Source organism: Chiloscyllium plagiosum, unplaced genomic scaffold (assembly GCF_037043375.1).
Source record: "Chiloscyllium plagiosum isolate Xiang-an unplaced genomic scaffold, Cpla_swu_hap1 HiC_scaffold_42, whole genome shotgun sequence".
Classification (NCBI taxonomy): domain Eukaryota; kingdom Metazoa; phylum Chordata; class Chondrichthyes; order Orectolobiformes; family Hemiscylliidae; genus Chiloscyllium; species Chiloscyllium plagiosum.
In genome coordinates, this window is record NW_028270180.1 from 69,922,902 (window position 1) to 69,994,990 (window position 72,089).

The window sequence follows — 72,089 nt, forward strand, 5'->3', positions numbered from 1 at the left end:
GAGATGGAGTGGACAGCGGCGAAGATGCTCTCAGAGTATCACTGGACCTTGATCAGATGGATTACTGGGCTGAGGAGTGGCAGATCGAGTTTAATTTAGATAAATGTGAGGTGCTGCATTTTGGAAAGGCAACAGGGCACTTAACATATGCACTTAATGGTCCTGGGTAGCGTTGCCGAACAAAGAGACCTTTGGCTGCTGGTCCACAGATGTTTGAAAGTGGAGTCACAGATAGACAGGGGAGTAAAGAAGGTGTTTGGTATTTAGATTTTGACATAAACTTCATTGTCACGTGTTCCCGAGTACAGGAGTACAGTGAAATGTGTGCAATGTCATCAAACACGGCGACATCTCAATCCAAAGGTACCTCAATACAAAACATAGGTATACGTAGATATGCAAAAATTAAGTTAGAAGGAAAGCATTACTGTGTTTTTTAGTATAAGTAGAAAAATCAAGAAATAATTTTAAATGTTAACATTACAGTCCTTCGTATTGTAAAGTGGAAAAATAAAGGAATAACAGTAAAAGTTGCCCAGTGTTTCTGAAGTGCACTCCCTGTGAAGGCTCGATCCCCTTTGCTTGGGCCCGCTGTTTGGGAAACCTCCATCTCCCTGCTCTCGATACTGCAGATGCTGGGGGTAGGGGTGGGGGGTATCTCCCTCATCGACATTTTGGGCTTGGTCTGACCATGTTAGGCTTGGGCCCATAGCCACATCCATGCCCCAGATGGCCATCTGACAGCCATCAGGACCCAAGGCCGCTGGCACACTTCCCACAATGCATCACCACTGCTGCCTCTCGCCAGAACTCCAGAAGGGAAGGGAAAAAATGCTAGAAGGAGAGAGAGGGAAAAGAAATATGGCCAGCCTGGAGCAGATGGACTCAAGGTGCCTGTTTTGTAATCTTGGATAACTTGCTCACTCTCTCCCTCACACTGCCGCTCCCACTCTCTCTCTCCCTCACACTGCTCGCTCCCACTCTCTCTCTCCCTCACACTGGCGCTCCCACTCTCTCTCTCCCTCAAACTGGCGCTCCCACTCTCTCTCTCCCTCACACTGCCGCTCCCACTCTCTCTCTCCCTCACACTGCCTGCTCTCACTCTCTCTCTCCCTCACACTGCCGGCTCCCATTCTCTCTCTCCCTCACACTGCCGGGTCCCACTCTCTCTCTCACTCACACTGCCGGGTCCCACACTCTCTCGCCTTCACACTACCGCTCCCACTCTCTCTCTCCCTCACACTGCCGCTCCCACTCTCTCTCTCCCTCACACTGCTCGCTCCCACTCTCTTTTCTCTGCAATGCCTTGCTTTTATGGGTCAGTGCATTGAGTATAGGAGTTGGGAGGCCATGTTGTTTCTGTGAAGGACATTGGTTCGCCCTCTATTGGAAGACTGCATTCAATTCTGGTCTCCCCCCTATCGGAAGGATGTTGTGAAACTTAAAAGGGTTCAGAAAAGGTTTTCAAGGATGTTGCCACAATTGAGGTGTTTGAGCTGTTGGAGGGTCTAAATAGGCTGAGACTATTTTCCCTAGACCGTCGGAGTCTGAGGGGTGACCTGATAAGATTTATAAAATTATGAGGGGCAGGGATGGGATTAATAGCCAACATTTATTATCCAGGAAAGTGCAATCCAAGACTAGAAGGCAGAGGTTTAAGGTTAGAGGGGAAAGATTTATAAGCAACCGAAGGGACAGTTTTCTTCTTGCAGAGGGTGATGTGGGTATGGAATGAGCTGCCAGAGGAAATGGTGAAAGCAGGTACAATTGCAACATTTAAAAGGCACCTAGATGGGTATATTAATAGGAAGGGTTTAGAGGGATTTGGGCCAAATGCTGACAAATGGGACGAGATTAATTTAGGGTATCTGGTCAGCATGGATGGGTTGAGCCAAAAGGTCTGTTTCCGTGCTGTACATCTCTATGACTCTATGATCCTATTAAAACTAGGAAGTGCATGGAGCAGATGAACTAAGCATTGGCCTAGGGCTGATCTAAACACTGCTCAACATTTAGGCAAATGATCTGCCAAAACCATGTCTCACAGTTTTTTCAGTGCTGATGACTTAGAGTTAAATTGTCATAGACTTGTAAAGCACTGAAACAGACCCTTCCATTAAACCCATTCACCCTCAACAGATGTAGTCCCATTTGCCAGCGTTTGGCCCATATCCCTTGAAACCCTTCCTATTCATATACCCATCTTGATGCCTTTCAAATGCTGTAAGTGTACTAGCCTCCACCACTTCCTCTGGCAGCTCATTCCATGCACGCACCAACTTCTGTATGAGGAAAGTTGCCCCTTAGTTGCCTCTTAAATTTTCCCATCTCAACTTAAGCTGATCCGCTCTAGTTTTGAACTCCTCTTCCCTGGAGAAAAAACCTTGGCTATTCACCCTACCCATGCCCTTCATGATTTAACAAACATCTGTGAGGTCACCCTTCAGCCTTCGATAGCTCAAACCCTTGAGCCCCAGCAACATCCTTATAAGTCTTTTCTGCAACATTTCAAGTTTAACAACATCTTTCTTATAGCAGGGAGACCAGAATGGAATGTAGAATTCCCAAAGTGGTCTAACCAATGTCAGGCACAGCCACACTCCTACACTCAATGCACTGACCAATAAAGGCTCTGTAATTCTGCACACTGGACCAGATCCTTAATGAAGGTGTTACAAATGTGACAGAATACTGAGGCACATGGGGTCTTGTATTGAATCCCTCATCAACCATATCGAGTTCATGTCAGTTCCACAACTTCAGGGTCCAAACAGAATTGTGCATCAAAATTGGTGTCCAGCATAATCCCAGCCAACATCCTTGTGTGTGACTCGAGCCAGAATGTCAATGATTTCCAGATTGTCTTGACCATTAACAATAAGGGAGAATCATTGAAGGTCATAAATCTTTTGACCATATCCAAAAATAAAATTGCAGATGCTTTAAATCAGAAACGAAAGCAAAAATTGCTGGAAAAGCTCAGCAGCATCTGTGAAGAGAAACCAGAGTTAACCTTTCGTGTCCAATGATAGTTCTTCAATACTAACCGTGTCCACTTTGATTGTCCAATAAACACAGGCCCACCCATTCATTTGGTTCAATTTTCAGACTGAAATCTGTTGAAAACAAAGTGTCCAAATGTGCCTGGGTATTGCATCCAAGATCAAATTATTATAACGGTCAAGCACTTTGAAAATAGTTTGTATGGATACTAACTTCCTCACCAAATTGTATTCATGACAATATCTTAACTGCATTTCCAAATACTCTTCAGTCCAGATACAAATACATTTTAAATTGCTTCCACCTATCTCCCGTGTGAGTTATCTGGTATATGAATGTCATTGTCTGTGTGATGCTATGTATGTAGGCCATGCCTCTGAAAGACTGACAGATTGTTACGAACAACATTTCTCTTCAGTTCTTCATAACTGCCTGGACCCAACCAGCTTACACTCACAAAGCCTAAACCCCCGTGCCCACTCGTGGTTATGATTAGACAACATTTTAAATGAATTCTAATCCTTTAATTTTAATTTAACATTTAAGGTGCTACTGAGAGCGTCTTCTTTTTTGGATTAATGTTACTGATGAGATATTGAGTGTGATATCAAAGAGATTTAGTGAAGTGATTACACAGCAGGATCATTTCAATAGACACTTGTCCGTCAATAAAAGTCTTAAGGTGGTTTAGAAGTCTCCCATGGCAATTCCTCTCTCAGACAGATATTCCATTTTGGATATTGTTGAATGAGAAAAAAAATACAAGTGGTCATCAGATCTTGGGTGCGAGCAGTGAATCTTATGTTAAATGGGTTTGTCAAGATTTAAAAGAATACATTTTTCCGGGAACTCTCCTGCGACAATGAAAATTGAAAGGAAGATGACAATAGTTCTGAATCAAAAAACAGCAAGTTATTCAGAACATACAAACAGGAACAAGTTAGATAACAAAGGAACATTGAATATATAAACTGCATTTATTTCAATGCAGGAGGTCTTATGGATAAGGCTGATGAACTCAGGGCCTGTAAGGGAACATGGGCCTGGGATGTCATCGCGATCACAGAAACATGGCTGAGGAATGGAAAAGACAGGCAGCTCAGTGTTCTGGGATTTAGATGGTACAGGAAGGACAGAAAGAGGCAAGGCAGGAGAAGGACTGGCATTTTTGATTAAGGAAAATATTACTCCTGTAATTAGGGAAGATATTCCTGAGGGATCATTTAGTGAAAATATATGGGTTGAAATTAGAAATAAGAAAGGGATAATCACCTTGAAGAAATTGTACTATCAGCTCCCCAATAGTCAGAGGGCAATTGAGAAGCAAATATGTGGAGAGTTCTCAAATATATGTAAGAATAATAAGGTTGCAATAGCAGGGGATTTTAATTTTCCAAACATTGATTCAGACTGCCGTGGTGTTAAAGGTTTTGATGTTGAAGAATTTGTTCAATTGCAAGAACATTTTCTTTATCAATATATAAATGTTCCCACTAGAGACAGATCAAAACATAAACTTCTCTTGGGAAATAAGGCCGGGCAAGTGACTGATGTGTTAATCAGGGAAGATTAGAGTGGTGCTGGAAAAGCACAGCAGGTCAGGTAGCATCCGAAGAGCAGGAAAATCGATGCTTTGGGCAAATGCTATCCTGATGAAGCGCTTTTGTCCGAAATGTCGATTTTCCTGCTCCTTGGACGCTGTCTGACCTGCTGTGCTTTTCCAGCACCACTCTAACCTTGACTCTAATCTCTAGCCTCTACAGCACCCACTTCGACATGTTCTTAATTGGAGTAAGGCTAATTTTCAGGATATGAAATAAGAACTTTCAAAACTTGATTGGAGCAGACTGATCACAGGGTAAAAGGATGACTGACAAGTGGGAGGCCTTCAAAAGTGATATAACAAGAGTCCAGAAATATTCTGTTCCTGTCAGAGTGAAAGGCAAGGCTGGTAAGATTAGGGAACAATGGATGAATAAAGATGTTGAAGTATAAGTCAAGAATAAAATATAATCATCTATTAGATAGACAAGTGGGATCAACTGAATGTCTTGAAGAGTATAAAGTGTGTAGGGACATTCTTCAGAAGCAAATGAGGAAGGCAAAGAGGAGATATGAGATACCCTTGGCAGATAAGGCAAAGATTATCCAAAGAGATTCTATAAATACATTAAGAGTGAGGGAGCAACTGGAGAGAGAGTAGGACCCCTTAAAGACCAATGAGGTTGTCTTTGTGTTGAACCTCAAGAGATGGGAGAGATATAAATGAATATCTCGCATCAGTTTTTACTGTTGGGAAAGAAATGAAAGTGAGAGAAATCAGGGATATAAATATTGATGTTTTGGAAACAGTTCACAGAAAACAGAAGAGGAAGTGCTGGAGATCTTAAAAAACATAAAAGTAGGTAAATCTCCAGGACCTGATCAAGTGTATCCCAGGACATTGTGGGAAGTTAGAGAGAAGATTGCAGGGCCCTGAGCAGAAATATTTGTATCATCTAAAAATACAGGTGAAGAACTGGAGGACTGGGGTGTGGTTACTGTGCCATTGTTTAAGAAGGGATGTGAGGAGAAGCCTGGGAACTATCAACCTGTCAGTCTCACTTCGGTGGTGGGTAGTTGTTGGTGGTGATTCAGAAAGATAGGATTTACACAGGGTGGAGAGGAAAGAATTGATTAGAGATGTTGAGTGTGAGGAAAATCCTGTCTCACACACTTGACTGGGTTTGTTTTTAGTAGTAACCAAAATGATTGATAAGGACAGAGTGGTAGATGTTGTTTGCTTGGCCTTTAGTAAAGTCTTTGACAAAATTCTACAGGGAGACCAGTCTGTGTATAATGGAGGAACTACAGAGGGACAGTTCAGGGAAGAAGGAGCTGCACAGGGAGGGCAATTAGACAGGGGCCATGGAGGGGGACAGGGGCTAAATTTACTGTGGGGGGGGGGTGGGGTGGAGAGTGTCCAAAATTGACGGTGATGGGGGGGGGGGTGCAGATTCAAGGTTGAAAGACAGATATAGGGAAGGAATAGAAGAGAAAGAAAGAGAGTGGGATAAAGGTGGGAAGAAGAGGTAGGAAAGAAAAATACAAAAGAAGAGGCTGTCAGTAAGAGAGAGAGAGAAAGGCAGAAAGATACTGTGGGAGAGAAAGGTTGAGAGGGAGAGAGAGATATGGAGTGGTACAGGCAGAGAGTGCGAGGCAGAGGCAAAATGAGAGACTGAGAGAGAGAGAGAGAGAAAAGAGGAAAAATCAGCCAGATACAAACAGGTGCTAAGGAAAGATATGTTTAGAATAAAGAGGTGATATTCACCATTTCTTTTGTCCTGAGCTCTCTCCCGCTCTCCCATTTGGGACAGACTGTGCTCTAGGAGCTTGCTTTAGGAAGAACTGGTTCAGGGAGGGGGTGAGGTTAAAGGATCAAAACTGGGACTGAGATTCAAACACTGCCCACGCTCTCACACACAGACAGACAGAAACACACAGATACTCACCCCCTGCTCAGTACACACGGGACAATGGCTGCCAGAACCCGTTCGACATGTCCCCAAGTCTCTCACTAAAAGCCCCCTTTCTGCCTAAGTTCCAGCTCATTCAGTCAGCTCCCAGCTCCCTCTTCCTGGGACATACCCCCCCCCCCCCCCCCCCCAGGGATGGAGCACAGCCAGAGCCATCTCAATGGGATTAGAGGGAGGAGGGAGGGAGGGAGCGAGGAGGTGTGAGAGAATGCAGCAGGTAAACAGTTTCATCCAGTCTGCCTTTGTCTACTCCTGCTTTGCATTTTATTGTCTTGGAATGAAAGCCAAATGTATTTTCAAACTGATCAAATTCCTTTTGTCTTTGTGGTTTCCTATTGATCAATGTGAAAAATCTGAACTTGCAATTGCCAGGAATCTAACCCAGGTCACCTGTTTGGAAGACAGCTACACTAACCACGATAGCACCATCACTGTGCACTTTACCACAACACAGTCCCCAAACATTGTTAAAAAGACCTTTATCATGACAAACTAAACAGAGTTCATGTTGATTCACTGAAGGTAATATTCAGTCAGGTGACAAGAGGTAGATTTAAAGGAGCATCTGAAATCGGGAGGGAGCTGGGTCATTGGGCGGGTGCAGGGAGGGAGTTCAGAAATCCCTCTGGTTGGGCTTGGATTCCCCCGGCAACACATCAGCTGGTTCATGGAAAGGAACAAATAAAGAAACGGAATGATGTCAAAAAAGTAGTTTCGTTTAGACTACCTTGGTCTCCGCCTACTCTGCATTTTATTGTCTTGGAATGAAAACCACATGAATTCACAAACTGATCAAATTCCTTTTGTCTTTGGCTTTCCCTACTGATCAATGTGAAAATCTCAACTTGTGATGACCAGGAATCAAAGTGAGGAACTGAATGGAAACAAAGTAAATTACTGTTGAAAATAAATGTGCAATCAAAAGACAAGGAATCCTTACAGTGTGTTCTTTCCTCTTTCTAACAGGAAACTTCTTGTGGGTTTTAATTTGCCCAGATGTGTGGCTCAGAGTATTCAGTGAGGAAGAGTGGACAGGAGCCTGTCATTGCATTTCCCTCTCTGGCCTGCAGTGAACAATTACACCTTCCTTCATGTCATTTATTTTTTGACCCACTTCACTCACTGAGAACGGATTACTTGGGATGAATGTCGCTTTTGTGCATATCTAATTCCTCTTTTGGTTTTGCTTTTGTTGTTCCACTTCCTACTAATTGTTGCTGATTACTAACAGCACTTTACACTGGCTTTACACATCCAATCTCTGTCATTTTGCTCCTCAGATGGAGTCATTCCTTGCCCATTAGGAAAGGAGTGTTATCATGTTGCTGCTCCTCCTTCTCCTTTCGGTCCATTCCTCACGTGGACTCCTCGTTCCATTCTCTGCTGCACCTAATGTTGGCTCTCAGTTACTTGGATTGATTCATCAATTGAATTATTGTTCTAACTGGATATGTCATGGCGTACTTTAACTGGTCTCTGAAATGTTTCTGTGTCACCACATAAATAAGGGCATTTGTGCAGCAACTTAAGTTCCTCAGCGTGTATCCAATCTGAGCAAAGAGACTCAAAGAAACAGAATCCAAGGAATAACCAACATTAAAGAAATATAAAATATGCAACAACCAGAGAAGTATGAAGCTGGCAGATATGGCAAAGAGTACAATCACAGAATTCTTCCTGCTCTCTCCCTCTGGATCATTCTGTGTTTTTCTCTGACCTCTCAGTTCCTTCCGCACCTTAATGGCCTCGAAGATATGTCTGACAGTCAGAATGTTGATAATGAGAATAAAAGTGAATGGGAACATTGGTATTAAAAAAGTCTCAAAATATCTAAAACCTATCCACCGAGGGTCATTATAATAACTAGACCTGGTATAACAGTACCATGGAACATTGTTGATCATCTTTCCAGGGTAATACACAAAGGAACTGGGAATGTTCTTTAAACAAAAGAAGATGCAGATTGTTGCTAGAACCCTGGTTGCAGTTTTCCCATGTGCAATACTTAGTTTTCATCTCATGAAAACAAATGGCGACAAATCGATCAAAGGAAAAAGCAATGGTGAACCATGCAGAACAATCAATGCTCAAGCGGCTGCGTGCATAGCAAACACCACAAACAGGAGTGATTTGCAGGAAACACAGTGGATAATAATACTGTCGAAATCAGTGAAGGATGATATGAAAAACAATGAACAGTAGATCTGACGTTGTCATGGCCACAAGATAGCGAGTGCTGCATGTAGAAAGGCCCCTTTTGCCCCAAGCTAAGATTATAATCACCACTAGACTAACTGTAAGAGAAATGAAAAAATAGATTGAAAGTTATTAATGAAACATTTTCTGTGCCTGTGCCCAGACTGTAAGTAATGACACAAATATAATTGTTATTCCATGGTATATGAATTTCAAAGAATCTCTCTCAATGAATCATTTGCTCTTTTAAAGGACATAGGGAAGAACAAGAGCAGCAGATTACTCACAGAAACACAGTCATATAGTCAGGGTCTTGTTGGATTGGCAGCAGTCAATTTCACCTGCTCCTGAGATGCAACCTGACCTGCTGTGCCTTTTCCAGCACCATGCTCTATCTGCAGTTCCCACTATCTCTTAATTCCTAATGACCTGCTGAACCCACCCATTGCTCTGTTGTATCTGGGCTCCCATTTGGAGTGAGCTGCCTGAACAAGAGCCACCAACAAAATCCCTTTCCATCAAAGAATGGGAAACACCAGGTGTCACTGCGAGGTGGGTTGTTACAAAACCCATCTGATCGATAGCAGGCTGTGAACTACCACAGAGAGAGGGTGGTCTTCCGAAACACTTTCTAGACCAGCCAGGGCCAGTGCTCAGCCAAACTCCATCAATGTGGTCTTCGTAAACCCATTCTGCACAGTATAGGGAAACACACAATGCTGCACATTACTGAGGAGCCTCCGAACTGACAATCTATTTGCTGTATACTCAGTCAGTGAGGACACTATCAACTGTCTTCAGTATTTTCCTTGCTAAATGGAAATATAACAATTATCAGCGGTCGGGAGAAATAAGGACGATTCCATGCAGAGATTTATGTAAGTTAAGTTGTTACAAGACTTACCAGGAACACCAACGACAGCCAGAATGGTCTCATACACTCTCTCGATCCTTTCCCTGAGACGATGCATTTCGTTGTTTGTGACACAACCTTTCCCTTCCTGCTGCTGGGAATCTGTTGACCTCGGAGAATTCTCTCGGAGATGGAGCTGTCACAGTTGCAAAGACTTTATTTTATATTGTGTGGTATCTCCACTTGGAAACTATGATTACATATTCAAATATTTTACATCATTTTTAACAAACAAGTTACGACAGCAGTTTATTTTTAATGATGTTTTACCATTGAGATTTACATCTGTATTTGAATACCCCAAAGACTGGATTAATCTGATCCTGTTAGATCTCAAACAATCATTCCCATTTGTCTTCAAGTAACAATACTTGCAATATTTCACTCATCATTAGTCCCATCATTTTGATATTTTTTCAGGGACTCCATTCATTCTGCCGAGGTTATTTAGTCGTTCAATACCTCATCTTGTCGAGGTGTTGTACTGCGCACTGTTAACTCTCTGCTTTCCTTGTTAATTCAGTTACATGACTGATTTGGGTAATTCTATCTGTGAATGAGCACTCTAATACAGAACCTGAAGCTGATACTGACTGCACCAACAACTGGAACTTCCACTCGGTCACATTTTCTCAAAACAAACACAAAAATAATCAGAACTTGCAGGTCAAAATCATAGAATGATGACATCATACAGGACAGAGATGGCTCTTCACTCCATTGAGTTTGTATCTCTATAACCACACTCAAAGCTACTCAAGGCTGGAAAATGGGAAGCCTTCAAACATGAAATAACGAGAGTTCAGAGACAGCATGTTCCTGTTCGGGTGAAAGGCAAGGCTGGTAGGTGCAGGGAATACTGGATGACGTGTGAAATTGAGGTTTTATTTGAGAAAAAGAAGGAAGCATATGTCAGATATGGGCAGCAGAGAACAAGTGAATCCTGAGAAGAGTATAAATGCAGTAGGAATATACTTAAGTGGGAAATCACGAGGGCAAAAACGGAACATGAGATAGCGCTGGCAAATCGGGTTAAGGAGAATGCAAACAGATTCAATAAATACAATCAGGATAAACGATTAACTGGGGAGAGAACCGAGCCCCTCAAAGATCAACAAAGCAGCCTATGTGTGGAGCTAAAGAGATTGGGGAGATACTAAACAAATATTTTGCATCACTGTTTACTGTGGTGAAGGTCATGTAAGATATAGAATGTGGGGAAAGGGATGGTGACATCTTGAAAAACGTTCATGTTACAGTGGACATCCCAAAATGCATAAAGGTGGATAAATCCCCAGGACCTGATCGGGTGTACCCTAGAAATCAGTGGGAAGCAAGTAAAGTGATTGCTGGGTCCCTTGTTGAGATATTTGTATCATCGATAGTCATAGGTGAGGTGCTAAAGGCTGACTCTTGGCTAACGGGGTGCCACTGTTTAACAAAGGTGGTAAGGAAAAGCCTGGGAACTATAGACCAGTGAGCCTGATTGATGGTGGAAAAGTTGATGGAAGGAAAGGCAAGGACTGTTTAGGGATAGTCGGCACGAATCTGTGTGTGTGAAGAGGATTGATGAGGGCAGAACAATGGCTGTGATCTCCATGAACTTTAACAAGGGTCTTCATGGTGGACTGGTTAGATATCATGGAATATAGGGAGAACTAGCCATTTGGATACAGAACTGGCTCAAAGGTAGAAGACAGAGGTTGTTGATGGAGGGTGCTTTTCAGACTGGAGGCCTGTGATCAGTGGTGTGCCATAAGGATCGGTGCTGATTCCATTGCTTTTCATCATTTCCAGAAATGATTTGGATGTGAAAATAGCAGGTATCGTTCGTAAGTTTGCAGATGACACCAAAATTGGAGGTTACCTCAGAGTACACAGGATCTTGTTCAGATGGGTCAATAGGCCAAGGAGTGGGCAGTTGGAGTTTAATTTAGATAAATGTGAGGTACTGCATTTTAGAAAGACAAATCAGAGCAGGAGTTATACACTAATGGGTTTTGTTGCTGAACAAAGAGACCTTGGAGTGCAAGTTCATAGTTATTTGAAAGTTGAATCGCAGGTAGATAGGAGATGAAGAAGTTGTTTTGTATACATTCCTTTATTGGTCAGTGCATTGAGTATAGTAGTTGATAGGTCATGTTATGTCTGTACAGGACATTGATTAGGCCACTTTTGGAATACTGTATGCAAATCTGGTATCCCTCCTATCAGAAGGTTGTGAAACTTGAAAGGGTTCAGAAAAGATTTACAAGGATGTCGCCACGTTTCGAAGATTTGAGCTGTGGAGAGAGGCTGAATAGGCTGAGGTTGTTTTCCCTGGAGCATTGGGGGCTGAGGGGTGACCTTATTGAGGTTTATAAAATCATGGGAGGCATGGACAGGGAGAAATTTAAAAGGGACCTAAGGGGTAACTTGTTCATACAGAGGGTGGTGCGTGTATGGAATGAGCTAACAGAGGAAGTGGTGGAGGCTGGTACAATTGCAACTTTTAAAAGGCACCCAGATGGGTATATGAACAATAAGGGTTTAGTGTGGGCCAAGTGCTTGCAAATGGAACATGATTAACTTAGGATACCTGGATGAGTTGGACTAAAGGGGCTGTTTCTGTGTTGTACATCTCTGTGATACTATCTCTCTCTCTCCTTCTCCCCTTCTCTCTCCTCGTTCTCTCTCTCTCTCTCACACACACACAAACAAGATATACATCACACACATTAAATAATGTTTCTGCCTTTCTACATCATACTTTCTTTTGCATGGGAAAACAATTTACTCTACTCATCTATATTTCCTTTACACAATGTCCTAAGTGAAGTCACGAACCTATCTCAATCAGGATCAGATTGGGTGATCTCACGATCTTTCAGATAGGATTCAAGTTCATGTAGTTGACAGCCCTCACTCAGTCTGTCCGTTTTCCCATATTCTCGGGAACAAATAGAGACGAAATAATATTACACTCAATGATTAAATAATAAATTTTAAACCTCTATTTCCTAATTGGAAAATATGTCAAGTTGGATTCTAAATCAGCCAGGAGGCCAGCCATCGAACTGGCTCATATTCAGACACTTCCCAACTCTTATCGTGGACCCGGGTCAAATCCTATCAATGACAGACGTCAGAACTTCAATTTAATAAACATGTGGAATTATGATTCGAATGTTGACCATGAAACAAATGTCATTTGTTGTTAAAATCCATCTGGTTCTCTAATGCCCTTTAGGGATTAGGGCTGTCCTTGTCTTGTCTGGGCTACATGTGACTCCAGACCCACAGCAATTGGTGCGGTTGGTGGAGGTCAGCCATCTAAGCTCCAGGCCCTCACAGCAGGAGGTCCTTAAGATTGTGTCCTGGCCCTAACTATCTTTAGTGACTGTATAACTGACCTTCTCTCAGGCAGAATGTCATGGGTCCGAGGGTTCGCTAATACTCACACAATGTTCAGCAGCATTCTTCCCTCCTCAGATACTGAAGCACTCCATGTGACTCTGCAGCAAGATTCCGGCAATTTCAGCTCCTTGGAAACGGCATTAGGGAACTGGATTCGGAGCTAGATGAACATCGGATCATTTGTGAGGCTGAGGAGTAATTGAGAGGAGTTACAGGGAGGTAGTCACACATAAATCAGGTACAGGGGAAAGGTAGATGGATGACAGTCAGGAGACGGAAAGGGAACTGGCAGATAGTGCAGGAACCCCCTGTGGCTGTTCCCTCAATAACAAGCATACTGTTATGGATACTGTTGGGGGGGACAACTTACCACTGTCCACAGTAATACACTATCTACAGTAACGCAACATCTAAAATATTTGATATCTAATATATGGACGCTCTGTAGTGTGCAAAGTATGAACTGCTGACAGTGATATGATGTCTACAATGTGCGCCAATTGACAGTTGGACAGTTAGTAGAGTGTACATTTGTATTGTCTACAGTAACACATAGTCTACAGTGTGGGAGACTGATATTTGAATATTTAGCTGAGTGCAGCCTGTAATGAACTCATGGGTGCACAATGAGATGCTGTGTCCTTTCCAGTCTTTACCATTGGAAAATGCACCATTTCTGAACTCGAAGACTGAATGGAGCCTTGTGGAGATTTGTGTTAGAGGCAAATATTTAACAGACAAGGGACAGAATCGCCTTTGGAAACTGACGAGTAGACCCGACCCTGCAACCCGACATGACTGAGGGACCAGAGATGATCAAAGTGAAATCACAGTGAATGAAGTGGGAGCATCAAAAAATGGCCTTTTAGGGACTGGGAGAGGGATTACTCAATTAATCTTCCCTCTGAAATGTTGTTTCTTTCGGAGTTTTGTTAGAGGGGTCTCTGATGGTGTCAGGGTCTCTAGTGTATTTGATGAGAGTGGGACAGGCACACATTGTGCAGATGGTCACTGGTTCCAAACTACGACCTAGTCCTGACTGACTTTAAACTGACTGTTGATGCAGACCCTATCATTCCCACAGGGGAACAGTTACAGCGCTGATCAATGTCTGACCCAGTACCAAACACAGACTGTCACTGAGCTCTAACATTGGGAATAATTACACACTTGAACATGAGTTTATTACACAAACACCCACATGTTTATGACAAACTGAACATAGCTTTGTATACAACTGAAGACAGGTGATAATAAGAAATAAATAATAACAAACAGGCTTATTGTACAATTGAACAAATTGCAGAGCATGGAGTACGGGAGTTGGGATGTCTTGTTGCAGGTGTACAAGATATGAGTGAGGTCACATTTGGAGAACTGCAAATGCAGTTCTAGTTGCTCTACCGTAGAAAGTAACTATTAAACTAGAAAGAGGGCAGAAAGGATTTACTAGGATGTTACCTGGACTGGAAGGTTTGAGCTACAAGAAGAGATTAGATAGGATGGGAGTTTTTTTCCCTGGAGCGTAGGAGACTGAGGGGTGACCTCATACAGAACTATAAGATCATGAGAGACATAGATAAGGTAGGTAGCCAGCAGCTTTTCCCCAAGGGAGTCTAAAACTCTGGGGCATATGTTTAAGGTGAGAGGGGAGAGATACAAAAGGGTATAGAAAGGCAGTTTCCTTTACACTGAGGATGGTGAGTGCCTGGAATGGGCTGCCAGAGGTGGTGGAAGCGAATGCAATTTCATCATTTAAGAAACATTTAGACAGGTATATGGATGGGTTAGATATGTGGGTATATGGACCAAACACAGGCAAAAGGGACTAGTTTAACGGTGAAAACTGGACAGCATGGGCAAGTTGGGCTAAAAGGCCTGTTTCCATGCTGTAGACCGTTCGGGCTCTTTTATAAAAGCTTCACAGTCACAGCTCCATCTCCCTCTGCTCGACGGTGAATATCACCCACACGCCAACACTCACCAGCTGCTGCTGAAACTTTCTACTGAATACTCCACACCGTTCCCATTTTATTTCAGAATTCCAGGAATTGTTTTTCTTGAGTCATTGTAATATCTCATGTGTTTCACTTTATCCTTTGGAGAGAGTCCAAAGAGTTGGTAATTTCTTGATTCTTTGATCACACAAATACTCGGACACCAGCCCTGCATTCTCTCAGTGATTGCAGCTGCTTCTTTCTGTCTGAACTGAACTAATTCCTCCATAATCTAAGAAAGATAAACAATTAATAGCCAACCAATTAATAAAGTTCAAATTATCGAATCATTCGTAATTTTCCAATTGAAACACACATTGATTTTGAAATCAAACTGCGAGAAGCTACACAGTAACAAATGGGTGTAAGTGGTGGGGGAGAGCTGCTGCACACACAGACAGTGCTGTAAGAAACTAAGGCGTTGATATTTGGGGAATGATGTAAATTGAGGATGTAGTTGGACTGGGGGAACCTCACCAGCTTTGACAAAGGGTCAGTTAGACTCGAAACATCAGCTCTTTTCTCTCCTTACAGATGGTGCCAGATCTGCTGAGATTTTCCAGCATTTTCTCTCTTGGGGTTAAATAATTCTGACTGATATATAATGTATGTTTAAAGCTGTATGTTTCAGACATGAATATGGAATGATAACGGGATGGCTATCTGGTTTCAACTATGGCATTGAAATTTACAACACACATAATCAACACGGTAGTGACTTCTTCCCATCGACTGTCATCAAGGCAGTTTTGGGCAAGGATTTTGTTTTTTGCTGATTTTTACATCACTTCACACTGAAACGTTGATTGCCCTTTGAACACCACCTCAAAGATGTGCTTCAAATGGCAAGGACGTAGAATAGATTCTGACTGGGAAGCAACACAAGGGATTGAATTCTTCAATTCATGAGGACATTGTCAACCAGACTAGACCTGAAACTCGCGCGAGGGGAACCAATAAGAGATAACAACTTATTTCAAATTAATGACATGGGAATCGCGGAGGCCATGGAGCTCACCAGGAGAAAGAGCATCCAACAGAGGGCGGTAGTGAGAAGTGACTGAGGAAAATTCTGGGAGTTGAATCACTGGAAAAGGGATTGCTCAGGAGATTGCTGAGTATTCAATGTCAAAGAACAGCTGGATTAATCCCTGGAAGGAAGGGTGAACAGTAGTGTGTGTAATTCAGGTGGGAACTAACAATCAACAAATTTCAGACAGAATGAAGGGTCTGCGAGGTGATGGTCCTCCAGGAGCCATTGATGTTTGTCTCGGTATGCGTCTCGAGGAATAGACTGTAGATCACAGAGTCTTGTGTCATGGAGCTACTCAGGACGAACCTTGACAAAGACCACTGCATCTTTCTCCACACTTCCTTTGCAAAGACAAATTCCAGAAGATATGTGACAGTCTCTCTCTCCCCCACAACCCCTTAGAAGTTAGGATGCCAAGCGCAGAGAGTCTGTGTGTGTGTGAGAGAGAGAGAGAGTGTGAGAGAGACACAGAGAGAGAGAGAATGAAAAACAGCGAGAGAGTGAACAACAGAGAGCGAGAGATACAGAGAGAGAGAGAGAGGGAAAAAAGACAGAGAGACAGACAGACAGAAAGCTTAAAAGATAGAAGAGGATTTGACAAAAGGAGCAGGGATATCTACTTGCCTATGTGCTGTGCCTTAGTGAGACCACCCCTGATGTAGTGTGTGCAGTTTTTGTCCCTTATCTGAGGAAGGATATTCATGCCACAGAGAGAATACAACAAAGGCTTCCCAAATTGACTCCGGGGATAGCAGGACTAATGAATGAAGGGAGACTGGATTAGTAAGGACTATTTTCCTTGGAGATTAGAATAATGAGGGGCACCTCATGGAAACCTACAGGATTCTAACAGGACAGGTCAGGGTAAACACAGGAAGGATGTTCCCAAGGTCCAGAACAAAGGGTCAATGTCTAAGGATATGGGGTCGGCTATTTCGAGCTGAGATGAGGATAAATTTCTTCATTCAGGTTGAGGTGAGTCTGTGAAATTCCCTGTCAGAGAGAGTGTTTGTTGGCTAAAACACTGAATGGTTGAAAAGAAAAGTCAAATATTGTTCTGGAAAAGAACAGAAATTACGGGTCAAACTCATAAGGTTTGCAGAGAAACAAAGTCAGCTGTGAAGAAGTAAATAGTTGAGAGGGATTAGGGCCAAATAATTACAAATAGAGTCTGTGATGATGCTGCTCCTTTAACAAGGTTATGTTGTACTTGGTTTCCCCCTGAGGCTGCTGATCCAAGAACCAGTTGGACTCCAAACATTAACCTTACTTTCTCTCCACAGATGCTGTCAGGCTTGTTGAGTTTCTTCAGCAATTTTGGCTTTTGTTTCAGGTTTCTACTATCTGTATTTCTTTGCTTTATTACGTCATGTTGTGGCTGTGCAGGCCATTGCTTTGGCCACTTTTGAAATGCTGCATGCAGCTCTGGGCTTCTTGCTATAGGAAGGATGTAGTGAAAGTTGAAATGGTTCAGAAAGGATTTACAAGGATGTTGCTGGGGTTGGAGGGTTTGATCTAGAGGGAGAGGCTGAATAGGCTGGGGCTGTTACCCCTGAAGCGTGGGAGGCTGAGGGGTGATCTTATATAGAGGTTTATAAAACCATGAGGGGCATAGGTAGGGCAAATAGACAAGCTGTTTTCCCGAGGGTTGGGGGAGACCAAAACTAGAGGGAATAGGATTAAGTTGAGGGGACAGGATTTAAAAATGACCTAAGGGCAACTTTTTCACACAGTGGGATGGTATGAGATTGGAGTGAGCTGCCAGAGGAAGTGGTGGAGGCTGGTACAATTACAGCATATAAAAGACATCTGGATGGGTTTATGAATGCGAAAGGTTGAGAGGGATTAGGGCCAAATAATTACAAATAGAGTCTGTGATGATGCTGCTCCTTTAACAAGGTTATGTTGTACTTGGTTTCCCCCTGAGGCTGCTGATCCAAGAACCAGTTACGTGAAAGAAGCAAATCCGTGCTGATCCTCTCTGCCTGATATCTCTCTCCTGTAAGACCCTGTGTGTCTGATTTGTGCCAAGAGACATTTCTGGGGATTGTTGCATGTATTAGGAACAGCATCAGTAAAGTCTGTTTGGTTTTTGGATAGGTTAAGTTATTCTGTATTGGGTTCTCTTTTGCTTGTATTTCATTGGGTAATCTTGTAAATAAATTCTGTTTGTACCTACCACCTTCTGTTTAAAGTACTTGCCGCGTGTATCCCCCTTAAACGTTTCACCTTTCACCTTGAAAGTGTAACCTCTAGTTATTGAATCCTTGACCCTGGGAAAAAGCTTATCTTTATCTACCCTGTCTATACACTTTTCCAGCAATTTTTGGTTTTGTTTCTGATTTACAGTGTCTGCAGTTCTTTTGGTTTTTAAATGAGTGCCCACCATATTGCTGTCTATTCTGTTCCTTCTTTCCTGAATCCATGTTGCAACGTTAGTCATGAGTTTACTTGGAAGTTTTTAAAAGACCAGATCTAATACAGCCTCTGTAGTACCTTTACCCATCCTGTTATGTCAGCAAGCAATTCAATAAGGTTTGACACCAGTGCTGACTGTTCTTTTCTGTATTCTCAGTTTTCAATATTTTTCCATTATGGTTTTTGTAAAGACTGCAATATTTTTACTCCAACCAACTTTAACCAGTTTGGACTGCAGACTCATGCTGCATTGTTACCATGATTGTGATTCAGTAGCTGAGGATTCATTGAATATTATCAAACTTATATGAAATCTGTTTGACCAATGAGCTCATTTTGACCTTATGGCGTCCAAAATCTTTTTTAAAAAGTGTTAAACGTCAGCCACCAAAACACTCACTGTTTTGATATCGTGGAAGTAATGGGCAGTATTATCTCTAGACCATTAACCCAGAGGCCCAAATAATTTTCTGAGGATCCGAGATCAAATCCCAGTACAGTCAGAGATGAAATCTGAATTTAACAAAAGATCTGTAATTAAGAGTCATAACAGTGACCATTATCAATTGTTGGAAAAACCCATCTGGTTCACAAATGTTGTTTAGAGAAAGAAACTGCCATCCTTACCTGGTCTGGACTACATGGAACTCCAGACCCCCAGCAATGTGGCTGATGCTTAACTGCCCTGTCCCTCCTTGATGCTGTAATTCCTGCCGGAATTATGGTCTTTATGGGGTTCTTGTCATCCTCAAGGAGGTGACCATTCCTTGTCTGAGACTTGGAAGTGGAAAGTACTACGTTATAGAACATTACAGTGTAGTACAGGCCCTTCGGCCCTCGATGTTGTGCCAACCTGTGGAACCAATCTGAAGCCTATCTAACCTACACTATTCCATTTTCATCCATATGTTTATCCATTGATCATTTAAATGCCCTTAAAGTTGGCAAGTTTAGTACTGTTGCAGGCAATGCGTTCCACACCCTACTACGCTCTGAGTAAAGAAACTACCTCTAACATTTGTCCTATATCTATCACCCCTCAATTTGAAGATATGCCCCCTCATGCTAGCCATTACCATCCGAGGAAAAAGGCTCTCACTGTCCACCTGTTCTCGCCCTCTGATTATCTTATATGTCTCAATTGAGTCATCTCTCAACATTCTTCTCTCTAACGAAAATAGCCTCAAGTCCCTCAGCCTTTCCTGATAAGATCTTCCCTCCATACCAGGCAGCATCCTGGTAAATCTCCTCTGCACCCTTTCTAAAGTTTCCATATCCTTCCTATAATGCTATGACCAGAACTGTATAATACTCCAAGTGCAGCTTTCCCCAGAGTTTTGTACAGCTGCAGCATGACCTTGTGGCTCCGAAACTCAATCCTTCTACCAATAAAAGTTAACACAACATATGCCTTCTTAACAATCTCCCTCAGCATTGATATTCTCAATAAACCAGCCTATATGGTCATCTGTGGCAAATAATTCCATCGATTCATTACTCTCAGAAAGGAAATTCCACCTGATGTCTCTAGGGAGGTGAGGGATTATTTGGGGATTATGCCCTCTGGTTCCAGACTCTCCTGCAAGAGGAACCAATCTTTCTGCATCGACCCTATCAAGTCCTCTGGGAATCTAGGATGTTTCAAGAAGGTTGCATCTCATGTGGAAAGGTCCCTGACCTGTACCAAACGGTTTCCCTCCACAAATACTGTCTGATCTGACGCAGTTTCCCAGCATTTTGTGTTTTTAATTTCAGATTTCCAGCATTAGCAGCATTTTGCATTTGTCTCAGGACATTAGGCATGAACATAGAACATCACAGCACAGTCCAGGCCCTTTGGCCCTGAAACCTATCTGAAGCCCATCGAACCTATACCATTCCATTCTCGTCCATATGCCTATCTTATGACCATTTAAATATCCTTAAAGTTGGCGAGCCTACAACTGTTGCAAGCAGTGCATTCCACACCCCGACTACTCTAAGAGCAAAGAAATACCTCTGACATCGGTCCTATATCTATCACCCCTCAATTTAAAGCTATGCCTCCTCATGCTAGCCATCACCATCCAAGGAAAAGGGCTTTCACCGTCCACCCGATCTAACCCTCTGATTATCTTGGATGTCTCAATTTAGTCACCTCTCAACCACCTTCTCTCTAATGAAAACAGCCTCAAGTCCCTCAATCTTTCCTCATTACATCTTCCCTCCAAACCATGCAGCATCTGAGTAAATCTCCTCTGAACCCTTTCCAAAGCTTCCACATCCTTCTGAGAATGCGGTGACCGAACTGTGCACAATATCCAAGTGCGGCTTTCCCCAGAGTTTTGTACAGCTGCAGCATGACTTCATGGTTCTGAAACTCAATCCTCTACTAATAAAAGCTAACACACCGTACACCTTCTTAACAGCCCTGTCAACCTGAGTGGCAACTTTCAGGGAACTATGTACATGGACACTGAGATCTCTCTGCTCAGCTACACTACCAAGAATCTTACCATTTGCCCAGTACTCTCCATTCCTGTTACTCCTTCCAAAGTGAATCACCTCACACTTTTCTGCATTAAACCCTATTTGCCACCTCTCAGCCCAGTTCTGCAACTTATCTTTGTTTCTCCGTAACCTAGAACATCCTTCGGCTCTATCCACAATCGTACCGCACTTAGTGTCGTCCACAAATTTACTAACCCATCCCTCTCCGCCCTCATCCAGGTCGTTTATAAAAATGACAAACAGCAGTGGATCGAAAACAAATCCTTGCAGTACACCACTAGCAACTGAACACCGTGACAAACATTTCCCATCAACCACCATCCTCTGTCTTCTTTCAGCTGATTCATGATCCAAACTGTTAAATCATCATCAATCCCATGCCTCTGTACTTTGTACAGTAGCCTACCATGGGGAACATTATCAAACGCCTTACTGAAATCCATATACATCACATTAATGGCTTCACCCTCATCCACCTGTTTGGTCACCTTCTCAAAGAACTCAATAAGACTTGTGAGGTATGACCTAACCTTCACAAAATCCTTCACCTCTTCGGGCATCACGGTGGTTCAATGGTTAGCACTGTTGGCTCAGAGCCCTGGGTTCAATTCCTGCCTTGGGCAACAGTCTGTTTGCACATTCTCCCCGTGTCTGTGTGGGTTTCCTCCCACAGTCCAAAGGTGTGCATTTTAGGTGAATTGGCCTTGCTAAATTGCCCATACTGTTAGGTGCATTAGTCAGGAATAAATGTAGGGAAATGGGTCTGGGTGGGTTGATCTTCGGAGGGTCGGTGTGGACTTGTTGGGCTGGAGGGCCTGTTTCCACACTGTAGGGAATCTAATCTAATTTAAGAAAAACCGTGTTGACTGTCCCTAATCGACTGATTCCTATCAAGATGATTATAAATCACATCTCTTATAACTTTTTCCAATACTTTACCCACAACCAAAGTAAGGCTCACAAGCCTATAATTACCAGGGTTGTCTCTACGCCACATCTTGAACAAGGGAACAACATTTGCTACCCTCCAGTCTTGTGGTACTATTCCTGTAGACAATGACAACATAAAGATCAAAGCCAAAGCATCGGCAATATACTCCCTGGTTTCCCAGAGAATCCGAGCATAAATCCCATCTGTCCTATTCATCTATTTTCACACTTTCCAGAATTTCTGACACCTCCTTGTGAACATCAATCCCATTTGGTCAAATCGCCTGTATCTCAGTATTCTCCTCAACAATGTTGTCTTTTTCCAGTGTCATTACTGACAAAAAATATTCATTTAGCACTTCCGCTGTCTTTTCTGACTCCATGCACAACTTCACATTACTGTCCTTGATTGGCCTGAATCTTACTTGAGTCATTCCTTTATCCCCTCTATACCTGTAGAAAGCTTTAGTGTTTTCCCTGATTCTATCCACTAACAACTTCTCATGTCCCCTCCTCGTTTGTCCTAGCTCTCTCTTTCGATCTTTCCTGGAAAACTTGTAACTCTCAAGCATCCTAACTGAGCTTTCACATCTCATCCTAATATAAGCCTTCTTCCTCCTCTTGACAAGAGATTCAACTTCCTTAGTAAACCACAGTTCCCTCACTCGACCTCTTCCTCCCTGCCTGACAGGTGCATACTTATCAAGGACACACAATAGTCATTCCTTGAATAAACTCTACATTTCTGTTGTGCCCATGCCCTGCAGTTTCCTTCCCAACCTATGCATCCTCAATCTTGTCTAATCGCGTTGTAATTGCCTTTCCTCCTTTTGGTGTGTACCTATCCCTTTCCATTGCTAAAGCAAATATAACTGAATCGTGGCATGACGGCTCGGAGGTTAGCACAGCTGTCTCACAGTGCTGGGGATCCGGTTCAGTTGAAGTCTTGGAGCCCGTGTGGAGTTTGCACATTCTCCCAGTATCTGCATGGGTGTTCGTCGTGTACTCCAGTTTCTTCCCACAGTCTAACGATGTGCAGGTTAAATAGATTAACGACAGTAAATGTGGATTACAGGATAGGACAGGGAGCTGGGTCTGAGTCAGTGCAGACTCAATGGGCCAAATGGTCTTTTTCCGCATTTTAGAGATTCTGTGATCAGGAATTCTTCCAAATAGTATTTTCGTCTCACCTATTTTCAGCTGTTCTTTCAACAGTCCTCCATTTATCATATAAAGTCACAGCGATATTAGCAATTTTACATCATTCAGCTCCATTCCCAATTCCTTCAAGAATAAGGCAGCTGACAAGGTGCCTATAGCAGGACCTGGTCAACATCGTGTGGCAGGTAGTACTTACTAATGAAGAAATAACAATTTCTAACAAGAAAATGTTCAACTGCCTGATGATTGAGAATGCGGCAGAGACTAGATACTGAGTAGCTGTCAAATACTATCCACCATTTACACATTAAAAGGTAGATGCAAGTGATGGAAGTTTGAAGTTTCCTTCCACAAATGGAAATTGGTATTTGATCAGTTGTTAACTCTCAAGTGAAACTAAGATTTCTGTTAAGCAGAAGTACTGAGAGATAGAGAACAAAGGCAGGTAAAAGGGACTGAGCTGCAGATTAGCCAGGATCACAGTGGAGGAGGAACATGCTTGTAACATTAAACTGCCTCCTACTCTTTCCATGTTCCCAACTAGAAGGACACTCAAGAAGCTCCAGAAGAGCAGCCTGCCTGATCGGCATCTCGGACAGGTTATCCATCCACTGCACCTGAACTATAGCTGTAAGACCGATCCTCAGAATGCATTACAGCAACTCATTAATAACACACTCCAACAGTACCAACCAATCAACTCCACATCCTATACCAACAGGAAAAACAAAGACATACCATACCCACTACGGACATGCTATTCAATTCCTTCATTCTGCCGGATTAATATCCTGGAATTCCTGACACCTTCATCACTGGGACAGGTGAATACGAATGAGAAGGCCTATGAACACCTTCTCAGGGAAACTGGGGCTGGACAATAAATGTGGCCTCACAGTACGGCTCACTCCAGGAGAATAAAGAGGAAGAGAACAAATCACCGGTCGAGTGGTTATACCGAAAACTATCAGAACTGGCTTCGGATTTACAGCAGTTTTAAAACTTGCCGAGCACGGGGGTGTAAGCAATAATAGTTAAAAATGGACAGAACGAACACAAGCCCCAAGGAGGAAAGACAAACTGGACGTGGGAACAAACACAGACAGTTTTTAGTGGGACAATTTCTCTTAAAGTCTTAAGTTAAAAAAAGGAAGCAATTCTTTTCTCATTCTGATTTTGTTTTGCACATTCATATGGAGTCACAGAGATGTACAGCATGGAACCAGATCCTTCAGTCCAATTTGTCCATGCCAACCAAATATCCTAAATTAATCTACTTCCATTTGCCAACACTTGACTCACATCCCTCTAAAATAATCCTGTTCATCTACACATCCAGATGCCTTTTAAATGTTGTAATTGAAGCAGCCTCCACCACTTTCTCTGGCAGCTCATTCCATATACGCAACAATCACTCTGTGCAAAAGTTGTCCCTTAGGTCCCTTTTACAGAGGAGCCTCGATTATACGTCATTTGTTGAATCGAATTTCAGATGATCCTGAAATTAGATCCCAATGCGTGGACTACTATGTTTTCCGGCATTCAATTAACTGAACAAAATACTCCCCTCTTGTGCCCTTTGGATAGTTGAGGTCCCTCTGTATATCTTTCCCCTCTCATCCTCAACCTATGCCCTCTAGTTCTGGACTCACCCAACCGAGAGAAAAGACCTTGTCTATTTACCCTATCGATGCCCCTCATGATTTTATAAACCTCTAACAGGTCACCCTTTAACCTCCCATGCTCCAGGGGATTGAAAACTATCTGTTACTTTTCCGCCCAACTCTCCAGTCTATCTATACCCTCCTGTATTCTCGAACAGTCCCTTATGCTTTCTGCTACTCCACCAATCTTCGTGTCATCTGCAAACATGCTGATCATACCCAACAGTGCCCTTTTACAGACCGTTTATGTATATTAGAAACAACAGTGGCCCCAACACTGACCCCTGTGGAACACCATTGGTCACCTTTCTCCATTTCGAGAAACTCCCTTCAACTACTACTCTCTGTCTCCTGTTGCTCAACCCGTTCTTTATCCACCTAGCGAGAACATCCTGCACACCATGTGACTTCACTTTCTCCATTAGTCTACCATGGGGAATCTTATCAAATGGCTTTCCAAAGTCCATGTATATGACGTCAACAGCCCTTCCTTCATCTACCAACTTGGTCACTTCCTCAAAGAACTCTATTAAGGTGGCAAAGCACAATCTCCCCCTCACAAAACCATGTTGCCTATCACTGATAACCTCATTCTTTTCTAAATATAAATAGATCCTATCCCTCAGTACCTTCTCCAGCAACTTTCCCACCACCAACGTCAGCCTCATTGGTCTGTAGTTACCCGGAATATCCCTACTACACTTCTTGTACAGAGGGTCAACAAGAGCAACCTTCCAGTCCTCCAGCATCTCAACTGTATATAAGGATGCCACAAAGATATCTGTCAGGGCCCAGCTATTTCCTCTCTCACCTCCCTCAGCAACCTGGGATAGGTCCCATCTGATCCAGGGGATTTGTCCACCTTAATAACCTCTAGCTTACCCAACACATCTTCCCTACTTATGCCAACGTGATCCAGACTAATCAAACTTCTATCTCTAATCTCAACATTCATCATGTTCCTCTCCTCAGCGAACATTGATGCACAGTAATCATTCAGAATCTCACCCATTGTCTCAGATTCGACACACAGCCTTCCTTCATTATCCTTTAGTGGACCAATCCTTTCTCTAGTTACCTGCTTGCTTCTTATATAAGAATGCTTTGAGATTGTCCTTAATTCTGCTTGCTAAAGCTATTTCATAATCCCTTTTAGCCTGCTTGATTCCTCGCTTAAGACTTTTCCTACTCTTCCGATATTCCTCCAAGGCCTGTTCTGTTCTTCGCTGCCGAGACCTTACATACGCTTCCATTTTCCACTTGGCTAGTTGTACAATTTCTCCTGTCTTCCACGGTTCCCGAATCTTGCCCTTCTTATCCTTTGCCTTCAATGGGACATGCCTATCCTGCACTCTCTTTAACCTATCTTTGAAAGCATCCCACATCTCAAATGTGTACTTCCCTTCAAATAGCTGTGTCCAATCCATATTTCCAAGCTGCTGCCTAATTTTGATATAATTGGCCTTGGCGCAGTTTAGGACTCATCCCTTCGGATCACTCTCATCTTTATCTATGAGTATTCTAACACTTACAGAATTGTGGTCACTGTTCCCAAAGAAATCCCGCCACCGCAACTTCTACCACCTGTCCTGGCTCGTTCCCCAGTACCAGATCCAACATGGCCTCTTTCCTCATCAGACTATTGACCTACTGCTCTAGAAAACTCTCCTGGATGCTTCTTACAAATTCTACCCCATCCAGACCTCTGACACTAAGTGTATCCAAGTCAATGTTGGGAAAATTAAAATCTCCAATCACCACAACCCTATTGCCTCTACATCTTTCCATAATCTGTTTACCTATTTGTTCTTCTACCTCACGCTCACTGTTGGGAGGCCTGTAATACATCCCCAACAATGTAACTGCATCCTTTTTATTTCTCAGCTCCACCCATAATGCCTCACTACCACGATCTCCATAGTGCCCTCCTTTAGCACAGCCGTGATATCATCCCTGACCAACAATGCAACTCCACGCCTCCTTTTACTTCCCTCCCTGTCCTGTCTGAAGCGTCTATATCCTGGAACATTTAGTTGCCAATCATCATGCCCTTCCTTCAACCAAGTCTCTGTGATTGCAATAACATCACACTCCCAGGCACCAATCCAAGCCCTGAATTCATCTGCCTTACACACTATACACCTTGCATTAAAGTAGATGCATTTCAGGTCACCAGTTCTTTTGCACTTATCCGCTCTCTGCCTACTCTTCCCTTTATTAATGCTATCTTCACGATTCTTACCATCTCCAGTCTCCACCTCACTGCCTACTTGTTTTCTCTTCTGGTTCCCAGCCCCCTGCCACATTAGTTTAAAACCTCCCCAACAGCAGTAGCAAAATCTCCCCCAAGGACATTGGTTCCAGTCTGGTTCAGACGTAGACCGTCCATTTTGTAATAGTCCCACCTTCCCCAGAACCGGTCCCAATGTCCAACAAATCTGAACCCCTCCCTCCTACACCATCTCTCAATCCACGTATTCACCCTGCCTATTTTTTCATTTCTACACTAGCTGTGGCACTGGTAGTAATCCTGAGATCACTACCTTTAAGGTCCTCCTCTTTAACCTCTCTCCTTGCTCCCTGAATTCTTCTTCCAGAACATCTTCTCGTTTTCTACTTAAATTGTTGGTGCCTATCTGCACCAAGACAACTGGCTGTATTCCTGAAGAAGGGCTTTTGCCCGAAACATCGATTTTACTGCTCCTCGGATGCTGCCTGAATTGCTGTGCTTTTCCAGCACCACTCTAATCTAGACTCTAGTTTCCAGCATCTGCAGTCATTGTTTTTACCTGCACAAAGACCTGCTGTTCACCCTCCCCTTTTAGAATGCTCTGCAGCGGATCAGTGACATCCCTGACTCAAGCACCTGGGAGGCAACATACCATCCGGGAGTCCTGTTTTTGGCCTTCGTCACTGCTCTACCTACCTGCAATTTAACTTTCAAGGAGCTATGAACCTGCACTCCAAGGTCTCTTTGTTCAGCAACACTCCCTCGGACCTTACCATTAAGTGTATAAGTCCTGCTCTGATTTGGTTTCTCAAAATGATAAATACACATCACATTTATCTAAATTAAACTCCATATGCCACTTCTCAGCCCATTGGCCCATCTGATCAAGATCCCGTTGTAATCTGAGGTAACCTTCTTCACTATCCACTACACCTCCAATTTTGGTGTCATCTGCAAACTTACCAACTATACCTCTTATGCTCACATCCAAATAATTCAGTTAAATGACAAAAAGCAGTGGACACAGCACCGATCCTTGTGGCACTCCACTTTCAACTAATTGAGTGCACTAATAACCAACAAACAAAGGCAACTCGAATCAGCTTTACTTCGAGGTCAAAGAACGCTTTGCACTGATACTGCAAATTGCCTCACAGCAAATTTTTTTTTTAAAGTCAAGTAATAAATTTAGTTAAAGCAGAAACTTACAACACCACCAATAAAATCTGAATTCACCATGGAATCTTTTTCTCTGCATGCACTCTCTTTCACCAGATCAGAAGTCACACCTGACGTGTAGAGAAAATGTGTTCCATTTTGAGAATTGCAAGGAAGCTGATTGACCAGTCACACCACATTACAAAGAACAAAGAAAATTACAGCACAGGAACAGGCCCTTCGGCTCTCCAAGCCTGCGCCCATCCAGATCCTCTCTCTGAATCTGTCACCCATTTTCCAAGGATCTGTATCCCTTTGCTCCCTGCCCATTCATGTATCTGTCTGGTTACATCTTACATGACGCTATTGTGCCCGCCTCGACCACTTCTGTATCAATTTCCCTTTCTCAATGAGAATTGAAGTTTCAGTTCAACATTATTTTGTAAAAATCATGTTACAAAGTTAAGATGACTTTGTTAATATCTGTGTCTTTGGATTAGTCATTATTTGCGCATAAGAAGCATTTTGTTACCATGAACCTTAAACACTCACAAAAAAAAGTGAGACAAGACTTTTATTAATGCAGTTTCAGTGATTTCACAGCCAGTAACAATATAACTGAGCAATGACTGATCAGAACTGCTTAAAGACAAATTTGGGATTTAAAATTCAGAGACTAGAACCAGATAATTTAAAGCTGAGTGGAATATGCATAGAATAGAACAATCCTGACACAATTTTCTGTATATAACCTGAAGCAGATTTGAATAATTTTGTGACATTAAGATCTGTTTGTTCTTATTAATTAACAGTGAAATGTCTCAGCCACTTGTTCAGATTCCATCTCACAATTAGAGAAGATGGTCATATTAGTCAATACTTCAAACCATTTTCATGCACTCTGAATTACAAAATCAGAATTAATTGGCAAGATTGATTGGGTTTTATATCTTTAAACATTGTCAGTGATCTGTGTCATTGCCTCATGGTTAATTTGAAGCATAGCTGCATTGATTAGTGTTCACCTGGACCATTCCTTAAAAAAAAAAACTGAGCATTGAACATCCAATTGGCAATATGAGGGCAGGTGTAGGAAGGAGACCGTTAAATCAAAGGGAGAGTGCTTGTGGTCCTCATGCAAAGAACTGGCACTTCAACAACAGGAAGTGAAATAAAGTGCCAGTTGCATTTTTGTTTAATTATTTCTGAGTTTCTTAGCAGTGGAACCCGATGCTACAAGGTGAGCAACCCCAAAGGCCAGGACAGATACAACTCAATTATTCACGCAAAAACTGGAAATTACTTAATGGACAAAATGTTACAGAAACACAGGAGTAGACACTGGAATGGGACCAGCCAGAGGAATCAGATGCTGAAGGGTAGAAAATAAAGTAAATCAGCTGAAATGGTTAGGAACATCACATTCTCAATCCACCTCACAGAACCAGCCGAGACACCATAACACCAGAGGAGATATCAGTTTAGTACAGGAGCACTGTGCAGATCAGGGTAATGTACTGATAAATACAACCTGACAATCTGTGAAACGTCTGCTGAATACAGCAGTACATTGATGTATAAACCATGCTCGATACCTGGCTGGCACGTGGAGCTGTGTTAACTACACCTGTACGTTGATCTATAAACTCGGACTGGATATCTGTCCAACGCAGGGGAATATGCAGACCATGCTGGTCCATTTATATTTAATGCGAACCACATATCTGCCAACCTTGGGTGCTGTGTAGTGAACACCAGTGAATTAATCTGTAATCCTGGAGCAGTTATCCTCCCAGCATGTAGAGCTGCATCCACCACGCCAGTGCATTGCTCAGTAACACTGTGGTGGGCAGACTTGCAGCCCATGCTGGAAGTGAGAGAATGTGTGGCTCCCATCCATTTACAGCTCCATATCTACACTGTGCCAGCACAAAGGGTGCTGTGGGTGTCAAATTCACTGCCAGGAAGAGATCTCAGGGCAATCAATTTAAATACCAACAAATGGGAGAGGTTTGGGAAATAGACAGAAAGGGGCAGATTGAGAGATAGTGTTCTAGAAGGAGGTGTTCCCAGGTTACAGAATACTGCAATGAAGATATTTCGATAGCATCCTGTAACGTAGACCCATGTTTCCAGAAATGATGGGTGAATAGGATTGGTGTGAGTTCAGATGATGGAGAGTTTTGGATGAGCAGCTTTGTTCTGCAGCTTTGTAATTGTGAATGGAGTCGGCAGAGTTTTACCTCATTGGGCTGAATCTAACAATAATTTGTCTCAGCTTCAATTTCACTGAGTGTGACAGAGGAATTGCCTGCATGAGGCTGAGCTAGATTCCTCATAATATCTTATCAAACTCATCTCATTAACTATCTACCCCACCCCATGGCAGCCCTCTCATTCAATGCCAGCCCGCTTCTTCCACCCATCATGGCAGGAGGTACTCACCATCACCCGGATATCCCTCGGTATTCCATGATCCCTGGCACTGGTGCTATTTTGAAAAGGCCAATGGGGCACAGGGTTGAGCTTTCTCCGTTTGGAGTTGCCAAGCACGGCTTACCCTGAGCATGGCAAATAAAGGGCAATTGTATTGCAGTTTTTTGACAGGGGTACAGAGGGCCTGGTGGATGGGCTAATACAAAGAAGGAACATTCTCTCCCAGAGGAGGCCACATCACCAGACCCACCAAGCATAGTCTGAGCTCATCATCCAGCTCCGTGCAGTATCTTTAATCTGAAGAAATGTCCAGTTTCAGCATCAATAACCTTTTCCGCTCTGCCAGTATAGTGTCACCGTATCCTCTCTGCTCCCTCACACTCTGTTATAGAGCCTGCCCCTGAACAAGGCTCATGTCCACCTCTCTGCATCCAGCAACTTCCCCCTCTCTCTCTCTCCTCCTCCCCCATCTCTCTCTCTCCCCCCCCCGCCCCTCCCCCCTGACCTATGCAATGTTCCCACATAATTCCAGAGAATGCCAGTTACAGAAGGCTCTGAAAAATACTGGTTCTGGAATTTACTGGGTGATTTGATTACAAAATGTTCCAGGGTGATATGGTGACTCAATGGTTAGCAGGGCTACCTCACAGTGCGAGGGACCTGGATTTAATTCCAGCCTTGAGCAGCTGTCTGTGTGGAGCTTGCACATTCTGTGCACCCCACCCCCATCCTCACTAGCTGCACTTCCATTCAACTTTGCAAGAGTGACATGTTGCTGCTGTTGTACCTCACCTTATGGAGACCTCTGTGTGTGAAGTTCTTTTTGTCTCTATACCTGAGAATGGATAGAATTGGAAGCAGTTCAGAGATGTTTCACTTCACTAATCCCTGGGATGAAAAGATTATATTATGGAAGATTAACAGATTCCCTTTGGAATAAGAGATGATCTCATTGAATCACACAAGATCGAGAGTAGAATGATTTGGGTCGATACTTGATGGGTCTTTGTAACATCCATATTGTTATCAATAGAGTTTGCATCTTTGTTTGAAGAAGCTTATTTCAGTAATAAACCAGTTAGTTGTGGCTGGCTAAATACATCTGTCTGAATTCTCCTATCACTGACCGTGACCCAGCCTGAGACCCATATCATTGGCCATATCACCAACCTGGTTACATTTAAATTTCGCTGTGGCCACTGGAGGAGTGGGACTAGAAAAGGAAACAGTGGCTCCTCCATATTCAGTCACAACAGGATGTCCCCGGCCGAGCACACAGATCGTGTGCAGATCCTGGCGGAAGTATTCACCTGCTCCCTCTTCCACACAGTCGTTCCCCACTTGCTTTAAGAAGGTCATCATCATCCTCATATCTAAGAAAGCACATGCAATATGGTTTAATGACAACCACCCAATGGCACTGGCCTCAATAATAATGAAGTGCTAATGAGAGGCTGGTCATGGCCCACATCAACTCCAATCGCCCAGCCTGCCTCAATCCCCAACCATTTGCATCCTGAAGTAACAGGTCCACAGCGAATGCCACATCCCTAGCCCTGTACTCACCTGGATCACCTGGAAACAACAACACTCATTTCAGACTCCTGTTCATTGACTACAGCTCTGCCTTCAACACCATTATCTCCCCCCCCCCCCCCCCGAAAATGATCTCAAATCTCTGGGACCTTGGTCTCCGCTTCACCATCTGCAACTGGATCCTCAGCTTTCTAACTCACAGACCACAATCAGTGAAGACAGATAACTGCACCTCCTCCATAATAACACTCAACACTGGAGCCCCCCAACGATGCGTCTTCAGCTCCCTCCTGTACTTCATGTACACCCACAAATGTGTCACTAAATTCTGATTTAACGCCATCTATAATTTCCCTGCTGACACCACCTTAGTAAAACGGATATCGAGCAACCACGAGTCTAAATACAGAAGGTAGATAGAGAATCTGATGAAGTGATGTCATGTTAGAAAAACTAAAGAACTGATTATTGTCTTTAGTAAAAAGGGAGGAGAATACGCCCCCATTTACATCAACAGAGCTGAGGTTGAGAGGATGGAGATTGTCAAGTTCCTCCGTGGGACAATAAGTGACAACCTGCCCTAGACTTCCTGCGATGGTCAGGAAGGCTCCACAATGCCTCATCTTCCTCAGGTAACTCAGGAAATTTGGCATGTCCATAAGGATCCTCTCTAATTTCTCCAGATGCACAATTGAAAGCATACTGTCTGGGTACATAACGGCCTGTTATGGCAACTGTTCTGCCTAGGACCATAAGACAGAGGACAGTGTGCACAGCCCACACCATCAATGGAGCCAATCTCCCATCCATGGATTCCATTTACACAGCTTACTGCTGCCAAAATCCTGCCAACATCATCAAAGATCCTTTACACCCCTGAAATGATCTCCTACAATCTCTTCCATCAGGCAGAAGATGCAGAAGCCTGACCACCCATAATAGTATGTTCAGAAATAGTTTTTTTCTGATTGTTGAGTGGACTCTTTCGCCTCAAATAATGCTGGTCTTGCTGACATTGAACATTCTTGCACACTCTAAGCAATGTTAGCTGCATGCCTCTGTCTAAATGTTTTGTTCTGTCCATCCCTGCTTACTGTGATCTGCCTGGACTGCTCGTAAACAAAGCTTTTCACTGTCCTGCGGTACAAGTGACAACAGATCCATCAATCAGGAGAATTTCACCAAGTGGGAATTCATTCAAGTGGAAATTCCTTTTCCAGAAGTTTGTGCTGGCTGGATCTTTAACGTATATCGAGGCTGACTTTGTTTGGTTTTTGATAGAGAGGTACATTGAGGATAACGTGTTCTGACAGAAAAGTGCGGCCGAGATGACAATGAGATGAGCCACAATGTTTACTGGAGCAGGAGTGTTAAAGGGTCAAATGGACCACTCGTGTCTGCTGTCCTTTATTCTGATGTTCTATTCAGCCCTTTGAAACTGCTGCATAGAAGGAGCTTGAGGCCACTTCTATGATTGGGAATTGCATTTGGAAAATTCAGGCTGGGTCAGGAAGTGACTTCTTTCCCAACAATCCCTCTTTACAGGCTTCCCCTCTCTGCAGCTTCTGCTCTGGATGTTGGTCATGCTACAGACCCAGATTCACTGTGAATACAGCCCCCATACGTCAACCAAATCTTCTGCTCTCCCTGAATGCAAGATTACACAACATGACTTTCAGGAAAATAACAAGCTACTTTCCAACAACAGAACATAAGAACATCAGAAATAGGAACATGAGTACACTATTCCACCTCTCGAACCTGCTCTATACTTCAGTAAGAACATGGCTGATCTGCTCCAGGGTTCAACTCCACTTTCATATCAGCTCCTTGTCTCCCTCAACTCGCTGAGGTGTCAAAATGTCATCCACCCCCTCTCTAAATACTTTCAGTGATCTCGCCTCCACAACCCTCCAGGATACGCAATTGCAGACACTCCGTGCCTTCTGAGAGAAGCCATTTCTTAGCATCTCAGTTCTAAATTGACATTTTTTCATTCTATATGTATGTCCCTGACTTCAAGACTCCACCCAGGAGTGGAAACACCATCTCAACATTTACCTTGTCACTTACGTATTTGTAGTTTTCAGTAATAGCACCCCTTATTCGTTTCAACCACAATGAATAATTGCCTAACCATTTTAGACATTTTTGATAAGTCAACACTTTCACCCCAGGAATCAGTCTAATGAACCATCCTAGTTACTTGCTTCACCAGCATGTTAACTTGATGTGTCATCCACAGGAACACCCCAATCCCTTTGCAATGCACATTTTTTGGAGTCCTCTCCATTAAATAATGGCCTGCCTTTTGGTTCTCAGTGCAAAAGTGCATTACCTAATGCTTCTATTTTACAATGGATTCCCCCGCCAGTCTGCTCACTGACCTTATCTATATCCTCTTTCAGATTCCTTACATCGTTATTGCAACATGCCCTCCCACGTATGTTTGTGTCATCCACAAGCTTGGACATGTATTACACTCATCCCCGCCTTCAAACCATCAGGGTAATTTATAAAGAACAGATGCCATAGAACTGTTATTTGTGGGACTCCAGTAGATTCTATGTATATATATATATATATATAAAATGTCTGTCTATCTGTCTATCTATCTATCTATATCCTTATACATCTGGAATGCTGAATATGCTGTCTACGAGTTCCCCTTTATGAGTCTGCTTGTCATGTTCTGAGTGATCTCAGATTTGAGGAATAAAAGGATGATTAGGGTAGGAATAGGGCCAATCAAAGACAGAAGTTGGAAGTTGAGTGTTGATCCTGTGGAGATCAGAGAGATGCTAAACAAACATTTCTCATCAGTTTTCACTCAGGAAAAGGAGAATATTGTAGAGGAGAAGAATGAGGTACGAGATATTAGACTAGAAAGGATTGAGGTTAGTTACAAACAGGTGTTATCAATTCTAGAAAGTCGACAAGTCCCCTGGTCAGATGGGATTTATCCGAGGATTCTCTGGGAAGCGAGGGAGGAGGTAGCAGAGCCTTTGGCTTCGATATTTGAGTCGTCATTGTCTACAGGTTTGGTACCAGAGGACTAGAGGATTGCAAATGTTGTGCCCTTGTTCAAGAAGGGCAGCAGAGATGGCCCAGGTAATTATAGACCAGTGAGCCTTACGTCTGTTGTAGGAAAGGTCCTGGAAAGGGTTATAAGAGGTAAGATTTATAATCATCTCGCAAACAACAATTTGATTTCAGGTAGTCAACATGGTTTCGTTAAGGTCAGGTCGCGTCTCATAAACCTCATTGAGTTTTTTGAGGAGGTGACCAAGCATGTAGATGAGGATAGGGCAGTTGACATAGTAGACATGGACTTCAGTAAAGCCTTTGATAAGGTTCCACATGGTAGGCTGTTGGAGAAAATGCAGAGGCTTGGGATTGAAGGTGATTTAGCAGTTTGGATTAGCTTTCTGGAAGAAGACAGCGAGTGGTGGTTGATGAAAAATATTCAGCCTGGAGTCTAGTTACTAGTAGTGTGCCACAAGGATCTGTTTTGAGACCACTGCTGTTTGTAATTTTAATAAATGACTTAGACGCAGACATAGGTGGATGGATTAGTAAATTTGCAGATGACATTAAAGTCGGCGGAGTAGTGGACAGTGTGGAAGAGTGTTGCAGATTGCAGGGGGACTTGGATAAACTGCAGAATTGGGCTGAGAGGTGGCAAATAGAGTTCAATGCAGCTAAATGTGAGGTGATGCACTTTGGGAAGAATAACAGGAAGGCAGAGTACTGGGTCAATGGAAAGATTATTGCTAGTGTGGATGTGCAGAGAGATCTTGGAGTCCATGTACATAGATCCCTAAAAGTTGCCACCCAGGTTGATAGTGCTGTTAAGAAGGCATACGGTGTGTTAGGTTTCATTGGTAGAGGGATTGGATTCCAGTGCCACAATATCATGCTGCAACTATACAAAATGTTGGTGTGGCGATACTTGGAATATTGTGTACAGTTCTGGTCACCATATTTCGGGAAGGATGTGGAAGCATTGGAAAAGGTGCAGAGGAGATGTACCAGGATGTTGCCTGGTCTGGAGGGAAGGTCTTATGAGGAAAGGCTGAGAGACTTGAACCTGTTCTCATTGACAAGAAGAAGGCTAAGAGGCGATTTGATAACGATGTACAAGATTATCAGAGGATTAGATAGGGTAGACAGTGAAAGTCATTTTCCTAGGATGATTACTTCAGCATGTACGAGGTGGCATAATTACAAATTGTGGGGTGATAGATTTAAGACAGATGTCAGAGGCAGGTTATTTATGCAGAGTGGTAAGGGCATGGAATGCACAACCTGCTAATGTAGTAAACTCAGCCACTTTAGGGAGATTTAAACAACCCTTAGATAAGCGCATGGATGATTTTGGGATAGTGTGGGGGGACGAGCTGAGATAGTTTACAGGTTGGCGCAACATCGAGGGCCGAAGGGCCTAATCTGCGCTATATTGTCCTATGTTCTATGTTCCATGTTCCAGCAAAATTTTGCCCGATTTCACAAGGTAAAACATAATTTTCCTTTTACAAAAGCATGTTGACTCTAATTGCATTAAGCTTTTCTAAATGTCTTGCAATTATTTTCTAAGTATTGAACTCCAACAGATTCCCAGCGATAATCATCAGGCTAAATGGCCAATAGGTTCCTGCTTTCTGTCTCGCCCCTTTCTTGAAGACAGGCACGACGTTGGCGTTTCCCTGTTTTTGCTAGAACACTCCTGTAATCCAGAGTTCTGGAATCTTTCAGACAATGTTGCCAGTCACTCTGCAACCATTTATTTTAAAACCATGCATCAGCTGCTGCTGACTGACCTGCCCTTAGATTAAACTGTTTGTTAAAAACCTTGTTCCTTTTGTTGGAGACAATTCATGAAATTTTATTGATTGGATGGAGGTGAGGGGGGAGGTATGGGTACAGGTTTGCACTTCTTGCGGTGGCAGGGGAAGTTGCCAGGAGTTGAGGGCGGGTTGGCGGGGCGTGTGCACCTAACAAGGGAATCGCGGAGGGAATGGTCTCTGTGGAATGCTGATAGGGATGGGGATGGAAATATATCCCTGGTGGTGGGGTCTGTTTGTAGGTGGCAGAGGATGACATGTTTTATCGGGAGGGTGGTGGAGTAGAGGTGAGGACCAGGAGGGTTCTGTCCTTGGTGCGATTGGAGAGCTGGTGTTCAAGGGCGAATGAGCAGGAAGTGGAGGAGATGCACTGGAGGGTACCATTGATCACCTGGGAGGGGAAACTGTGGTCCTTGAAGAAGGAGGCCATCTAGGATGTTCGATGGTGGAATTTGTCCTCCTGGGGTCAGATGTGGCGGAGGCAGAGGAATTGGGAATAAGGGAAGGCATTTTTACAGGAGTGGGGGTGGAAGGAGGTGTAGACCAGGTAACTGTGGGAGTCTGTGGGTTTGAATTAAATGTCCATGTTGAGTCTGTCACCGGAAATGGAGATGGAGAGGAGGAGAAAGGAAGGAGAAAGGGGAAAGGTCCCTTCCTAACATGGTGCCATTATTTAAGAAGGTGGTAAGGAAAAGCCAGGGAACTATAGACTGGTGAACCTGTTGTCAGTAGTGGGTGAGTCTTGAGAAAAAAATAATCAAGTTAAAAAATTACATGAAAAAGGACACATTGTTTATACACCGAGCTTGTGGAGAGGCCTGCATAGGGATGGGCTTGGGAAAGTTTTTGTATCTAGATATTGAAAGCTGAATGTTGGATTATTTGAAGAGGAATTGTTTTTTTCATTTGTTCAGTTAAGTGTTTGATTTTTAAAAAATATTTTTTTTTATTTTTCTTTGCATGCTTCATAATAAATCTGTGCTTAAGGAAAGATAGTTTAATTTAATATATAATTTCTTTAGATATCTGGAAAAGAAAATCTGACAAGCAAAGACATTTGCCCCACCTCCCCTTCCAATTTGAAATTAAAATTACTCTGCAATTTGGGAGACTGTAGACTATAATTGCTTGCAACAAGGAGAATCTTGCATGCAAATTGACGAATGCCAAGATATTCTGTGATACAAACACTCAGCTTCAAGGTCATCACTGATTCTTCTCCATCTTTGGACTGTGACTTGTGTATTCACCTGCAGAAGCCTGAAGGAAAATGTCGAACCCACCCCCTCCCCATCAGGCGTATTAATCATGAACAACTCATGCTTGCAAAGCCTTATGGAAATTCAGTTTCTTGAAGTTTCCATTCTAACAATTTTCTGTTTAAATTTTAGTCATTTCCTCGAATTCATGCAAGAATGATTCTGAGTAGTCTCCGATTTATTGCCCCACACATGAAAGAGCAACTACTAGTTAACAAATTAAATTCATAAGGAGTGGGTACATGGGAAGACCAAGAGCTGACTTTCAATCAGCCTACAAAAATGTAGGGAAAAATACAACATGATTAGGGATGACAGCACCCAGAGACAGCCAATTGGAAGCCATTCTCATTCTTCTAGTTCCACAGTTAGCAGAACTAAAGCTTTTGTCATTTTAAAGGTTTGCAAATATTAAAAAGGTTAAAAGTTGAGGACTCAACTTGTCTTCCAGTTGAAGCTTTCTGGTCTTCAATAGCACTCCACTTCTCAACTGAGAATATGTAAGTCGTTCAAAGCCAATTCCACAGCATCTTGTGCAGTTACTTTGAACACAGGAAAGAAGAAGCCTCTCCATTCTGAAGCACTGGAGTACCACCTTTGATTTTTAAAACAATTGATTTGGGTGGCACGGTGGCTCAGTGGTTAGCACTGCTGCCTCACAGCACCAGGGATCCGGGTTCAATTGCTGCCGTGGGCCACTGTCTATGTGGAGTTTGCACTTTCTCCCCGTGTCTGTGTCGGTTTCCTCCCCCAATCCAAAGATGTGCAGGCCAGGCAAGTTGGTCATGCAAAATTGCCCATAGTTTAGGTCCATTAGTCAGGGTAAATGTTGGGGGATGGGTTACTCTTTGGAGGGTCGGTGTGGACTTGCTGGGACAAAGGACCTGTTTCTACACTATAGGTAATGTAAAATACAATCATATAAGATGCTATTGAAAGCTTCTTCATTTTCAGATTAATGTGAAAGAGATATTGAGGACGATGAGAAATAGATTTAGTGAATTGGTTTCATAACAAGATCATTCAGACAGATAACTGTCCGTCAGGAAGGGTATGAAGGTGGTTTAGAAGTCCCTGTGGCTATTCCTCTCTCAAAGAGATATTCCATTTTGGGTATTGTTGAATGAGAAAAATAGAAGTGGTTGTCAGATCTTGGGCACTAGCAATGAATTTTGTGTTAAATGGGTTTGTCAAGTTTTAAAGGAATAATTGTTTTCGGGAGCTCTCCTGTCAGGGACATAGACAGGATATTCTGCAGTAGTGAGTGTGAATCGAGGATTCTACGTTGCTTTTCTGGTACCAGGGTGAAGGACGTCTCAAAATGTTTGAAGCAGATTGTCAAAGGGGAGAGTGAGAAGCTGAAACTGGGAAAGGGTTAAAGCTTTACAGAGTGAGTACAAGTGGTTAGGTAGAAGGTTAAAAAAAGTAGTAGTATGAAAAGTAGCAATCTCTTGTTTACTTCTGGTGCCAAGTTCTAATGAGGGAAGTAATAAAAGGACAGGACAGATAAATCAATGGTTGACGAGGTGCTGCAATGTGCAGAGAGTCACTTTCTTGGAGCATTGAGCCACCGTGCTGCCCTTTTCTAGCACCACTCTGATTTTGACTCTAACCTCCAGCATCTGCAGTACCCACTTCTGCTGAATGGAAAAGACTGGCAGCTCAATGATTTTAGAGAAAGGATTGAAAGAGGCAAGGTGGGAGAAGGACTGGCATTTTTGATTAAGGAAAATATTACGACTGTAATTAGGGAAGATATTTCTGAGGGATCATTTAGCGAAAATGTATGGGTTGAAGTTAGAAATAAGAAAGGGATGATCACCTTGATGGGATTGTACTACCAGCTCCCCAAACGTCAGAGGGCAATTGAGAAGCAAATATGCAGAGAGATCTCGAATATATGTAAGAATAATAAGTTTGTAATAGGAGGGGATTTTAATTTTCCAAACATTGACTCAGACTGCCATGGTGTTAAAGATTTTGATAGTGAAGTATTTGTTCAATTGCAAGAGAATTTTCGCTATCAATATATAAATCTTCCCACGAGAGACAGATCAATTCTTGAACTTCTCTTGGGAAATGAGGCAGGCCAAGTAACTGAAGTGTTAGTCAGGGATCATTTTGGACCAGTCATCAACTAATAATTTTAAAATAGTTATGTAAAAGGATAAAAGTTAAAGTTCTTATTTGGAGTAAGGCAAATGGGTATGAAAGGGTATGAAACAAGAACTTTCTGGAGCAGAATGATCGCAGGTAAAAGGATGACTGACAAGTGGGAGGCCTTCCAATGTGTGAGAACAAGAATTCTGAAGCATTCTGTTCCTGTTAGAGTGAAAGGCAAGGCTGGTAAGATTAGGGTGCAATGGATGAATAAAGATGTTGAAGTTTAAGTCAAGAATAAAAAAAAACATCTATTAGAAAGACAATTGAGATCAATTGAATGTCTTGAAGAGCATAAAGAGTTTAGGGGCATTCTTCAGAAGGAAATGAGGAAGGCAAAGAGGGGATAGGAGATATCCTTGGCAGGTAGGATAAAGATTATCCAAAGAGATTCTATAAATAGTGAGTGAGGGAGCAATTGTAGATAGATTAGAATCCCTTGAAGACCAACGAGGTTGTCTTTGTGTTGAAACTCAAGAGATGGGAGAGATAAAAGTGAATATTTCACATTGTTATTGTTGGGAAAGAAATGGAGGCTAGAGAAATCAGGGAAATAAATACTGATGTTTTAGAAACACTTCACAGTCCAGAAGAGGAAGTGCTGGAGATCTTAAAAAACATGAAGATAGATAAACCTTGAAGACCTAATCAAGTGTGTCCCAGGACGTTGTGGGAAGTTAGAGAGAAGATTGTCAGGCCCAGAGCAGAAATATTTGTATCATCTATAAACATGGGTAAAGTACTGGAGGACTGAGGTGTGGCTAAAATGTCAATGTTTAAGAAGGGATGTGAGGAGAAGCCTGGAAACGATCGACCTGTGAGTCTGACCTCAGTGTGGGTCCTCGGCCCTGGGTAGTGTTGTAGAGCAGAGAGAGACCTCAGGGTTCAAGTGCATAATTCTTCGAAATTTGCATCACAGTTAGACAGTCTGGTTAAGAAGGTGATTAGCATGCTTGCCTTCATTGTTCAGACTTTTGAGCATAGGAGTTCTGACATTATATTGGATTTGTACAGGATGTTGATGAGGCCTCTTCTGGATTCAGGGAAATTCTCATTGCCCTGTTATAGGAAGGATATTATTAAACTAGAAAGGGTTCAGTAAAGATTTACCAAGATGTTGCCAAGAATAGAGGGCTTGAGATATAAAAATGGGCTGTTGCATTGGAAGGTGAGGGTGACCTTATTGATGTTTAAAAAATCATGTGGGGCATAGATAAGGTGAATGACAAGGGTCTTTTCTCTCGGGTGAGGAGTTCAAACCAGGGGGGTATATTTTTAAGGTGAGAGGAGAAAGATTGAAAAGAAGATGAGGGGCATCGTTTTGACGAGTTCATGTGTGGAATGAACTACCAGAGGAAGTGATGGATGTAAGTACAGTTACAATGTTTAAAATACATTTGGATAAGTTCATGAATAGGAACGTTTGGAGGGATATGGGCCAAGCACAGGAAGGTGGGAATAGTTTATGTTTTGAAACATGGTCAGTGTGGCCTGGTTGGTCTGAAGGGTCTGTCTCCATGCTGTATGACTCAATGACTACATGACATTATGGTAGGCAGTCAAAAGACACGTTAGTCTCTGCACATGCTCACGGACACATCAGGGGGAAGGGTGTATTGTCTAGCTAACATCAATTGTTACAGCTAACCTGAGAATGCAACTTTTAAAAAAAGTTTTGTGATTTACACATGAGAGAAGTGAAACTATCAGCTCCCTCTATCAGGGAATTAACTCCCCCAGGGATGGAGCATAGCCAGAGTCACCACAGTGGGATTAGAGGGAGGAGGGAGGAAGGGAGGGTGGAGGTGTGAGAGGATGCTGCAGGTAAACAGTTTCATCCAGTCTGCCTTTGTCTACTCCTACTTTGCATTTTATTGTCTTGGAATGAAAGCCAAATGTATTTTCAAACTGATCAAATTCCTTTTGTCTTTGGGGTTTACTCCTGATCAATGTGAAAGGCTCAACTTGAGATTGCCAGGAATCAACACAAGGAAGAGAAAGGAAACAAAGTAAATCATTGTTGAAAATAAATGTGCAATCAAAACAGACATAACTCTTACAGTATGTTCTTTCCTCTTTCTGACAGGAAACTTCTCATGTGTTTTAATTTGCCCAGATGTGTTGCTCAGAGAATTCAGTGAGGAAGAGTGGACAGGAGCCTGTCGTTGCATTTCCATCTCTGGCCTGCAGTGAACGATTACACCTTCCTCCACATCATTTATTTTTCTCCCCACTTCACTCACTGAGAATGGATTACTTGGGATAAATGTAGCATTTGTGTACATTTAATTTCTCTTTTGGTTTTGCTTTTGTTGTCCCACTTCCTACGAATTTTTGCAATTTGCAAACAGCACTTTACACTGGCTTTACATCTCCAGTCTCTTACATTTTGCCCCTCAGATGGAGTCATTCCTTGCCCATGAGGAAAGGAGTGTTATCATGTTACTGCTCCTCCTTCTCCTTTCGGTCCATTCCTCACATGGACTCCTCGTTCTGTTACCTGTTGCACCTAATGTTGGATTGATTCACCAATTGAATTATTGTTCTAACTGGATATGTCACGACGTACATTAACTGGTTTCTGAAATGTTTCTGTGTCACCACATAAATAAGGGCATTTGTGCAGCAACTTAAGTTCCTCAACATGTATGCAATCTGAGCAAAGAGACCAAAAGAAACAGAATCCAAGAAATAACCAGCCTTAAAAATATATAAAATATGCAACAACCAGAGAAGTATGAAGCTGGCAGATATAGTAAAGAGTAAAATCACAGAATTCTTCCTGCTCTCCACCTCTGGATCATTCTCTGATTTTCTCTGACCTCTCAGTTCCTTCCGCACCTTTATGGCCTTGAAGATATGTCTGACAGTCAGAATGTTGATAAAGCCAATAAAAATGAATGGGAACAGTGGTGTTAAAAAAGTCTCCAAATATTTAAAACTTGTCCACCGAGGGTCATTATAATAACCAGGCCTGATATAACAGTACCATGGAACATTGTTGATCATATTTCCAGGGTAATACACAAAGGAGTTGGGAATGTTCTTTAAACAAAAGAAGATGCAGATTGTTGCTAGAACCCTGGTTGCAGTTTTCCCTGTGCAATACTTAGTTTTCATCTCATGAAAACAAATGGCGACAAATCGATCAAAGGAAAAAGCAATGGTGAACCATGCAGAACAATCAATGCTCAAGCGGTTGAGGACATAGAGAACGGTACAAACGGGAGTGATTTGCAGGAAACACGGTGGATAATAATAAAGTTGAAATCTGCGAAGGATGATATAAAAAACAATGAACAGTAGATCTGACGTTGTCATGGCCACCAGATAGCGAGTGCTGCATGTAGAAAGGCCACATTTGTCCTGAGCTAAGATTACAATCACCACTAGACTAACTGTAAGAGAAAGAAAAAAGGGACTTGAGGTTCTTAATCAAACATTCTCTCTGCCTGAGCCCAGACTGTAAGTAATGACACAAAGTAATTGTTGTTCCATGTTATATGAAGTTTAAAGAATCTGAACCATATCATCGCATTCTCTCTAAATGAATCATTTGCACATTTAAAGGACATAGCGAAGAACATGAGCAGCAGATTACTCACAGAAACACAGTTATATACTCAAGGAGTTTTGGGTTCAGCAGCAGTCAATTTCATCTGCTTTCTGGGTTACTCTGACTGGCTGGCATTTCCCATAAGCCCACAGCACCCACACAAAGACACCTGGGATCAGTAAAACAGAATAGCAGACACCTAGTATGGCCATTGATCACAACATTCCTCTATTTGGTTTTGGAGTCTCCACAGTTCAGTTTACCTCCAGAATTCGACATCCACACTGCATGAACCACAGGGCTGGGCATTTAATCACAATATGGATGAACAAATGATACGGTATTGAGTCCCTTTCCCATGAAGGTATTCAGCAGTGAATCCAATCACCATGCCTCAGGTTGGATATCCACTTTAATCAGAAAAACTGCAACATTTGTCCAAGATAGTACAGCACAGCCCTCATGCAAATAAAATCTGAATCCCCACAACACTGGTCATGGTAATGCTCTGGTTTTAAAAGCAGACACTTTATCTGGGATGAAGCAAAACTTCCTGCCTGATGTCGAGGCCTATGCTCCCAAGCTTCTCTCCTCAGCCCTCTCCTAGTGAATGGAGATTCCCCCTCTCAGATTCGGAGTGAATGCTGGGGCTAGAATACACCACAGTTTACCCAGCATTCTCCATGGAGTTCACTAGACTTGTACCCACAGCTTTGCATTGCAGACTAATAAATACTTATCAAAATTGATAGTCAAAGACAAAATAACATTCTCAAATGAATGCACCTTCACGAAGACCATTATTGTTTGGGGAACATCAAAGTGTAACAGCAACAAAGGGCAACGAAGGAAATATCCTGTGGGACAAAGTTGTTTGATCCTCTGTGGGAGATCCGCTGCCACAACACTCCAGATCTTAGAGTTTGTCCTATTAGACACTGTACCACTGTACTGTGCATCATTTTACAAATGGCACACTGACATGTCTGTAAAACAATCAAAGAATTCAACAATACACTTCATAATTGGCCTCCTGTTCTCAACAACCCTCCCAGTGATCTGTCCTCACAAATACGATGCCGTCACACATCCACTGACTGATGAAAACACACAAGACTATCAAACTCATCCTTGCTGACCATCACTTATCACTCCTGATGACTTGAGTTGATACGGCATGGTGCTGGAAAAGGTACAGCAGGTCAGGCACCATCCCAGGAGCAAGAAAGTCCATATTTTGGGCATGACTTCCCCCACCCCACCCCCAACCTGCCCACGATGGAATAGCACCTCCCGCAAATAAAATCTGAATCTATGCAACATTGGTCACTTTAACTGTCCTGAAGAAGGGTCCTGCCCGAAACCTTGACTCTCTTGTTCCTCGGATGTTGCCTGACCTGCTGTGCCTTTTCCATCACCACGGTCTATCTGCAGCCCCCATTGTCTCCTCATTCCTAATGACCTGCTGAACCCACCCATTACCCTGTTGTATCTGGGCTCCCATTTGGAGCGAGCTGCTTGAGCAAGATCCACCAACACCATCCCTTTCCATCAAGGAATGGGAAATACTAGGTGTCACTGAGAGGTGGGTTGTTACAAAACTCATCTGACTTATAGCAGGCTGTGAACTACCACAGAGAGAGGGTGGTCTTCCAAAACACTTTCTAGACCAGCCAGGGCTGGTGCTCAGCCAAACTGCATCAATGTGGCCTCAGTGTAAACCCATTCTGCACAGTATAGGGAAACACACAATGCTGTTCATTCCTGAGGAGCCTCCGAACTGACAATCTATTCAGTTTCAACTCACTAAGTGAGGACACTATTGTCTGCCATCAGGATTTGCTTTGCTAAATGGAAATATAATAATTTATCAGTTGTCGGTAGAAATCAGGATAATTCAATGCAGAAGTTTATGTAAGTTAAGTTGTTGCAAGACCGACCAGGAACACCAACGACAGCGAGGATGGTCTCGTACACTCCACCAATCCTTTCCCTGAGAAGATGCATTTCGTTGTGTGTGGTACAACCTTTCACTTCCTGCTGCCCGCTATGTGTCGAAATCAGAGAATTCTCTCGGTAATGGAGCTGACACAGTTCCAGAGACTTTATTTTATATTGTGAGGTATCTCCACTGGGAAACTGTGATTACACCTTCAATTTTTTTAACATAATTTTGAACAAACAAATTATGACAACAAATTTATTTTAATGATGTGATAGCATTGAGATTTATGTCTGTATTCGAATTCCCCAAAGACTGGATTAATCTGATCCTGTTAATTCTCAGGGAATCTACTTTGGTTTCAAGCAACAGTTCTTGCAAATTTCACTCACTATCAGTCCCATCAATATCTAGCTACCTTTTGATGATGACCTTCATTCTACTCAGACATTCAATACCTCGTGTTGTAGAGCTTTTTGAGAGCTGTTCCACTGCACACTGTTATCCCACTAATTTCCTTGTTAATTCAGTTATACGACTGATTTGGGCAATTAGATTAGATTAGATTACATTACAGTGTAGAAACAGGCCCTTCGGCCCATCAAGTCCACACCGACCCGCTGAAGCGAAACCCACCCATACCCCTACATTTACCCCTTACCTAACACTACGGGCAATTTAGCATGGCCAATTCACCTGGCCCTGCACATCTTTTGGACTGTGGGAGGAAACCGGAGCACCCGGAGGAAACCCACGCAGACACGGGGAGAACGTACAAACTCCACACAGTCAGTCGCCTGAGGTGGGAATTGAACCCGGGTCTCAGGCGCTGTGAGGCAGCAGTGCTAACCACTGTGCCACCGTGCCACCGTGCCGCCCAGAATTCTCTCTGTGAATGAGCACTCTAATACAGAACCTGAAGCTGGTACCAACTACACCAACAGCTGGAACTTCCACTCGGTCACATTTACTCAAAACAAATTATTACATCCAGATCAAATTCATAGAATGATGGCATCATACAGGACCGACATGGCCCTTCGCTCCATCGAGTCTGTATCTCTCAAATCACACTCAAAGCTATACATGGCTGGAAAATGGGAAGCCTTCACAAATGAGATAACGAGAGTCCAGAGAGAATGTGTTCCTGTTCGGGTTAAAGGCAAGGCTGGTAGGTGTAGGGAATGCTGGATGACTGGAGAAATTGAGATGTTGGTTAAGAAAGAAAAAGGAGACATATGTCAGGTTTGGACAGCAGAGACCATGTAGGCATATATTTAAGAGGGAAATCAGGAGGGCCAAAAGGGGACATGAGATAGCATTGGCAAATAAGGTCATAGAGTCATAGAGATGTACAGCATGGAAACAGATCCTTCGGTCCAACCTGTCCCTGCCGACCAGATATCCCATCCCAATCTAGTCCCACCTGCCAGCACCCGACCCATATTCCTCCAAACCCTTCCTATTCATATACCCATTCAAATGCCTCTTAAATAATGCAATTGTACCAGCACTCCACCACATCCTCTGGCAGCTCAGTCCATACACTTACCACCCTCTGTGTGAAAAAGTTGCCCCTTAGATTTCTTTTATATTTTTCCCCTCTCACCCTAAACCTATGCCCTCCAGTTCTCAATTCCCCGACCCCAGGGAAAAAACTTTGTCTATTTATCTTATCCATGCCCCTCATAATTTTGGAAACCTCTATAAGGTCACCTTTTAGCCTCCGACGCTCCAGGGAAAACAGCCCCAGCCTGTTCAGCCTCTCCCAATAGCTCAAATCCTCCAACCCTGGCAACATCCTTGTAAATCTTTTTGGAACCCTTTCAAGTTTCACAACATCTCTCTGATAGGAAGGAGACCAGAATTGCATGTAATAATCCAACAGTGGCCTAACCAATGTCCTGTACAGCCGCAATATGGCCTCCCAACTCCTGTACTCAATACTCTGACCAATCAAGGAAAGCCTATCAAACACCATCTCAAATTGGGTGATGTCACATTAGTTCAGATAGGATTCAAGTTCATGTAGTTCACAGCCCTCACTCAGTCTGTCTGTATTCACATTTTCTCGAGACCAAATAGAAGCAAACTAATATTACACTCAATGAGAAATAATAAAACTTAAACATTTATTTCATAATTGGGACAAAAATGACAAGTTGGATTCTAAATCAGCCAGGAGGCCAGCCATCGAACTGGCTCATATTCAGATACTTCCCAACTCTTATCGTGGACCCGGGTCAAATCCTATCAATGACAGATGGCAGAACTTCAATTTAATAAACATGTGGAATTATGACTCTAATGGTGACCACAAAACCCTTGTCAATTGTTGCTAAAACCCATCTGGTTCTCGAATGCCCTTTACGGATTAGGGCTGTCCTTGTCTTGTCTGGGCTACATGTGACTCCAGACCCACAGCAATTGGTGCGGTTGGTGGAGGTCAGCCATCTAAGCTCCAGGCCCTCACAGCAGGAGGTCCTCAAGATTGTGTCCTAGCCCTAACTATCTTTAGTGACTGTATAACTGACCTTCCCTCAGGCAGAATGTCATGGGTCAGAGGGTTCGCTAATACTCACACAATGTTCAGCAGCATTCTTCCCTCCTCAGATATGGAAGCACTCCATGTGGCTCTGCAGCAAGATCCGGGCAACGTCAGCTCCTCGGAAACGGCGTTAGGGAACTGGGCACAGAGCTGGATGAACTTCGGATCAATTAGGAGGCTGAGGGAATAATTGAGAGGAGTTACAGGGAGGTAGTCACACCTCAGATTAGGGGAATGGTAGATGGATTACAGTCAGCAGACAGTGCAGGGACTCCCTGTGGCCATTCCCCTCAACAGCAAGTATAATGTTTTGGATACTGCTGCGGGGGATGACTTACCAGGAGTAACACATGGGGTAGAGGACTCTGGCACAGCATATGTCCCTGGTGCGCAGAAGGGAAGGGGGAAGAGGAGCAGAACATTAGGCATTGGGGACTTCATAATTAGGGGGAATGATAGAAGGTTCTGTGGGAACAAGAGAGACTGACGGTTGATGTGTTGCCTCCCAAGTGCCAGGGTTCATGATGTTTCTGACATGTTTTCGGTATCTTTAAGTGGGAGGAGGAGCGACCCCAAGTCGTGCTCCACATAGGCAAAAACAACATATGTAGGAAACGGGATGGGGATTTAAGGCAGAAATTCAGGGAGCTAGGGTGGAAGTGTAGTGCTAGAGCAAACAGAATTGATGTCTCTGGTTTTTTACCCATGTCACATGCTCGTGAGGTGAGGAATAAGGTGACAGAGTATTTGAACATGTGGCTACAGGGATGTTATAGGAGGGAGGGTTTCAGATACCCGGATAATTGGGGCTCATTCTGGGGTAAGTGGGACATCTACAAACAGCATGGTCTACACCTGAACCAGAGGGGTTCCAATATCCTTGGGGTGCAATTTGCTTATGTGCTTCGTGAATGTTTAACCTAATTCAGCAAGGGAACCTGAATTGTAGCTCCAGTGTGCAGGAGGTGGAGAGTAGTGAGCTCACAAATAAAGTTTCAAGATCACAGGAGTGTAACGGAAAACAGGAAGGTGGTTTGAAGTGTATCTACTTCAATGCCAGGAACATCCGGAATAAGGTGGATGAAATTGCAGCATGGGTTGGTACCTGGGACTTTGACGTTGTGGCCATTTTGGAGACATGGATCGTTTGTTTCAGGTTCCGTGTTTTAGATGTTTCAGTAGGAACAGAGACGATAATAAAAGAGGGGGAGGTGAGGCATTGTTAGACAAGGATAGTATTACGGTGGCTGAAAGGACGTTTGATGATGACTCATCTACTGAGGTAGAATGGGCTGAGGTTAGAAACAGGAAAGGAGAGGTCAACCTGTTTGGAGATTTGTATAGGCTTCTGAAAAGTCCTAGGGAAGTAGAGTAAAGCATTGTAAAGATGATTGTGAATAGGAGAGAAAGTAACAGGGTAGTTGCTATGGGGACCTTTAACTTTCCAAATATTGACTGAAAATGCTTACTTTAGATGGGTCAGTTTTTGTCCAACGTGTGCAGGACTGTTTCCTGACCCAGTATGCAAATAGGCAGACAAGGGGCGAGGTCACATTGGATTTGGTACCGGCTAATGAGCCAGGCTTGATGTTAGATTTGGAGGCAGGTGAGCACTTTGGTAACAGTGACCACAATTCGATTACATTTACTTCAGTGATGGAAATGGACAGGCATATTCCGCAGGGCAAGAGATATAGTTGAGGTGAAAGCAATTATCGAGGGGAAAGTGAGGACTGCAGATGCTGGAGATCAGAGCGGAAAATGTGTTGCAGGAAAAGCGCAGCAGGTCAGGCAGCATCCAAGGAACAGGAGAATCGACGTTTCGGGAATGAGCCCTTCTTCAGGTCTCCTGTTTCCTGAAGAAGGGCTCATGCCCGTAACATCGATTCTCCTGCTCCTTGGATGCTGCCTGACCTGCTGCGCTTTTCCAGCAACACATTCTCAACTGTGAAGGCAATTATGATGTGATTAGGATTTAAGGTGCATAGGATGAGAAGGAAACTGCAGGGCACAATTGAAATGTGGAGCTTGTTCAAGGAAGAGCTACTGTATGTCCTTGATAAGTATGTACCTGTCAGGCAACGAGGAAGTGTTTGAGCGAAGGAACCGTGATTTACTAAAGAAGTTGAATCGCTTGTCAAGGGAAGAGGGAGGCTTAAGATGAGACGATAAGGTTCAATTAGGGTGCTTGAGACTTACAAGTCAGCCAGTAAGGATCGAAAGAGAGAGCCAGGAGGGAACATGAGAAGTTTTGGCAGGTCGGAACAAAGAAAACACTAAAGCTTTTGAGACTTATGTCTGGGCGGCACGGTGGCACAGTGGTTAGCACTGTTGCCTCACAGCGCCAGAGACCCGGGTTCAATTCCCGACTCAGGCAACTGACTGTGTGGAGTTTGCACATTCTCCCCGTGTCTGCGTGGGTTACCTCCGGGTGCTCCGGTTTCCTCCCACAGTCCAAAGATGTGCAGGTCAGGTGAATTGGCCATGCTAAATTGCCCATAGTGTTAGGTTAAAAGGGGTAAATGTGGGGGTATGGGTGCTATGCGCTTCGGCGGTTCGGTGTGGACTTGTTGGGCCTAAAGGCCTGTTTCCACACTGTAAGTAATCTAATCTAAAAAGGTATAAAAGAATGACTCAAATAAGTTTAGAACCAGTCAAGTACAGTAATGGGAAGCTGTGCGTGCAGTTCGAGGAGATAGGAGAGGTACAGAATGAATATTTTTCTTCAGTATTCACACTGGAAAAAGGCAATGTTGTTGAGGAGAATACTGAGGTACAGACTATTAGACAAGATGGGATTGAGGTTCATAAGGAGAAACTGTTAGCAATTCTGGAAAGTGTGAAAATAGATATGTCCCCTGTGCCAGATGGGATTTATCCTAGGACTCTCTGGGAAGTCAGGGAGGAGATTGCAGTGCCTTTGACTTTGATGTGTATTTTGTCATTGTCTACAAGAATAGTGCCAGAAGACTGGAGGATAGTAGATGTTGTTCCCTTGTTCAAGAAGGGGAGTAGAGACAACCCTGTAATTATAGGCCAGTGAGCCTTACTTCGATTGTGTGTAAAGTGTTCGCAAAGGCTAGAAGAGTTAGGATTTATGATCATCGAGAAAGGACTAAGTTGATTAGGGATAGTCAAAATGCTTTTGTGAAGGGAAGATCGTGCCTCGCTAAACTAATTGAGGCATGGGGTTGAGGGTGATTTAGTGGTTTGGATCAGAAATTCGCTCGCTGTAAGAAGCTGTAAGATGTCAGAGGTAGTTTCCTTATTCAGAGAGTAGCAAAGGCATGGAATGCCCGGCCTGCAACAGTCGTAGACTTTCCAACTTTAAAAACATTTAAATGGTCATTGGATAAACATATGGATGAGAATGGAGTAGTGTAGGTTAGGTAGGCCTCTGACTGGTTTCATAGGTTGGCACAATATTGAGGGTCGAATGGCCTGTACTGCGCTGTAATGTTCGATGTTCTATGTTCCAGGCCTGGGCTGACAAATGGCAATTAACATCCGTGCCACACAAATGCGAAACAATTACTACCTCCAATAATAGATCATATAAATAACGCCTTTTGACATTCAATGGCTTTGCTGTTGCTGAATCCCCTACAATCAACAAGCTGGGAGTTCCCATTGAGCTGAAACTGAAATGGATTTACAATGTAAGTACTGTGGCTCCAAGAGCAGCTCAGGGGGCAGGAACACTGCAGTAAGGGATGTACCTCATGGCTGCAAAAGCCTCTCCACCATCTCCAAGGCACACGTCAGGAGTGTGATGGAATACTCCCCACTTGCCTGGATGGAAATATCTCCGACATCTCCCAAGAATTTGGATCCCAGCATGACCAAGCAGCCATATAAAAGCACAATTTTGCAGACACTCAAAATCCAAAATGAAGTCAAAAAGTGCTGGAGAAATTCGCCAAACCTGGCAGCATGGTGGCACAGTGGTTAGCATTGCTGCCTCACAGCGCAAGAGATCCGGGTTCAATTCCCACCTCAGGCGTCTGACTGTGTGGAGTTTGCACGTTCTCCCCGTGTCTGCGTGGGTTTCCTCCGGGTGCTCCGGTTTCCTCCCACAGTCCAAAGATGTGCACGTCAGGTGAATTGGCCATGCTAAAATTGCCCGTAGTGTTAGGTAAAGGGGTAAATGTACGGGAATGGGTGGGTTACGCTTCGGCGGGTCGGTGTGGACTTGTTGGGCCGAAGGGCCTGTTTCCACACTGTATGTAATCTAATCTATTCTAATCTAAACTTTCTCTATTGAATATAAGTTTGTTATTAATTTTATAGCAACTTGAACTAAACTTTCTACTTTAGTATTGAGTGGGTGTTCAGATAAGTCGTGTATGGATGCTCGGGCAGTTGCTTGCTCCTCCTGCAGAATGTGGCAGGTGGGAAACATGACACACGTCTCCGCTGGCTACATCTGCGGGATGTGCACCCAACTCTAGCTCCTTGAAAACCGTGTTAAGGAATTGGAGCTGGAGCTGGATGAACTACGGATCATTCGGAAGGCTGAGGGGGTAATTGAGAGGAATTACCAGGAGTTGGTCACTCCTAAGGCTCAGGACAAGGATAGATGGGATACAGTTCGGGGGAGGAAAGGGCCCAGACAGACAGTGCAGAGATCCCCTGTGGAAATTCCCCTCAGCAATCAGTATACCGTTTTGGATACTGCTGGGGGGATGACCTACCAGAGGAAAGCCATAGCAGTCAGTTCTCTGGCACTGAGCCTGACACTGTGGCGAAGAAGGGAAGTGGGCAGAATAGAAAAGTACTCGTGGTAGGGGACTCGATAGGGGAATCGACAGGAGATTTTGTGGTCAGGATCGGGATTCCCGGAAGGTATGTTGCCTGCCTGGTGCCAGGGTCCGGGACGTCTCCGATCGGGTGTATAAGGTTCTAAAAGGGGAGGGTGAACAGTCAGAAATCGTGTTACATATTGGCACTAATGATATAGCCAGGAAAAGGATCGAGGATATAAAAAGTGATTTCAGGGAGTTAGGATGGAAGCTGCAAAGCAGGACGAACAGAGTAGTGTTCTCTAGTTTACTACCGGTGCCACGAGATAGCGAGGTGAGGAACAGGGAGCGGACGTAGCTTAACACGTAGCTGCGCAGCTGGTGTAGGAGGGAGGGCTTCAGACATGTAGATAATTGGGATGCCTTCTGGGGAAGGTGGGACCTGTACAAGAAGGACGGTTTGCATCTGAACTGGAAGGGGACCAATGTCCTGGGTGGAAGGTTTGCTCGAGTCGTTCGAGAGGGTGTAAACTAGCATTGGCAGGGGTTGGGAACCTAAGCTGTATACCAGATGAGGCAATAGCAAGAGGTAGACCAGCTAGTGGGAAGGATTTTCCTGGAAAGGAGCTAAGGGATCAGTTAAAGTGTGCTTGCTTTAACGCAAGGAGTATCGGGAATAAAAGTGATGAACTTAGGGCATGGATCAGTACCTGTGCTATGATATTGTGGCCATAACAGAGACATGGGTTTCTCAGGGACAGGAATGGTTGCTGGATGTTCCAGAGTTTATAACATTTAAAAAGAATAGGGAGAGGGGATAAGAGGAGGGGGTGTAACACTACTAATCAGAAAGGATATCACAGCTACAGAAGCTTCCATTAGATGAGATTACTTACAGTGTGGAAACAGGCCCTTCGGCCCAACCGCCCCGCCGAAGTCCACACCGCCCCGCCGAAGCGCAACCCACCCATACCCCTATATTTACCCCTTACCTAACACTACGGGCAATTTATCATGGCCAATTCACCTGACCTGCACATTTTTGGACTTGTGGGAGGAAACCGGAGCACCCGGAGGAAACCCACGCAGACACGGGGAGACCCACAGTCAGTCGCCTGAGGCGGGAATTGAACCCGGGTCTCTGACGCTGCGAGGCAGCAGTGCTAACCAGTGCTAACCACTGTACCACCGTGCCGCCCTCGAGGAAGATCTGCCTACCGAGTCAGTATGGGTGGAAATTAGGAACAGCAAGGGAGCAGTCACCTCGTTAGGGGTTTACTACAGGTCCCCCAATAGCAGCAGGGAAATGGAAGAAAGCATAGGTCGGCAGATTTTGGAAAACTGTGGACGTAGTAGGATTGTTATAATGGGTGACTTTAACTTTCCCAATATTGATTGGAATCTCTTTCGAGCAGAAGATTTGAATGGATCTGTTTTTGTAAGGTGAGTTCAGGAGGGTTTCCTAACTCAGTACGTTGACAGGCCGACCGGGGAGAGGCCATTCTAGACTTAGTGCTTGGAAACGAGCCGGGGCAGGTATCAGATCTTGTGATGGGAGAGCTTGTTGGAGATAATGACCACAACTACCTCACATTCTGCATAGCTATGGAGAAGGAGAGGATTAGGCAAAATGGGAGGATATTTAATTGGGGAAGAGGAAACTATGATGCGATTAGATATGAGTTAGGAAGCATGGATTGGGAGCAATTGTTCCATGGTAAAGGCACTATAGACATGTGGAGACTGTTTAAGGAACAGTTGTTGCAAGTGATGAATAAATATGTCCCTCTGAGACAAGCAAGAAGTGGTAAGATAAAGGAACTTTGGATGACGATAGCGCTGGAACTTCTTGTCAAAAGGAAAAAGGTAGTTTACATAAGGTAAGGAAGCTAGGGTCAAGCTCAGCTCTAGAGGATTACAGGCAGGCAAGGAAGGAGCTCAAAAATGGTCTGAGGAGAGCCAGGAGGGGGCACGAGAAAGGCTTGGCAGAACGGATTAGGGAGAACACAAAAGCATTTTACACTTATGTGAGGAATAAGAGAATGGTCAAAGAAAGAGTAGGGCCGATCAGGGATAGCATAGGGAATTTGTGTGTGGAGTCTCAGGAGGTAGGGGAAGCCCTAAATGAGTTTTTTGCTTCTGTCTTTACGAAAGAAACAAACTTTATAGTGAATGAAACCTTTGAAGAGCAGGTGTGCATGCTGGAATGGATAGAGATAGAGGAAGCTGATGAGCTGAAAATTTTGTTAAACATTAAGATTGACAAGTCGTCAGACCCGGACCAGATTTGTCCTCGGCTGCTTTGGGAAACGAGAAATGCGATTGCTTCGTCACTTGCGAAGATCTTTGCATCCTTGCTCTCCACTGGAGTCGTACCTGAGGACTGGAGAGAGGCAAATGTAATTCCTCTCTTCAAGAAAGGAAATAGGGAAATCCCTGGCAATTACACACCAGTAAGTCACACGTCTGTCGTCTGTAAGGTGTTGGAAAGGATTCTGATGGATAGGATTTATGACCATCTGGAAAAGCATGTTTTGATTAAATGCAGTCAACACAGCTTTGTGAGGGGCAGGTCATGCCTCACAAGCCTTATCGAGTTATTTGAGGGTGATGAGAAAAGTTGATGAGGGTTGTTAAGACGGACCCGCGGGGTCCCGTCTTTGCGTGTTCTTTCAGAAGGAGAGACTCACACTGGCAACTATGGTTAGACGCAGACAGCAGTTTATTCACAGAATCTTAACTGGTACAACGAATCTACAAGCATGCATTCGTTGGAGAAGGCGTTCTCCCTTACCGTTCAAACTTGACACAATTATACTTCGCGCTGCCTGGAGTCCCCGGTCAGTTCGCCTTCCCCATTGGTCCATTCATCTGCGCGCGCTGGGGATCCGTCCTCCTATTGGCCGCATCGAAGTGCCTGTCCAGCTCCTGCTGTGCTTGACAATGGCTCAGCCATCCCCGGGAGCGGTTCCGATCCCGTATTCAATAGTTCATTGTTTCAAGGAATTACTATGCGTCTGACAGGCTAGCCATTTTCAATAGTTTCCGTTTAACTAAATTGTCAATTACACTTTTCAACTTTAGACTTAAATAGAGCCATTCACACTCAATTGTTACAGGTTCCGATAGAGCAATTCACACTTGTCTAACAGTTACAGATTCCGATCGGTTTCTTTATTAATCCCGAGTTTCGATGGGGCCATTGATACTGGCTGGTATTTACAGGCTCCAAGATTTAATTAACATTATGCATATCCCTTACAAGCTCCAGCTAGGTAGTCATGCAGTCGCCTGCAGCAGCTCGCTTGGCTGTTGTTAACCATTTCAGGGCTAGAAGTGTCACCCTCCCTAGCCCTACATTAAACACCCCAGTGAAATCTCCCCAACATTCCCTCCCTTGGCCTCTACTGAGGCCACACCAACCCATGTAAACAGTAACGAACGTAAGAGGGCCGGAAGGGGGGAAAGTAAACTACATCGGATGCCACATCTGCTGTCCAAAAAAAGAAGTCCCAAGTGTAAATGCCCATTCGCTACGGTGGTGTGTGTTTTGTCTTGTGTTTTCTTTTAAAACAAACGAGAAAGTGTAAGGGCATACTGCCCACTGTCAGGTACACGCCAGCGATCGGAAAACCATTGGAACAGTGTACTGTGCCCCGGCCTTCCCGCCGGCCAGAATGGTTCACAGGCCTGCAGGCTCGTCCAGGCGTCTGATGTATGTACTGCAGGCCATGTGGTCGGAGGCAATCTCCTCCGAGTGCACAGCGCAATTGCACCTGTGCCAGGCTGACCCGTGCCCGAGGAGACTCTTCTGCCACTGGATAACCTCCAGTCAGTAACGGACAGCAACCTCCATCTAGTTGCCGCTGAGGACAGAGCCGGGCAGTGGCAATCCGATCAAAACCCACGTAGAACCTCCGATTGCAGTGTAGTAGTCACTGGTGTGATCAGCAGTTGAATCCCGGGGCATACAGTAATTCTCGGCCCCTGACTGCAGCGTACAGTATAAGTCAAAGTGCTGCCAATGTAGATGGGCAAAACTAACATGGAAGGGGTTTATTTCTTTTTGAACAGCAGGTGCTACACTGAGGGAGAAGGGATAGTATTGGATAGCAGTAGGGGAAAAAAGAAGCATAAGCACACACCTATTGGAACCCCGTACCCTACGGAAATAGACGAACCTGAAATAGACCTGTCACCGTGAGCAGTGTGAATTGCCGTACATTAATGATAGTCCCCCGTCTACCGGGAACGGACATGCACGCAAACTGCAGCATCTGTATCTATCCAAAAAAAATCATTGTAACCCGCAAACATAAGTCCCCAGTTGAGAAAAAATCAGTATAAACCGCAAGCACCTGCTCCCACTTGAGAAAAAATAATTTTCAACCGCAAGCACCTGCACACAAGCAATTACCCCCACGCAGAGGCAATCCGGCTGTCAGCTGAGTAAACTTTCTAGGGTTTAAGTACCCGAATCAGCAGGAGTTCCCCCGCAGCCCGCCAGCTGGGTAAACATATTAAAGGCACTTGAAAAGTGATTACCTAGAACTCTAGCAATTTCACCACAGGCCGTCGGCTGTGTAGACAACAAGGGCCCTTGAGGTAAAAGCCGGGTGAGTTCCCGATTTAAACGGACAGATGACACAGCCCGGGGTCTGTGGAATACAGTACCCACACCCGGGTGAAAGTGAGGGAATCGGGCTCTAGGGTTACAGGGGAAAGTCGTAGATAGTCTTGCGACTCATTACCCGTGATGTCGCCTGTAACGTGTGCGGGTTTTGGAGCGTACCCTCTCGCTGGGCAGTTTCAGCTGGAGGCCGGTCCAGCATCACCACCTGGTATACGGGCGAGGAGGCATCTGTTCCCGATAGGGCACGATCAATAGTGCGTGTTACCAGTGTCCTGATACACGGAATGTAGCAACACCCGCAAGTGACAAGAATAGCTACCGAGATGCACACCCCCATGGCCAGCTGCCCCAGTAGAGTCCCCTATCTCCCAAAAGTGGCGTTCAGCCAGTCGACGACTGGATTTTTTACCCCCGATTGGTGCTTCAGCTCAGCAGCCAGGGCTCGGAGCTTCACCAGGGACTTAGTGAGTTTGCCATCTGGGCCTGTGTTGTTTGATATGGCTGTACAGCACATGGTCCCAAACAGTGCACAAACACCTCCCTTTTCGGCAAGTAACATGTCCAAAGCCATGCTATTTTATAAGGTCATGAGGGAGGATTGTGCAAGCTGTTCATGGATGACGTCAACTGCATCCCGGGTTAGGTTGGTAAGCCTCTGCATATTGTAGTGGAGGAGGTTGATTCTGTTAATGTTTTTATTAACCGTGATCGGGAAAATGGCGGAAAAAAGGGGAAAACTTTCAAAACCCGCAGCAATCTCATCCACCAGCTTGTATTCGTCGGGGATATTTCTGGCCTGCCCAATGGCATCAATCCAGACCCCATCCGAATTCTTGAAATCCAACAGCGGGTCAACAGCCCGTCTGTGTCGGGTCAGAGAGGCGAGCCCAGGCAGGGCTCGTGGAGGGTGTAATCTCCCGGGGCCCGCGGGGAGATGAAGAGCGGGATATTGAGGGTGACCAGGACACAGCTCCCTTCCCAATTTAGGGGCAACCAATTGTACAGAATCTGTCTTCCGCAGTACCACCACAAGTCCGCGCGACTCACTGTTAGTGCTGCCGCTCGGCTTCCTGTAAGCACCCAGGTTCTGCTGCAGCTTGCCCTGTCTACGCTGCCAACTGGATATCCTCGGGTAAGTGGTGTGGGGTTGATGAAGCAGCTGAAGTTTACTAGCGGGTGTACAACGAAGTCCGGAGGGGTAACGTTTGCCGGTGCCATCGGGAAGTACTGTTCCCATGACCTGCACTTCAATGTAGGGTTAGTCTCGGACATTAGTTCGACCGCACAGCCCATGTGGCTGTCTTCAAATGGGGTCCTACTCATTATCAGGCCAGGCCGCCCCCCCCCCCACCCCGCGCAAACCCAGCAGTGGTCGTGGCCTGCCTGTCGTGAAAACTGGATGACTCAATCCAGCCAGGTATTTGTCTCCATGTAGCCAGTGGCAGGTGCGATATGCTCCCGGGGATCAACCAGCTTAGTCAGCTTGCGCGATTCAAACTCTGCAACTATACCAGGCACAGTCCAGGGGGGATGGTTATCCCAGTCGAACGGGACCCCCAGCTGGTCCTGGGAAGAACCAGGCATTCCCAGATTTATTCGGATAATCCCCTCCGGTTCTTTCTACGTGACTGCAACCCCAATTGCCAAATAGAGGATTTTCGCGCGGGCTGCATCTGACTGGTCGGATTCGTGCCCCCGTGCCCAGCAGGTGTCACTGGACCACCCTGTCATGATCATGGGATTGGAGAGTCCGGGCTTGACTCGGAGAAGCAAAGGGTTCTTACGAGCTTGCGAGCCAGAGACTCGCCCTCTCCTGAGGGAGAGTTTTCTGCTAAAGTCCAAGTATTCTGCACGTATCGGGGTGCTGGTGTAAGCCTGCCCCCACCAAACATCATCACAGGAGGCACATATGCGTTGTGTACGGATGTCTTTCGGATATCCGTAGCATTTGTGCAAGATGCGGGGGGCGCATGAGCAAGGACACATGTATACACTGTAAGCAGTCCATCCCACCTCTGAGTCAGTCCCCCCACAGTCTATCACATCGCACAGATCAAACTAGAAAGTCTTATCCTGCGCGGGTTCTGCGTGTTTGGTAACCATTGCTCCACATGAATCCCTTGAAACCTGCATGGACAGTCTTACCACTAGGCAGAAACCCAGCCAGTTCAGGAGTCTGTTACTTTCCCTCATTTTCCAGCTCCTTGTCGGGTGCGACCTCCGCAACCGGAGCCAGAGTAGTGTTAGGCTTTCCTGACCTGGAGCAATGAGAGAAATGGTGCCAGTTATTGTCCCCCTCCCGGTTCACCCTCAAGGCGTTGGCAGCGACCCCCGTCACTGGGTAGGGGCCATGCCATCGCCCCTCGTCCCAGGTCGTACGGCCCATCTGCCGGAGGTAGACCTTGTCCCCCTCTCGAAGGGGTCGGGACCTGTCGGGGGTGTCTGGCCGTGCAGCCGTAACCTGGTTGGATATTAGCCGGACCATTTCCCCCAGTACTTGCATGTACTGTGTCATGTCCTGATTCATTGTATCCCAATCTGTTTCCCACAGGGGTGATGTTCGGGGGCCAGGCATGGAGCGTCCTGTCAGGATTTCATGGGGTGTCAGGAAGGTATCGCCACACCTTTCCTGCCTCATTGACAGCAAGGCTAGGGGGAGTGCCTGCACCCACATCAATGCAGTCCCTGCCATGACCTTGGCAATCTTGTCTTTAAGCGTGCAATTGGCCCTCTCTACTAACCCCTGACTCTCAGGGTGGTAGACACTGCCGTAGCGGTGAAGTATCCCTAGAGTAGCCTCCACCCGGGCAAGATGTTCGTTTTTAAAATGTGTCACATTGTCAGTGCAGATTTTTCGGGGGACGCCATAGCAGGGAATCAGTTCCTTTGTGAGCAACTTCACAACAACTTCCCCATCCTCCGTCTTTGTAGGAGTTGCCTCTACCCACCGGGAGAATCTGTCCACTACGACTAGCCTGTATCTGTATTTATCTGGGGTCCTCCATTTGACTCCCATGTCCGTAAAGTCCATGCAGATCTCCTGCCACGGCCCTGTCGGGGTTGGGAACTTTAACATCGGGTGTGGGAGACCTCTCCTGGTGTTGTACTCATTACACAGTCTGCACTCAGCCCTCAGGTTCTCTATATGTTCCCGCAGCCGGGGTGCCCACCAGTGGTTCTGGACGGTTCGTACAACTTGGGCAACTCCCACGTGTGCTGGCCCATGTATTTCAGAGAAAAGTGTTGGCAAGAGAGCCCTCGGGGCCACTACCTCTCCTCCCGGGGATCGCCAAAGGGGCTGTTGAGACCCTTCGACCTCCACATTCTGTCGGACTGCGCCTTTATTCTCCCATTCCCTGACCTCAGCACTGCTCGCCCGTCCCTGCAGCTCACACAGATGCCTAACGTCATCAACCCTAGCCACCTCCCCAGGGGAATCACTGCTACCCTCCCCCGGCCCCGGACTCTGTTGGGTGTCTGTCCCTGACCTCAGGGTGACCATCTGCACTGCGAGCTTGGCTGCCCTGTCAGCTGCATCATTTCCCAGCGCTTCCCTGGTACGTAAGGCAGAGTGTCCTTGCACTTTCACTACTGCCACTTCCCTTGGACGATACACTGCCTGGAGCAACCATCGCAAACTCTGGTCGTGTTTTACCGGCCTCCCCGTGCTGGTTTTAAAACCACGTCTAACCCATGCTGTGCCCTCTACGTGGACTGCGGTCCATGCATAATTGGAGTCAGTGAAGATGTTAACTCGGTGTCCCTCACTCAGTTCTAATGCCCTTGTCAGGGCTGTAATCTCTGCTAGCTGTGCAGATGCAGGCTGTGGGATTTCCCCAGACTTGATGGTGTCGTATACCCCCCCTGAATCTCTGACCAAGGCATACGAGGCTCGTACGCCGCCTACTTCCCGACAGCTGCTGCCATTGGTGTACAGGTCCCAATCTGCCTCGGCCAGCGGTTCTGTGTGCAACCCCTTACGTATCCTCCTCTCCTCAGCTACTCTGGCCACACAGTCGTGGGGCTTCAAGGATCCCCCATTCACTCCCACCATCATATTCCTAATACTCCCTCTATCGGATGCAAACGTAATGTGCGGTGATAGAAGGGCATTCTCAATTCTAACCTGCCGCCCAGCTGAAAAGCTGAATGAGTTGGAGGCCAGAAAAGCTCCTATGCTGTGATCTGTGTGAATAGTCAAGGGATGGCAGAGTACTAGATGGTCAGTGTTGTTGACCGCTTTCGTTACTGCTGCCATAAATCTGGCACAGCCTGGCTGCCCTTTCTCAATGGGCTCTAAACGGCAGCTGTAATACCCCAGCACTCTCCTGCAGCCTCGGTCCTTTTGGTACAGGACGGCGTTTACTATCCCCTCAGTCTCTGCCATGTCCAGGTGGAAACCTTTCTTATAGTCTGGGTGTGCTAGCGTGGCCGCTGCTCCCAAAGCTTGCTTCACCTCCCTGAATGATTTCTCTCTCTCCGCGTTCCATCGCAACTGACTCTTGAGCCTCTTTGCCCCAACCTCCGTGATCATTTCCCTGAGTGGGGATGTCATAGTCACAAAGTCAGGGACGTAGGTGCGAGAATACCCACATAACCCCAGGAAGGCCATCATGTCCTGTACTGTTATCGGGGTGCCATAGGAGAGGATCGCTTCCCTGTGCGCTTTTGAAAGTGTGGTGCCCCCTTTTCCCACTATCCGTCCCATAAAGGATACTGATTTTCGGGCTATCTGGCACTTTTCCCGTTTTACTTTAAAACCGGCTGCCACAAGGGTGTCCAGCAAGGTGCGGACCGCCTCCAAATTTTGGGTGTCAGTTTCACTGGCAATCAACAAATCATCGACATACTGTATGATTGTGGTGCTGGTGGGAAGCGATATCTGTTTAAGTATAGGGGTCAAAGCTGCAATAAACGGGCCTGGGGAGTCTTTGTATCCCTGTGGGAGGCGATTGTATGTGTACCGCTCTCCCTCGAAGGTGAAGGCAAACCACTCCTGACACTCTGGGTGCAGTGGAAGGCAGAAGAAAGCGTTAGCCAGGTCTATGACAGAGAAAAAACGGCTGGCAGGCGTGAGCGCCTGCAGTGCAACGTAGGGGTCAGGGACCTTCAGGTTTAAAGTCTCCGTGGCTTCATGTATCCTTCGGAGGTCATGGACCATGCGCCACCCCTTGCCCATCCCCTTGGAGACGGGAAGGATTGGCGTATTCCAGTTTCCCCCCTTCATTTTCCTGAGGACCCCCACTTCTAGCAGTCCCCTGATTGTTGGGCGAATCCCTTCCCTCTGTTCTAAGGTGAGAGGATATTGTGTCACCCAGATGCAGCGTTTAATGGAAGGTTTCAGCTGCAGGTGGACTGCCCCGTCCAGTTGGCCAGTGTCCTGTGGGTGTACCGTCCAGAGGACGGGGTCTATATCACGCAGCAGTTGTGCCGCTTTCCAGTGGTCGACATTGTCCAAAAGGAGGGACCTGTCCACCGCCATTTTTTCGTTAATCCCTTCTTTTCGCACATCGATGGGGCGTCTCTGGAAGCAGCCATCCAGTGACACCTCATCGAGACCTTCTCCTAATTTTTGGTACTCGCATCTTAGTGCGGCAAGGACCACGGGTCCCAGGTTACGGGCCTTTGATCCGGGTGCTATTGCGAGTGTGACATGCGGGGCAGCCTGTTCCCCTAGCTGATACCACTCTGCCTGGTCCAGATGCAGGCTGACTGCAGCGGCAATCCCTTCCTTCCCGGCGATGAGATACGTGAGTTTAACCATACCCCTTCTATCCCCCAGGTGGGCGTTGAAGTGGTCGTCGTACTCAGGGTCATAATGGGTGACATAATTTAGCGTTACGTGGTAGGGTTTTTTTTGGGGGGGAGGTATGTCTGGGAGCCTGGAATAGATGGGATCCAGTTTTCAAATTCCCCCATCAATCCCCTTCCCTCCAACGCGTACAACAGCCGAATCCAGTAAATGTCTACAGATGTAACTCGCGAGTCCCCTGAAGTGGGGGCAAGCAAGAATTGTCCCATTTCCCTTAAGTCCGGGGAGGGATCCCCAGGCCAGAGGAGTCGCAACCCCTCAGTTGAACAGTGGATGCAGACCCCTAACTTGGTAAGAGCATCCCTCGCCAGCAGGTTAACTGGACACTTCGGGGCCAGGAGTAGGGGCAGAGAGATCTTTTGTTCCCCGATGGTTATTGTTGCTGGCACGGTGTAAGGCTGTTCCTCGACCATCCCTGAGAATCCCACAGTCTCCAGTATCCTGCCCGAGAGGGTCAAGCCCCTTGGTAATTTAGTAATTGTGGAAGCAGATGCTCCTGTATCAATCAGAAATAGGAAGTTCTCCCCACACACCTTTCCTCGAATCATAGGGGGTCTATTGGGGGTGTCGCTTTGAGGGCCAGAGGACTGCAAGAGTCTCGTGGGCACCGTCAGCACTCTTCCTCAGACCACCGGGAGTAGCTGTACTCCTCGTCGGGCCCCATCAGTGCACCCTGTACCACCACTTGTGTTCCCCTGCCCCGGGTCTGAACCCAACCTCTCCGTTTATTCATATCCCGGGGTCTCTCATTACTGTCCCGTCTATCCCGTTCCCCGGGACGCAGTCCCGAGTGTTTAGTCATGAATCCATCTTCCCTTCCCTTGTCACATTCGCGGGCGAAATGTCCAATCCCATTGCAGGACCAACACCTCACCCTCTGGTCACAGTTTTGAAAGTAATGGTCAGTTCCCTTACATGTCCAGCAGTGATCGCGCTGCCTTCCCCCCTGGAACCGCCTCTGTGCATCTGAAGATAGCTGCTGTTGGCTGTCGTGGGCCTACACATGGCCGTCATATTCTGCCCTGTCAGGGCTGGGACGTGGGAGGGCCTTGCGTGCATTGGGCTGTGGGGAACTGTACATCTGAGCGGCTGGAGGCACGAGCTCCCGCGCGGCGCTCTTTGCCCCCACCTGCTCTAAAATTTTCCCACAATTTTCCCTCAGGACTTCAAAAAGTGCTCCCTCAATACCTCGGACAGTTCTCCCCAGTACCTCAGACAGCACTTCCTCAATACCTCAGAAAGTGCACCCTCAGTACCTCAGACAGTGCTCACTCAATACCTCTGAAAGTGCTCCCTCAGTACCTCAGACAGTGCTCATTCAATACCTCTGAAAGTGCTCCCTAAATACCTCAAAAGGTGCTCTCTCAGTACCTCAGAAATTGCTCCCTCAGTACATCAGATATGTCTCCCTCAATCTCTCAGAAAGTGCTCCCTCAATACCTCAGATAGTTCTCCCTCAATATATCAGATAGTTCTCCCTCAATACCTCAGACAGTGCTCCCTCAATACTTCAAATACTTCTCCCTCAGTACCTCAGATAGTTCTCCCTCAGTAGCTCAGATATTGCTCCCTCAATTCCTCAGATACTGCTCCCTCAATTCCTCAGAAAGTGCTCACTCAGTACTTCAGCAAGTGCTCCCTCAGTACCTTAGAAAGTGCTCAGTCAATACCTCAGACAGTGCTCTCTCAGTACCTCAGATAGTGCTCCCTCAATACCTAGAAAGTGCTCCCTCAGTAGCTCAGTTAGTACTCCCTCAATACCTCAGATAGTGCTCCCTCAGTACCTCAGGTAGTGCTTCCTCAAAACCCAGATAGTGCTCCCTCAATACCTCAGATAGTACTCCCTCAATACCTCAGATAGTGCTCCCTCAGTACCTCAGAAAGTGCTCCCTCAGTACCTCAGACAGTGCTCCCTCAATAGCTCAGAAAGTGCGCTCGCATGTACCTCAGAAAGTACTCCCTCAATAGCTCAGAAAGTGCTCCCTCAATACCTCAGATTGTTCTCCCGCAGTACCTCAGAAGATGCTCCCTCAATATCTCAAAATGTGCTCCCTCAGTAACTCAGATAGTGCTCCCTCAATACCTCAGAAAGTGCTCCCTCAGTACCACAGATATTGCTTCCACAGTACAACAGATAGTGCTTTCTCAGTACCTCAGATAGTTCATCCTCAGTCCCTCAGATAGTACTCCCTTAATACCTCAGAGAGTGCTCCCTCAATACCTTGGATTGTGCTCCCTCAATATTCAGGTACTGCTCCCTCATTACCTCAGATAGTTCTCCCTCAGGACCTCAGATAGTGTTTCCACAGTACATCCGATAGTGTTTCCTCAATAACTCAGATAGTGCTCCCTCAGTACCTCAGATAGTGCTTCCTCAAAACCCAGAAAGTGCTCCCTCAATACCTCAGGTAGTGCTCCCTCAGTACCTCAGAAAGTGCTTCCTCAATACCTCAGATAGTGCTTCTTCATTACATCAGATAGTACTCCCTCAATACCTCAGATAGCGCTCCCTCAGTACCTCAGAAAGTGCTCCCTCAGTACCTCAGACAGTGCTCCCTCTATAGCTCAGAAAGTGCGCTCTCATGTACCTCAGAAAGTACTCCCTCAGTACCATCGAAATTGTTCCCTGAGTACCATAGAAAGTGCTCCCTCAATAGCTCAGAAAGTGCTCCCTCAATACCTCAGATTGTTCTCCCGCAGTAACTCAGAAGATGCTCCCTCAATATCTCAAAATGTGCTCCCTCAGTAACTCAGATAGTGCTCCCTCAATACCTCAGAAAGTGCTCCCACAGTACCTCAGAAATTTCTCACTCCATACTTCGGATAGTGCTCCCTCAATACCTCAGATATTGCTTCCACAGTACAACAGATAGTGCTTTCTCAGTACCTCAGATAGTTCTCCCTCAGTTCCTCAGATAGTACTCCCTTAATACCTCAGAGAGTGCTCCCTCAATACCTTAGATTGTGCTCCCTCAATATTCAGGTACTGCTCCCTCAGTACCTCAGAAAGTGCTCCCTCAATACCTCAGTTAGTACTCCCTCAATACCTCAGATAGTGCTCCCTCAGTACCTCAGAAAGTGCTCCCTCAGTTGCTCAGAAAGTGCTCCCTCAATGCCTCTGAAAGTGCTCCCTGAATATATCAAAACGTGCTCTCTCAGTACCTCAGAACGTGCTCCCTCAGTCCCTCAGAAAGTGCACCCAAAATACCTCAGATAGTGCTTCCTCAAAACCCAGAAAGTGCTCCCTCAATACCTCAGTTAGTACTCCCTCAATACCTCAGATAGTGCTCCCGCAGTACCTCAGAAAGTGCTCCCTCAGTAGCTCAGAAAGTGCTCCCTCAATGCCTCTGAAAGTGCTCCATCAATACCTCAGATATTTCTCCCTCAATACCTCAGAAAGTGTTCCCTCAATACCTTAGAATGTGCTCCCTCAATAGCTCAGATATTTCTCTCTCAGTACATCAGATAATGCACTCTCAATTCCTCAGATAGTTCTCCCTCAATACCTCAGATAGTGCTCCCTCAGTACCTCAGACAGTGCTCCCTCAATAGCTCTGAAAGTACTTCCTCAGTACCATCGAAAGTGTTCCCTGAGTACCTCAGAAAGTGCTCCCTCAATACCTCAGATTGCTCTCCCGCAGTACCTCAGAAGATGCTCCCTCAATATCTCAAAATGTGCTCCCTCGGTACCTCAGATAGTGCTCCCTCAATATCTCAGAAAGTGCTCCCTCAGTACGTCAGAAATTGCTCCCTCAATACTTCAGATAGTGCTCCCACAATACCTCAGATATTGCTTCCACAGTACAACAGATAGTGCTTTCTCAGTACCTCAGATAGTTCTCCCTCAGTTCCTCAGATAGTACTCCCTTAATACCTCAGAGAGTGCTCCCTCAATACCTTAGATTGTGCTCCCTCAATATTCAGGTACTGCTCCCTCAGTACCTCAGAAAGTGCTCCCTCAATACCTCAGTTAGTACTCCCTCAATACCTCAGATAGTGCTCCCTCAGTACCTCAGAAAGTGCTCCCTCAGTTGCTCAGAAAGTGCTCCCTCAATGCCTCTGAAAGTGCTCCATCAATACCTCAGATATTTCTCCCTCAATACCTCAGAAAGTGTTCCCTCAATATGTCAGATCGCTCTTCCTCAAAATCTCAGGTAGTGCTCCCTCAATACCTCAGAAAGTGCTCCCTCAATAACTTAGAATGTGCTCCCTCAATAGCTCAGATATTTCTCTCTCAGTACATCAGATAATGCACTCTCAATTCCTCGGATAGTTCTCCCTCAATACCTCAGATAGTGCTCCCTCAGTACCTCAGACAGTGCTCCCTCAATAGCTCTGAAAGTACTCCCTCAGTACCATCGAAAGTGTTCCCTGAGTACCCCAGAAAGTGCTCCCTCAATAGCTCAGAAAGTGCTCCCTCAAGACCTCAGATTGTTCTCCCTCAGTACCTCAGAAGATGCTCCCTCAATATCTCAAAATGTGCTCCCTCAGTACCTCAGATAGTGCTCCCTCAATACCTCAGAAAGTGCTCCCTCAGTACGTCAGAAATTGCTCCCTCAATACTTCAGATAGTGCTCCCACAATACCTCAGATATTGCTTCCACAGTACAACAGATAGTGCTTTCTCAGTACCTCAGATAGTTCTCCCTCAGTTCCTCAGATAGTACTCCCTTAATACCTCAGAGAGTGCTCCCTCAATACCTTAGATTGTGCTCCCTCAATATTCAGGTACTGCTCCCTCAGTACCTCAGATAGTATTTCCACGGTACATCTGATAGTGCTCCCCCAATAACTCAGATAGTGCTCCCTCAGTACCTCAGATAGTTCTCCCTCAATTCCTCAGATAGTGCTTCCTCAGTACATCAGATATTGCTCCCTCAATAACTCAGATAGTACTCCCTTAAGACCTCAGAAAGTGCTCCCTCAATATATCAAAAAGTGCTCTCTCAGTACCTCAGATATTGCTCCCTCAATACCTCAAAAGTGCTACCTCATTACCTCAGAAAGTGCACCCAAAATACCTCAGATACTGCTTCCTCAAAACCCAGATAGTGCTCCCTCAGTACCTCAGAAAGTGTTCCCTCAGTACCTCAGAAAGTGCTCCCTCAATACCTCAGATAGTGCTTCCTCATTACATCAGATAGTACTCCCTCAGTACCTCTGAAAGTGCTCCCTCAGTACCTCAGAAAGTGCTTTCTCAATGCCTCTGAAAGTGCTTCCTCAGTACCTCAGTTAGTACTTCCTCAATACTCAGATAGTGCTCCCTCAGTACCTCAGAAAGTGTTCCCTCAGTACCTCAGAAAGTGCTCCCTCAATACCTCAGATAGTGCTTCCTCATTACATCAGATAGTATTCCCTCAGTACCTCTGAAAGTGCTCCCTCAGTACCTCAGAAAGTGCTTTCTCAATGCCTCTGAAAGTGCTCCCTCAATACCTTAGATATTGCTCCCTCAAAACCTCAGATATTTCTCCCTCAATGCCTCAGAAAGTGCTACCTCAATACGTCAGATCGTTCTCCCTCAATATCTCAGATAGTTCTCCCTCAATACCTCAGAAAGTGCTCCCGCAATACCTCAGAATGTGTTCCCACAATACCTTAGAATGTGCTCCCACAATAGCTCAGATATTTCTCCCTCAGTACATCAGATAATACACTCTCAATTCCTCAGATAGTACTCCCTCAATACCTCAGATAGTGCTCCCTCAGTACCTCAGACAGTGCTCCCTCAATAGCTCAGAAGGTGCTCTCTCATGTACCTCAGAAAGTACTCCCTCAGTACCATCGAACGTGTTCCCTGAGTACCTCAGAAAGTGCTCCCTCAATAGCTTAGAAAGTGCACTTTCAATACCTCAGATGGTTATCCCTCAGTACCTTAGAAGATGCTCCCTCAATATCTCAAAAATGTGCTCCCTCAGTATCTCAGAGAGTGCTCCCTCAATACCTCAGAAAGTGCTCCCTGAGTACCTCAGAAAATGCTCCCTCAATACTTCAGAAAATGCTCCCACAATACCTCAGATATTGCTTCCACAGTACAACAGATAGTGCTTTCTCAGTACCTCAGATAGTTCTCCCTCTGTTCATCAGATAGTGCTCCCTAAATCCCTCAGAAAGTGCTCACTCAATACCTCAGATAGTGCTTCCTCAGTACCTCACATAGTTCTCCCTGAGTTCCCCGGATATTACTCCCTATATACCGCAGAAAGTGCTCCCTCAATACCTCAGATATTGCTTCCACAGTACCTCAGATTGTGTTTCCACAGTACATCCGATAGTGCTCCCTCAATAACTCAGAAAGTGCTCCCTCAGTACCTCAGAAGTTGCTCACTCAACAATTCAGAAAGTGCTCCCTCAATACCTCAGATATTGCTTCCACAGTACAACAGATAGTGCTTTCTCAGTACCTCAGATAGTTCTCCCTCAGTTCCTCAGATAGTGCTCCCTCAATAGCTCAGAAAGTGTTTCCTCAATACCTCAGATAGTGCTTCCTCAGTACCTTAGATAGTGCTCCCTCAATAACTCAGATAGTGCTTCCTCAGTACGTCAGATAGTACTCCCTCAATACCTCAGATAGTGATTCCTCAGTTCATCAGATAGTGCTCCTTCAATACCTCAGATAGTGCTCCCTCAGTACCTCAGAAAGTGCTCCCTCAATATCTCAAAAATTGTTCACTCAGTACTTCAGATAGTGCTCCCTCAGTACCTCAGAAAATGCGCCCTCAATACCTCAGATAGTGCTTCCTCAGGACCTCAGATAGTGCTTCCTCAGTACCTCACATATTTCTCCCTGAGTTCCTCAGATAGTACTCCCTTAATACCTCAGAAAGTGCTCCCTTAATACCTCAGATAGCGCTCCCTCAGTACCTCAGAAAATGCTCCCTCAATTTCTCTGAAAGTGCTCCCTCAATAACTCAGATAGTGCTCCCTCATTACCTCAGATAGTTCTCCCTCAATGCCTCAGATAGTGCTGCCTCAGTACATCAGATAGTGCTCCCTCAATAACTCAGATAGTGCTCCCTAAAGACCTCAGAAAGTGCTCCCTCAATCCCTCAGAAAGTGCTCCCTCAATCCCTCAGAAAGTGCTCCCTCAATATCTCAAAAAGCGCTCTCTCAGTACCTCAGATAGTGCTCACTCAATACCTCAGAGAAGGGTGCTCCCTTCGTACCTCAGTGAGTACTCCCTCAATACCTCAGATAGTGCTCCCTCAGTACCTCTGAAAGTGCTCACTCAGTAGCTCAGATAGTGCTCCCTCAATAACTCAGATAGTGCTCCCTCAAAACCTCAGATAGTGCTTCCTCAGTACCTCAGAAAGTGCAGCAATCCCTCCGTACAGACCCTCTGGCAGTGAAGCACTCCCTCAGTACTGACCCTCTGACAGTGTGGTGCTCCCTCAGTACTGACCCTCTGACAGTGCAGCACTCCCTCCATACAGACCCTCTGGCAGTGCAGCACTCCCTCAATACTGACCCTCTGACAGTGCAGCATCCCCTCAGTCCTGATCCTCTGGCAGTGAGCACTCCCTCAGTACTGACCCATCTGACAGTGCAGCACTCCCTCAGTACTGACCCTCTGACAGTGCAGCACTCTCTCAGTACTGACCCTATGACAGTGTGATGCTCCCTCAGGACTGACCATCTGACAGTGCAGCATTTCCTCAGTACTGACCCTCTGACAGTGTAGCACTCTCTCAGTACTGACCCTCTGACAGTGCAGCACTCCTTCAGTACTGACCCTCTGACAGTACAGCATTCCCTCAGTACTGACCCTCTAACAGAACAGCATTCCCTCAGTACTGACCCTCTGACAGTGTAGCATTCCCTCAGTGGTGACACTCTGACAGAACAGCATTCCCTCAGTACTGACCCCCGGACTCTGCAGCTCTCTTTTTGTACTGACAATTCTACAGTGCAGCATTCCCTCAGTACTGATACTCATACAGTGTGGCATTCCCTCAGTACTGACCCTCCGACAATGTGGCACTTCCTCAATACAGATGCTCTCACAGTGCATCACTCCATTGGTATTGACCCTCCGATAACGAGGCATTTTCTCAGTACTCACCCTCCGACAGAGCAGACCTCCCTCAGTACTGACCTTCTGGCAATGCAGCAATCATTCAGTACTGATGGTCCGACGATCCCTCAGTACTGAACCCCTCAGCGCGGTGATCCGTCAGTGCTAAGTGCCTCAGAGTGCCGTGCTCCCTCAGTTCTAAACCTTTCACAGCGCGGTGATCCCTCAGTCGTAACCTTCTCACAGTGCGACACTCAGATGGCATAGCCATCCATTAGCACTGATCCTCAGAGAGTGTGCACTTCATTATGACTGACCCTCTCACTGCACAGCAATCTCTCAGTCCTGGCCCTCTCGCAATGCTGCACATCCTCCAAACTGACACTCTGACAATGCTGCACTTACTCCACACTTACCCTCTGACAATGCTGCACTCCCTCCATACTGACCCTCTGACAATGCTGCACTCCCTCCACACTGACCCTCTGACAATGCTGCACTCACTC